At 41.0% G+C, this 71,018-nt stretch overlaps 5 protein-coding genes across 5 annotated transcripts; all 5 read left to right on the top strand.

Moving 5' to 3' along the window:
• Positions 1–22,762: 22,762 nt before the first annotated feature.
• On the top strand, positions 22,763–24,582 carry HBE1 (hemoglobin subunit epsilon 1). The gene is made up of 3 exons (XM_042905013.1): positions 22,763–23,138; positions 23,262–23,484; positions 24,285–24,582. Exons 1-3 carry the CDS (start codon positions 23,047–23,049, stop codon positions 24,411–24,413), a joined length of 444 nt encoding a protein of 147 aa, XP_042760947.1. The 5' UTR covers positions 22,763–23,046; the 3' UTR covers positions 24,414–24,582.
• A 10,262-nt stretch (positions 24,583–34,844) lies between these two features.
• LOC122200151 (hemoglobin subunit epsilon-2) lies at positions 34,845–36,357 on the top strand. The gene is made up of 3 exons (XM_042905621.1): positions 34,845–34,955; positions 35,068–35,290; positions 36,140–36,357. Exons 1-3 carry the CDS (start codon positions 34,864–34,866, stop codon positions 36,266–36,268), a joined length of 444 nt encoding a protein of 147 aa, XP_042761555.1. The 5' UTR covers positions 34,845–34,863; the 3' UTR covers positions 36,269–36,357.
• A 2,140-nt stretch (positions 36,358–38,497) lies between these two features.
• On the top strand, positions 38,498–40,016 carry LOC122200150 (hemoglobin subunit beta-2). The gene is made up of 3 exons (XM_042905620.1): positions 38,498–38,650; positions 38,782–39,004; positions 39,762–40,016. Exons 1-3 carry the CDS (start codon positions 38,559–38,561, stop codon positions 39,888–39,890), a joined length of 444 nt encoding a protein of 147 aa, XP_042761554.1. The 5' UTR covers positions 38,498–38,558; the 3' UTR covers positions 39,891–40,016.
• Positions 40,017–43,039: 3,023 nt separating this feature from the next.
• Positions 43,040–44,377, top strand: LOC122200149 (hemoglobin subunit beta-1). The gene is made up of 3 exons (XM_042905619.1): positions 43,040–43,193; positions 43,325–43,547; positions 44,123–44,377. The coding sequence occupies exons 1-3, from the start codon at positions 43,102–43,104 to the stop codon at positions 44,249–44,251; spliced, it is 444 nt and encodes a 147-aa protein (XP_042761553.1). The 5' UTR covers positions 43,040–43,101; the 3' UTR covers positions 44,252–44,377.
• A 19,547-nt stretch (positions 44,378–63,924) lies between these two features.
• Positions 63,925–67,781, top strand: LOC122201228 (olfactory receptor 51V1). The gene is made up of 2 exons (XM_042907144.1): positions 63,925–64,017; positions 66,819–67,781. The coding sequence occupies exons 1-2, from the start codon at positions 63,925–63,927 to the stop codon at positions 67,779–67,781; spliced, it is 1,056 nt and encodes a 351-aa protein (XP_042763078.1).
• The last annotated feature ends 3,237 nt before the right edge of the window (positions 67,782–71,018 follow it).

Below are 71,018 nucleotides of genomic sequence, written 5' to 3'. Positions count from 1 at the left end.
TTCCCACTGTCATGGGGAGCCTGTGTTGCAATGCCTCAGAGTTTAACTTTTAAGCTTATGTTCAAGTATCCTTCCGCTTTAGATTGTCTTTATGAAATTGTCTCCACTGATGGTCCAGTCCTCTGACTGCCATGTGGCTGTCTCCTACTATGTGTGTTATGCCTCTGCCTTTATTCAGAGTCGTCAGCAGCATCACCCCCACTTGTTGTTGGGTGCTGTATGTCTTTATATCATTCTCATCAAATGACTTTTCATGTCTTGCCCCCACCATTTCTCTCATCCCTCTTGCCTCCAGCCTGACATGACCTACTCCACCTACACTTTTGTCTGGACTAATAACTGGTATGGCTTTATGCTAGTGTGGCTTATCGTAATATGGGACCCATTGTCCATTATCTGTTCCCATGCACTGATCTGGAAAAGCAACCAATCATTTCACTCTCTGGGGAAAATATCGGTAAACTTTCAAGTTCACTCTTTGAAAGCCATTTCAGCATACCCCAGTGAGCACCAGTGTACCTTCTTGGATTTAATGTCTCAAGGCCTGGTGGTCCACACTTGCCGTAGAATCTGAGTGATTACTGTAAATATTGAGAACGTCACTGGTAATCACAATGAGAAAAAAGGGATAATTTCAATGAAAATATTGTTTTTCTTGTACTAACGTATTCCCTAACGTATCTGGAAGAACTCTGTGGAAAAGAAGGCTGCACCTGTTACTTTGACCACTAGAGGGAATGAGACACCCATGAAGTGAATGTGCCAAGATGAGTGGAGCATCACTTGAGAAAGTATTGAAGCGGTCTCTTGATTGAAGGTGGGAGCCCCCACCTTGCAGAGATGGGACATCTGGGTACCCCTCCCACTTCCCCTTTTCCCCAGTTGTATCTCCTGAGAAAAATGTCAACACTTCATTCCCCATACCAAATAATAAAGCAAAGGATAGTAAAATCAGCTTGGATTCTCAAAATGTCACAGTTTTTCAAAATGATTTTAGATATTAGTCTGTCTTTATCCTAGCATTGCAGAAAGAGTAATAATGTAATGGAAATAGCTTTTTCATGAGATAAAGAAACAAATATTTTCCCATTCCGTTGGTTGCCTTTTAGTTTTGTTGGTTGTTTCCTTTGCTGTGCAGAAGCTTTTTATCTTCATAAGGTCCCAGTAGTTCATTTTTCTTTTAATTCCCTTGTCTTTGGGGATGTGTCAAGTAAGAAATTGCTACAGCTGAGGTCAGAAAGGTCTTTTCCTGCTTTCTCCTCTAGGGTTTTGATGGTTTCCTGTCTCACATGCAGGTCCTTTATCCATTTTGAGTTTATTTTTGTGAATGGTGTGAGAAAGTGGTCTAGTTTCAACCTTCTGCATGTTGCTGTCCAGTTCTTCCAGCACCATTTGTTAAAGAGACTTTTTCTGTTGGATGTTCTTTCCTGCTTTGTCAAAGATTAGTTGGCCATACGTTTGTGGGTCTAGTTCTGGGGTTTCTATTCTATTCTATCGATCTATGTGTCTGTTTTTGTGCCAATACCATGCTGTCTTGATGATGACAGCTTTGTAGTAGAGGCTAACAAGTCTGGGATTGTGATGCCTGCTGCTTTGGTCTTCTTCAAAATTACTTTGGCTATTTGGGGTTCCATATGAATTTTAGGATTGCTTGTTCTAGTTTCGAGAAGAATGCTGGTGCAATGTTGATTGGGATTGCATTGAATGTGTAGATAACTTTGGGTAGTATTGACATTTTGACAATATTTATTCTTCCAATCCATGAGCATGGAATGTCTTTCCATTTCTTTATATCTTCTTCAATTTCCTTCATAAGCTTTCTATAGTTTTCAGCATACAGATCTTTTACATCTTTGGTTAGATTTATTCCTAGGTATTTTATGCTTCTTGGAAGGATCCAACTTTTGAATTCACCTCAGGTCATGATCTTGCAGTCATGAGATCAAGCCCCACATCACTGGGCTCTGCACTCACAGCACAGAGCCTGCTTGGGATTCTCTCTCTCTCTCTCTCTCTCTCTCTCTTTCTCTTTCTCTTTCTCTCTGTCTCTCTTCCCCCCTCCCTCTCCCTTTGCCCTTGCCCCCATGTGCACTCTCTATCTTTCAAAATAAACTTTTTTTTTAAAGTGACATTTATAGGACTCTTAGTTTATGCTACACACTATAGTAAGTCAATTGATGCATTAGATCATTGAAGTCTAATTTAAACACTAGAAGGCAGACTCTACTATCTCAGTTTTGCACTCAAGACCGCAAGACTCCTAGAAGTTAATGAAATTTTCCAATGTCCTATATATTTTCCAAAGACTAAACTCACAGTCTAATTTTAAATACCACAGTCTCATTTTAAATACCACCCTCCTACACATGGCACTATTCTTATATTTAAACATTATTATTCTCTGGTTATTGTGAAGATATTGAAACACAGGGAAGGCAGGGTCTACTCTCCCCCAACAGTCTCAAAATTAATGAAGCAGCTGACAGAGATTTATAAGCTAGTTTTGGGACTTTAGGGAGTGGCAGAACTGTACTTCCACTTTACTTCCTCTCTCTCTCTCTCTCTCTCTCTGTCTGTCTCTCTTTCTCTCTCTCTCACGCACACACACACACACAAACACACACACCTGAGCTTTTAAAAACTACTACAGTCTAACCTCTTAGCTTATATTTATGAATGAATGAATGAATGAATGAATGAATAGATCGATCGATCAATAGATGAATAAAGGAAATGCTTCCCTTCATGATTGTTTGTGCACGCTGTTTGAAATGCACATGTCCCAGGTGAGATAACTGGCTTTGTTTAATCGCTCAGTGCATAGGTTAGATACTGATGTCAAAAGCAGCCAAAAGAGGTAAAAATCATTTTCTGACCCACAACTCATGTTTCTTAGATGAGTGGACTAAAAAGTTTCAGGAGCATTTTAATAGGGAATGGACACTAATGTCTTCTCTTTTCCCTGAATCTGATCCCAGCTTCTCAACCCTTGCAGACCCACTTCTACTGGCAAAGAGACAGGAGAGCTGCACTGGTAGACCAAGGAGAAAATTATGACAACCCCAAGAGACACTGCCCCAGACTTCTCACGTCTTCACTAACCCTGAAGGTAGGCAAGGGTCACTTCTCTGAGAGCTTCGGGGAATAGGATGAGGACTTGCCTGCACTTTCATTTGGAGGCAATATTTACCTCCAGGCGGTGCCCTTTTGGGACCACTAGTTCTTTGCAGAGATTTCTACCTGAGGACAGCTAACCAGGAATGAGAAGGCCTCTGACTATGCTCTCTCAACTCAGTCCCCATTGTTGGAAAGATCCAAGCCCCTGTTTATGATTATAAAAAGAATTGGTTATAAAAAAAAAATTGAATTCTCACCTCCATCCCAACCCTACACTCGTCACTCTTTTGGAACATTACCTATGTATTGTCTACTGTCTACCTCCCTCAGGCAGGCTCAGGAATTGTTCATCAGAATACTCAGCAAAGCTGGGGCACCTGGGTGGTTCAGTGGGTGCTCAGGTGTTCAGTTTGATCTCAGCTCAGGTCATGATCTCACAGTTCGCGTGTTCACACCCCACATTGGGCTCTGTGCTGATGGTGTGGAACCTGCTTGGAATTCTGTCTCTCCTTCTCTCTGCCCCTCACCTGCTTGTGTTCTCTATATCTCTCAAAATAAATGAATAAATTTAAAAAAATTCTCTGCAATGCCTTTCCTTGATTTTCACCCATGTGTCAGGTGTAGGACTAGATGATATATGTGTATGTGTGAGTGTATACACAAATATATATCATGATATTTTGTTAGTTTTATAATGTTTTTTCTTATTGATAAAATGCTGAAGCTTAGAGATAATAGCTTTTATTTTCTGAACTCATAGTGGCTTTCTCTTTTATTCACCATAAGGTCATTTTCCAGACACAAACAATTAAAAGCAATTGTGAATTTACACAAACACAGCAAAGTTGTGAAATTAAACCCATCACCACTTTATGGGGAAAAAAAACCAACATATACATTTTCCCCAAATGAGCCATTGAAGCAAGAGAAAGTGTTAAAAATGGAAAGTGTAAATTTCTCCATGAGTCCTGACTTTCAGGCAAACACAGCCATGTGGACATGAGAGATGGCTCTGTGGGAGTGACCTGAGGCTTGGATGGGATGGCATACAGTGCTATGACCTTGCCATCACCTTCAGAGCAAGAAGGCTCTTTGGGCTCAGGCACACAAAAGGGGATGCAGGGTATACACAGACCTCTGAGGGTTGCTTCTTTGCTCAGGGGAGAACAGTCTTAGCCTGACTTGATGGACTATGAGCCCTTTGTCCTTTCCTCCGCTCAGCATCCAGGTCAGAATGACATGGCTTGTTCTCCCCTGTGCCGGGCTGACTGGCTCCAACGCCCAGCCATGGGAGGGGGCCTGCCAAGGCTCTGATAGCCCTATCTGTAGGACCAGGACCCAGAAGGAGCTGCCTCTCCCTCCCAGTCTCTAAGTACAGTTTGCTTATTTGTGTATTTAAATTACATATTTATTTTTATTTAAAAAAATTAACGTTTATTTTAGTTTAGAGAGAGAGAGAGAGAGAGAGAGAGAGAGAGAGTAAGCTGAGAAGGGGCAGAGAGAGAGGGAGATACAGAATTTGAAGCAGGCTCCAGACTCTGAGCTGTCAGCACAGGGCCCGACGCGGGGCTGGAACCCACAAACCGTGAGATCATGACCTGAGCCGAAGTCAGACACTTAACTGACTGAGCCACCCAGGCGCCCCAATTACATATTTATTTTTAAAGAAACAATCAGAGCTCGCCCTGCCCTGGCTCTCACATGGAAACCACCTAGGATATTTTAGGTTCCATTTATTCCTTCTCTCTGAATGAGCAAAAGATGCAAGCACCCTGTACAGCAAGTCAGGAGCTTTGAGTCCTGGCCTGGGCAGACCCATGATGAATTAAATCACAGTGGAAAAGTTCCATCCTTCTCTGAACTTCAGTTTTCTCTGTAATGACCCTTCTCATAACTCAGAATTTTTGTTGATTAAATTCACAAGCTCCTTTAACTTCTCAACCAGGTATGTTATTGAACCCAATGCTGTTCACCTAGCAGGACGGCCTCAGGTCCTCTCACTCAGCAGTGAAATTCTCTTCTTTAACCAGGCCCACTGGGTACGAGGGGTGTGTGTGTGCTGGCTCCTGTATGAACAAGAGCGGAGGCTCCTCTTCTTTCTGTTGGTCTACATCTCCCCAAAAGAACGCGACACCCTTCCTACATAGCCTTCCCCACGACCTCATTTCAGAGATTCAGACCCGTTGCTGCAGGGAAGCCTTAGGCAGTGGGGAGCAGAGGCTGAGAGCACAGACTCCAGGGCCAGAATTTGTGAGCGGCTGGCAACTCAGCACCTTGCACTGGCTGTGGGACTCAGTTCTCTTTCTGTAAAATGGGTTTTTATAAGTTTATATATTTATTTTGAGAGAGAGAGAGAGAGAGAGAGAGAGAGAGGAGAGGGGCAGAGAGAGAGAGGATCCCAAGCAGTCCGCACACTGTCAGTGCAGAGCCCGACTCAGGGCTTGAACTCACAAACTGTGAGATCATGACGTGAACCGAAATCAAGAGTGGGACGTTTAACCAACTGAGCCACCCAGGTGCTCCACGTAAGATGGGGTTTTAACATCTTCTTAAGATTGTTGTGACATTGGGTAAATATATGCAAAGAGTTCCAAGTGGTGTTTTATATATGCTAAGTACTCCAAATGTTTGTTATTTTTTTAAGTGTTATTTTATTTTGAGGGACAGAGAGAGACAGAGAGAGTGAGGGGAAGGGGCAGAGAGAGTGGGAGACACAGAATCCGAAGCAGGCTCCAGGTTCTGAGCTGTCAGCACAGAGCCCGAGGCAGGAATCAAACTCATGAACTATGAGATCATGACCTGAGCTGAAGTCAGACGCTGAACCGACTGAGCCACCCAGGCGACCCTAACTATAATCATTCTTGCTACAGCCAAAAACCATTTTATTCTTCACTTTACATCAGTTCATTTATAACAATAGAACGATAAAAAAAAAACTGACATTAACGAAAGGCTTCTTTACAGGCCAGGCACTATTGTAGATACGGGGCATGAATATCAGTTAGCTTATTTCCCTGAGGTCAAGGATGAGTAGACTTAGTGGAGAAGTGGTGTTTACGGTGATTGTCTTCAGTTAAATTATTGGCTTTGTGAATTCAAGGACTGTGGCTCTCTGGTTCACTGTTATGCCTCCAACTTAACAAATGTATGAACATTCCAGTATGAAAAAATTACCTTTTGGAACACAGATTTGAGTTACACTATGTGACATCAGATTAAAGGATTTTTATCTAGGTAAGAGCTTCGGAGATATTAAATCATCTAAGAAGAACAAGGGCTCAGTGGAAAAGCCATGGGCTCTTCCCCATGGCAGAAAGTGTTTCATCTGTGACTGTATGGATGTGAAAGAGGTGTTTCAGAGTGGATTCCCACCCTAAGCAGAAGGTTGGTCTTGATGAACTCCTACGCTCACATAGCCCTGCAAAGGCCTATGCCATTACATTTTATTCTCCACTCCCCTGTCATATATACAGTGATGAACACACATGAAAGAAAAATCTCCCCATACTTCATGATCAGATGAATCAAATGATCAAGTGTATGTGTTGAGGCACCTGGAGAAGCAAAGCAAGAAGGAATTTTGAGTGAAGTGAAAACCACTCTGCTCCTTCCCCATTCAGGACTCTGGCAGATGGGACTTTAGGGCTTTGTGAAGCCTGGTCTAAAATCAGGAGCCCTAAAGCATATGAAGAGGAAAGAGACTAGTGTCCACCCTAAGCAAGGTACATTCATGTGAGAGCAAGCCCCCAGGCCCAACCTCCAGAGACCTGCTCTTCACTCTGTCCTGTCAGAATCTCCTCACCTCCATCCAAAGACTGTTTTCCACAGTCTGTGCCCCTGTTAGCTCAAGGAGTTCCCCCCTGAGGGCCCCCTCCCAGGACCTAGGGGCTCATCAGCAATTTCATAGTCTCAGCATCCAGGAGGTCCTGAATCCAGTTGTTTGGTATTCCTTCCTCAGCTCCTGTCATTGACCTTGACTCTCCCTCCCCTCCCTCAAACCTACTAAGACGATCCATTTGGTGAGCATGGCTCTCCAAGAAATCCCTCTTTTGCTAATTGCTTATCCCCAAGTCTCACTCTAAAAATCTGGAAACACTGTAAGTAATAAAAGGAATGACTATAATTAACAGCGTGAAGGGGAATGGAGATGAGTTAGGAGATGGAGAGTAGGTAGGAGAGTCATGGGAGAAGAAAGGCAGGATTAGCGGAAGATAAAATCCACTATTATTTATTGAGATCCTTTATGTTCTAAAGTCTAATCGATGAAGTAACTGCTTTGCAGACAGTGTGTCATATTTCCTTCCATCCTCATATCAACTAAGGTAATACAATTATTATTTCTGATTTTAGATGTCAAGACTAAGCTCAAAAGAGTCAAGGCATTTTGCCTGAGGTCAGAGATGTAATGGGCAATGCTGGTTCTTGGACCCAAGTCAGACTCAACCCACTGCTCATAAGACCTTTGCCACACTGCTGAGGAGCATTCTGTGGACAGACGACCCCGGGAAAGCAGGGAACTGGCCTGTGGCTGAAGGAGCAGGATGGAGAGGTCAATGACTATAACTTTGGGAGCAGGAGTCTCTTAGGGTTTAGAATTCAGTGAACTTTGACTCAGCAAACTTGAGGTCCCCATAGGGACTTGGCGAGGTGGTGTGCAAGATGTGTCTATCAGAGGTCGCAGAGAGGGCAGGGCTAGCAGCCAGCTATCAGGGACCAAAAGGGCTACAGGTCTGTGGGTTTAGATAGGTGGCTAGCTCAGGTTGGCGCCTCTGGGTGGATCCCAGGACTCTCAGGGGAGATAGACCGTGAGTTCACAGTCGAGCATGGAAAGGGTAGGGAGGCACAGCATGGCAGCATTTTGTTTTCTACTACCACATGAGATTCCCCATCTTTCCAACTAGGAAACATTGTTCCAACTAGGGACAAATGCTTTGACTCTTCCGAGCTCAGTTTTGACATCTATACAATAAGGGTAATAATTGTATCTATCTTAAGAGGTTATTATGAAGATCAAGAGATACACACAGTCTGGACCAGTAACAGAGATGGGTTCCCTAGGGACCAGATGTCTCAAAGCAAAGGAGAAGTTCTAGAAAATAACATCACTCACTCTTAAAGATGTAGAGATGACCTCAAGGCCCAATATTTTCTTTAGCAATGGCCTGAGATGTTGTGCAGTAGAAGCTCACCCCTTCCCCAATAAGACCATCCTCCCAGATACCACAAAGTCCAGAGCTTAGCTTTAAGGGATTAAGCACCCAAAGCCACAAGGGACATAGGAAACCAGCTGACAACAACTTTACTTCACTGGGAGCATGTAATTCTGAAGCATTAGAGGTTTGCTAAGAATCTGACCAGAAGGTGAGCAGGAAATGGGATGATTAAGGAACCAGCAACCACAGGAGAGACACTGAAAGAAATGGAGAACATTTAGACTAGAGGAAAATGAAAAGAGAATGGGAATTAACACTTCTTTGAAATCTTTCTATATGTCAGGTGCCATTCTTGGGTATTTAAATAATCTCATTCAATATAGGAGTTCTGCAAAGTGTATATTATTAAACATATTATAATTCATGCTAGTGATAAATAATATTTCTTGAGTATTTAGTGTATACTAAGATATAATTGAAGTTTGTGACATGAATTAACTTAGTTTATCCTTACACAAATATCAGAATTGGATTAATATCCTTTAATTAAAAGGCACAGAAAATGTAAGAACATGTGTGTCTTGAAGGTACTTAGCTAATAAGTAGCTAATTTGTGATTTGAACCCAGGTGGTCTGGGCCCTCCTACTGTCTACATTACACTGCCTCTCTTTAGACATGGGGCCTAATGGTCAAAGCGGTAAAAGAAGCTGTCCTAGCTCACAGAGCCAGTAAGAGGTGAGGCTAGGGTGCAGGCCCATCCTGCTGCTGTAGATGACTATGCCCTGTGGAGCCAGTAGACACAAATGAATCCTCCTTCCCCTTGCTTCCCACTCACACACCCAGGATATTGGAGATCAGGGGTTAGACCACAGTTGCATACCATACTTCCTCAACATGATTGGACCTCCTTAGGAAAACTTGAGAGAGAAAGAAAGAAGATTTGGGGGGGAAAAAGTTCATAATAAAAAGAGGCCCTTGCTTGGATTACAGTGATTGTCAGATTACAGGTTACTGGTAGGTCCCCAAGAGCACTGGAGACCCATAACTGCCCAAGTGACCCCTTGAGCCATTGGCCAATCTGCAAGTGTGGTTAAGGAAGACAGAGTTCATGCATTATATTCTTCCATTACTCCTTGGGCATAACCCGCTGCCTCTCTCTTTATCCTGCAGTAACCTGGAACCTCACTGCCCCAAATAAGTCTGTGTGACATTCTAACCACTGCCAAGCACTGAGAACACTAGACTGTGCTAGGGGTAGTGTTGTAGTGATGAGTTGGGAATACAAAATATGAGAAGAAGTTCTGCAAGGTCCCTGAACGTCCTTTTACAGAACATGACAAGAGTCCTTCCAAATGTTACCAGAGCCAGACCCTGCTCATATATGAACTTCTCCAAAATCAGTTTTGGCTTCACAGTGTCTTTCTCATCTGCAGGCAGACTAGAAGAACTCAGCATCAGTCCTTTAGAAGTCCCTGTAGCATCTGTGTTGGGCTAAGTTCTCCTACTTTTTTCTGTTTCAAAAATCAGCCATCAGGGTTTTTTCTTCTAAGCCAGAACATAAGGTCTCACATTGCCTGGGGAGACACTCACTGGTGCAAGGAGGACTAGGGGGAGGGAAGTATGGCAAGGACAGAAAGTAAAGGGAATGGGCAAATGTGAGGGTCAGAGAGGGAGAAGGTAGACCAGAAGTTGCAACGTGATGGCCAATTGTCTAAATAACTCTAATAGGATTGTTTGGGGGAGGTCTGAATAGGGTTTCAAAATAAGCTGAATCTGCTGCCAACATTGAAAATCAAGAAATGCCAGACACAAAGAGACAAATTGCATGATCTCACTTGTATATGGAATCTAAAAAAAGTTGAGTATGTAGAAGCAGAGTAGAACAGTGGTTACTGGGCTGGGGAGGTTGGGGAAATGGGGAGATGTTGGTCAAAGGGTACAATGTTGCATTTATATGGGGTGAAAAAGCCTGGAGATCTAATGTGCAGCATGGTGTATACAGTTAGTGATACAGTATTGAATACCGGCCATTTGCTGACAGAATAGATTTCAGGTGTTCTCATCACACACCAAACAAAACAAAACAAAACAAAAAAGGTAACTCTGAGGAAAAGTTATGTTAATTAGCTTGACTGTAGTAATCTTTTCACTATGTATTTGTATATCAAATCAACATATATATGTATATATATACAATTTGATAAGTATACGCAATTTTATTTAAAAAATAAAAGTAAAGGAGAAGAAAGTTATATTTTCAATTATCTTTTGAAAGTATGGTGTGACCCTAATAGTTTTATGTACATACTTATAACATTATAATAACAGATAATACTAAGTGAGCATATACTATGTTCCTATCTCTACACCATAAACTAAATTACTCCTCATAACAGCCTTATGAGCAAAGTCATATTATCAATGTATAGTTCAGAGACATGGAGACATTAAGCACATTGACCAAAGTTACCTAAGAAGTGGGTGGTATTGGTGTCACTGAGTTCTTCTCAATCCTGCATGGCAACATTTGGCTAAAACACTGACTGCCTTATTTTATTAGGGATGCACACCCCACCTGACACCCTATTCCTTTATGTGATTTCCTGACTCCAGTAAGCTTATGAAACCTGTGATGTAGAACAGAGGTGGAAGGGAGAACTATTGTAATGAGTGATGAAGTCTCGTTCCCAGACGATGAACCAGGGGGGCTCCTCTTTCAGGCTAAATTACTCTGTCTCACTACCTTTTAGCCAATTCCATGTACCCTGCCAGAAGGGAGATGGGGAACAGGTATTCACCATCACGAAAAACCCATGTTCATCTCTCAAGACCCATCTTACATTTCCTTAATTCTATAAAATCTTTCAGTCTATTGCTTACTTCCCAAAAAGAACCACACCTAGAGAGTCATAATGCCCACATATATAACTCTATTAAGTATAGAAAATACTGTATTGCATTTAGCTATTATTTTTGTCTAGGACTCCTAGAAGCAAGATGCATGTGTTATTTATGATTCAAGGACTGAAATTAGTGTCTAGCACATAATAGGCACTCCCAAATCATTTACTGGATGGCCGTACTTTCTCTAAGCCTAGCCTTCTCTATCCCCTTCAGCCTCCTTGTCTCTGGTTGAATAAGCTTCAATTCTCCTTTAATTCATACTCCATTTTTTGTCTAAGCCTCCACTGCTGCCTTCCTATAGTGCAAGCATAGACATTTCTGCTAGGGCCCCAGTCTGAGTCAATGCTCTGGTCCCTATCTTCTTGGCCTGCACAGTCTTCTAGAACAGGATCTGACCCCAGGACAACCATGCTGAGTCATGCTGAGTCACACTGAGGCTTAGGGTGTGTAGACAGATGTTTTCAGCCTTGAGTGATGACTGCTATCTGGGTCCCCAGCAGGAGACTTACAGGACAGATGGCAAGAAAAGGAGAAGTTGACTGTGTGACTGTAACTCCACCCTAACCAGCATCATGAAGGATGGATGAGGAAGAATGTGACATGTTCCAGAATATATTCCCTTCTGATTTAAAAGATCATTTCTGGTTGTCTTAATAGATGCCATAGAATGAGCAGTCATTTCTCATTGGATATTAATCTTGCAGATTGTCCCTCATACCTAGAGGTATAAAAAAATCCTTATTAGTACATGCATATGGATTTTTAGTTCATCAAATATATAATCATTTGACAATCAGATGTATAGTCATTAATCTAATGCTATCAGAGTAATCTGAAGTATCGCACCTTTGTTAGTAGGCTTGTCAATTCTTTCTCACAGTCATATGATACAGGGCCGCATCTTAGTTTCCTCCTGTAATTAAGATGTGGCAGGGCTGGCTGGTGAGGATTTTTCCAGCTCTCACTTTTCTAGGGTCCCTCATACTGAACACCTACTTTGCAAAGTCCTGTAGACATGGGTTGCCGTGTGGGTATGAAAGAGGAAGGAATGAAACAGAGGAAAAGGAAATCATTACTCACCATCTTAGGACACCTCCAGACATCCAGTGGCAAAGAGCCTGTACTCTTAAAGGGCACATGGTTATGTGCTGGGTCTGATCCAACTGGGAATACCCCTTAGGAGCCCTCAATTTATGGACACCTCTCAGGCCAGTCTTTGTGCTACTACACTTATTGGGAAAATACAGACAACTCCAAGCCCAATAGGGAAGAAATATTCCTTGAAAAAAGCCAAAAGAGCTCCCATGTGCCAGTAACTGTCAAGGGTTACAGAGGGATAAAAACCCTGAGACAGTGCCTGTGGAGAGAAAAAGCAGGAGGTTAAAGGACCAGACAAGGTATCCAGAAGAACGATGTTGAAGTGGGTTTCTGTAGAAGTAAGTGGAGGCAAAATGATGTTTCAGAAATGTGAAATGACTTGAGGAATTACACAATTGGGAAAAAATTTTAAATGAGAGACAGATTAGTTCAACTGACTCATGAAGAATTTTCAGATGAACATTTGGTTCATTTATGACATTGATCTTCTTGAGGTCTTGAGCTATGTTGGTTTTGGATGGCCAGGGTCCATTACTGGTCCTGGTACATACTTGGCATAGCTTCTGTTCGGTGTTGGTGAATGAGTGACGCTTTGTCAGTCTAGTTGGCTCTGATAGGAGCACAGAGAGAAGATTTAGTGATGTTAAGACTTCTTTCTTAAGTACAGGAATAGACAAGCTACATGAAACCTGTCTAATGTAAGTGCAGACATTAAGAAAGGAAATATACCTGGGGTACCTGGGTGGCTCAGTCAGTTAAGTGTCCAGCTCTTGATTTTGGGTCAGGTCACCATCTCACAGTTCATGGGTTCAAGCCTCATGTCAGGTTCCACACTATTATAGAGTGTAGACTGCTTGGGATCCTCTCTCTCCTCTCTCTTTGCCCTTCCCCTTATTGTGCTGTCTCTCAAAATAAATAAATAAACTTTAAAAAAAAGAAAGGAGATCTAACTAAAGAATGTTTACAAAGACCGTGGAATACAGGGAGTGAGTTATGTGTGTAATAACCAAGAGAAGGGCTGAAATACGAACCATTTAAATAAAAATTACCTAAAAAAGTGACAGAGAAAAAAATTGGGGCATGGAGAGACTAGTATAATTTGAGTTGAAAGACATGCTTTAAAGAGTGGTATTGGGTGAAACTTGAAAGTTAATTGAAGAATCAGAGAATCACTCATTCCTCATAGTATGAGTAAGGAGGCTCAGTAGTTGAGAGCAAAGAGTTTAGGAGTCAGACATTTTCGGTTTGTGTTCTTCTTGGGAAAATTAAAGATTCACTTACCATCTTTATCATATATAACATGTGAGTAGTAATTAATCATCTGTTTGTTTTGATGGCTATGGGATGTCACATATAAACTCCTAAGAAGTGCCTGAAAGAGATCACATACTGAAGAAATGACCACTGTTATTATTATTGCTAACATTTTTGCTCTCATCATGGGTCTGTGGCAGGCAATACAGTAGGAGATAGAGATGCAGAGAGAAATAGCACAAGGCCAGAAATTCTGTGTATCCCCTTACGGGAATCAAGTGAATCATGGGAATAGAACCAGGACGAAAGAGGCTACAGATGGATGAGAAGCCAACCTGAGAAGACATTTTCATTCCATGCCAAGGTACTTCAGTATTACCCTACAGGTGAAGAGTGAAGACACAAGGATTAGAGACTCGAAGCCAAAGAATAAGATCACATCTGTGGAAATGAAATAATTCGGGTTTTAGACAAGAGAGTTGGACAAGAGTCAGTCATTTATTCATTCAGCAAACATATCCAGAGTACTGCTCTATAATAAGCTCTGTGTTAGACTCTAGTTTATTAATGTGAATAAATGTAGATGGGGAAATGTCACTGGGCTCAAGGAATTCATATGTTCTGGTGGTATCTAGTCATTCAGATAAACAGTTGATTTTTCCTGCAAAATAACAAGTGTTGTGATGGAGAAATTGACATGGAAGCAAATCATTCTGTCAATATTTATTGACCAAAGGGATAAATACATGAGTGAAGAACTGGGACAACAAGAAGCTGAGGTTAACAGGTCATTGCTATAGTAGTTGTTTGAAATGATGGCGTTCTGAGCCAGTACCAGGAGGAGTGAGTGCCTGTTTCATCAAGGCCCAGCGTGGTCTGCTATAGTCTGGTGGAAAATCGGATGAGAATACAGGAGCTTGGGATGCCAGCTAGAATTCAGTCGTGGGCAGAAAGTTCAGAGCTCATGGAAATTCAAGATTCAGAGATGAGGAGTTCCTCAAGACTGATGATTCTGAGTCAGGCAAAGCTGGTCTTTCTCACAGAAATCACTCAACCTGTGTGGACTTTAGACTCTAAAATTTATAAAGAAATTACTCAACCTGTACATAACCCAGATCCTAAAATTTATCCGTCTAAGAATAAATGAATTCCATATTTCCCAAGGAACTGGTGACATTTCCACCCTTCCTTCCCTTTTGGTTCCATTTGGTAAAAAAGGATTGGCAGCATTTTTGTATTTGTTTCTGTTCTCTATGTTTATCTGTGTATCCCCACACCCTTTAACAGTGGTTCAGAGTAGGTGATCAACAAATATTTGTTAAACGAATGAGCTGTGCAGAAGGCATATTATTAGAGAGAGACTCTGAAGGCTGCTGTCTAAAAGTAAGCTTTTGGGGCGCCTGGGGGGCTCAGTTGGTTAAGCCTCAAAATCCCGATTTTGGCTCAGGTCCTGTTCTCAGAATCGTGAGACTGAGCCCTGCATCGGACTCTGTGCTGACAGCACAGAGCCTCCTTGGGATTCTCTCTCTCCCTCTCCCTGTCTCTCCCATCTCAAAACAAATAAATAAACATTAAAAAATATATAAATAAATAAAAGGTAAACTTTGGCCAGTTATGGCAGAAGCTGCATCGCAGTCTGAGGTAATACAGTCCTCATTCATTTTCTTAGCAAAGGAAAGAGATGCAGGAACTTTCCTAGAACTCTGCCCGCCCCTTTAACCAGTGCCCGTACGTTTTTACTTGCCTGCCTCTTTTGGCAGAGATCAGTGTTTGCAGCCGAACCACTGGGTCAAATTCTGTTCACTTTTGACCCTTCTTTCATCTTGACCATGTTGTCTGTCTCAGTGCAGCCCAGAACAGCTGGATTTTTACTTAAAGGCTCTGATCAAAGTTCTATACAATCCCCTAGGAGATCTTATTAAAGATCTCCAGAATTGTCAGAAGACTGCGATTTACAGCATGTTGCAGAGGTGAAATTTATTTAGGACACAAACATGGAACCATAGTAACTGGAAGAAGAAGAGGTCACTCACTTTTTAGGGGCCTGGAAAAGGGAAGACCCCAAAGAGGAAGTGGTGGGCAAACATGTGTAATCGTTCTTGATTCTTCCCTGTTTTAGGAAATGTTTTTTGGGTGTTTGGACCTGGCCCATCGGGTGAGCAATTTACCTACACTTTCAATGTAACACTTCCGTTGTGCCTCTGAAATGGGTTCCTCCTTCTCTAGGCCACCTCTCCAGCCCCAGGCCTCTGAGCCGGTTCACAGGCTATGGAACTGCAGCCATTGTCTCCTGACCATTATTTCTGCCCACACTGTTTGTCCCTACTAACATCCCCCAGAATTCTCTTCCTCAAACACCATCCCGCAATATCTCTCAATGTGCCTAATTTATAAACTTTATCATAAGTATGTATGTATAGGAAAAAACATAGTAGATATAGGGGTCAGTACTCTCTGCAGTTTCAGGCATCCACTATGCAACTTGGAACACATACCTTGTCAATAAGGAGGAACAAGTGTACACATATACACACTCACGAACCGTGAGATCATGACCTGAGCTGAAACCAAGAGTTGGGTGCTCAACCCACTGAGCCACCCAGGAGAGTCCCATATATATATATATATATATGTTTTTTCTTACAACTCTATGATAGAGATATTGTTCCAAATTTTATAGATCAGCCTATGACCACACCTTCTACTTTCTCCCTCACTTAATCTGTTCCTGCATTGACCTTATTGTCATTCCCTGAAAATTCTAAGCATCTACTAACTTAAGAAATCTTCATATGGCCTGGGGCACCTGGTTAGCTCAGTTGGTTAAGCATCCGACTTCAGCTCATGTCATGATCTCACAGTGTGTGGGTTCAAGCCCCGCATCGGGCTCTGTGCAGACAGCTTAGAGCCTGGAGCCTGCTTCAGATTCTGTGTCTCCCTCTCTCTGCCCCTTCCCCGCTCATGCTTTAACATAAAAATAAAAAAGAAAGAAATCTTCATATGGGCAATTCCTTGTGCCTTAAACATTTAATGATGGTTCTGTATGAATTGCTTCCTCATCATCTACTGGTATCCTCTCAAGTGTCCCCTCATATGAGAAAATTCCTACCACACTATTTAAAGTAGCAATATCATTCCACACTTGTCCCCATCACAGTCTGCCCTTCATTTTGCGGTTCTCTTCCTCCATGCACTTACCATCACTGGCATACTCCCTGTATTTTACTTGTTTAGTTACTTTCATCTAACTCCTCCCTGCTTTCCATTTCATGAAAACAGGGACTTTGCTTTTCTCACTTCTGTACCCTTAGCACTTCTGCAGTGTTGAATGAATGAATAGCCAAACACACACACAACTAAAAGTGCAAAGAATATGCACATACACCCACTGCTGCACACGTACAAAGCAATCGGCAGAGTAATGCTGGCAGTAGGAAGGCCAGCGAGAGCTAGTCAGACCCCAGCAGGCAAGACCTCGGTCAGATTCTTGAGTTGCAGAATATGTAGGTTGACATAGGCTCTTGAAGGCTGATTCTGGCCAAAATAAAAGGCACGCAGGCCGAAACAGAAACCAGGGTACTTACTAATCTATGTTGAGATTGGTAACTGGAACACTCATGTCTCTGTGAACGATAAATCCTTTCCTTATATCAATCAGGCAAAAGGAAAAGAAATAAATGATGCCAAGGCAGGTAGTTGGGGGCAGTCATGCCAAGTAATCCTGTTGCCAGTGGGGTCAGAATGCCTTCTTCACCCATCGGCATAGCAAGGATATCCATGGCCTGGACATAAATGTTATGAACATTCTAGACATGTTCAGAACATCTCTAGAATCTAAGCCAACAAAAAGGTCTTCCTGTTTTCTATACTTTCCTTAGTGGTCAATTCTGTAATGATTAGCATCTTTTTTCTTTATACATCAGAATATCTCATAAGATTATAGGTAAGAGCTTCTGGTCTGGGAGTCATTCTGTCTTTTTAAGGTGGCTTTGAGTCTCTCTTTTTGTCATTAAATTTATTTGTTAATCTCAGTTAAATTTAGAGAATGCAGTTTATTCCCCTGGTTACCTAGGCCTTGTGCATTACTTAGTCCCTGCAGCCTTTGTATTCTGACAATACTCACATATCTGTAACTACACACACACACACACACACACACACACACACACACATTACACAGAACATATTTATCAGGCATTCCTGAGCAGTTAACCATGCAGGACCTTCAAACCCTAGCCCACATTTTTTTGCATTTATCAACTTGTGTAGGAACCAAGGATGGGGTCTTTGAAGGCAGGAAAAGAAGCACTCTGGCTCTCACTGTCTTTAGTTACTTCCCTCCTTTGCCACAGCTCTGTGTGGTCCTGAGCTCTTATCTATGCCCACAGTTTCTGACCCCACCCAGCTATCACCAGCCCAAGTCCCTAGAAGGAGAAAAACACTGGATCTGTCTCTGTTGATTAAAAATAAAACAAAATGAAATAAAAGCCCTCCTCCAATCCCAGAAGACAAATACATTAACAAACCTAAGGAATAAGAAGAAGGAGAAGGAGAAGGAAGGAGAAGAAAGAGGAGAGGAAGAGAAACAAAATAAAAACAAAATCAATCAATCAAACAAAGACAGGAAAAGATTGGTGACATTAGGGCCTGAATGAGGCTGGAGTAAAGAGAAGAGCTACATTAGCCTGTTGGTCTAGGAATCTAAAAATACATTCTTTTCCCTCACAGGTGCCTCAAACTCAGTAAGATACAGGCTGTAGGAATTTGGTTTCAGAAAGAACTCTTCTGAAGCGAGAGTTAGCAAGGGCTACAAGGGGTTCAGGGGACGAGCAATCACTAACTGTCCCTCTAGGTCTACAAAAGAAAGGAAAGTGCCCAAGTTTCTCCTAATTCTGCATGGTAGATGATCTTGTTAATAGATGGGGTCTAACCATAACCATTACTGTTTCCATTTAAGCCCTGCTTACTTATCAAACCCTAAATTTATCCTCTTCCAGAGAGATGTAAATTTTTTGTTCAGGAAACATGCTATGCTGCAGCTTTAATACTGAATATCCAAAGTACTGAAGATAGCATGTCTAACTTAAACAATCCTTAACTGTTTTTTAGAATTCAAAAGTCACCAAGTCAGGAACTTCCCAATCTTCTAGCAGCAGACATGGAATTTTACCATAGTACTGGATCTTTTCCATTACTTCTGTATATAAGATACTAAGCCTTATACCTAGAAGAGCCACATTTGAATCAACCCTAGGTAGAACCTAAATACTGGGTCTATGCATGCTTCAGAGGTACTATACTTGAGAATGTTTATAAACCACTACTTGACTTAGGTCTTGGGTCAGAGCCTTGGACTATGAACCAATAACCCATGTGGTGCAATAAACTGAAGGGAAAAAAGATTAGAAAACACTGGTTCTAATCAGAGTGTCATTCCTTCAGAGTATTTTTTTCTTTGTTTTTCTTAGTTCATAGAATCCATTAGGCAATATTATTTGCGATAAACAAGAAAAAGAACAGGGATTTCCTGCTTTTGAAAATAAATCACGAAAATAAATGAAGGAACTTTACTCAAAAGCATCAAGGAAAGCAGGAAAATAAAGCTACATTTCAGGGGAAATGGGAAATTTATGACTTATCTAAACTGTCAGATTCCAGCTTTAACCTTCAAAGTCCATCATATAGAAAAGTGTGCAATAACTGGCTGGTTCTGGTTTTCATTGCTTATTTAACATCCACACATATCTCTGGCTGTGCCCGAGGCACAGTGATCCCAGAGGCCAGTCAAGCCACCGATGTCCATGATGAGGTTTTGGGGGTAATAGTGGGGTTCATGGGGTCCAGAGCCAATGACTAAGAAAGAATTCTTGAAGACAACTTTGGTGCAAAAAGATGATTTTATTGAAGCACAGGGACAGGACCCATGGCAGGAAGAGGTGCCCTGGGACCAAGAGGAGAGACTGGTTATATACTATGGGGTCAGGGGAAGTAAAGTTCAGGGGAAGTTTCCAGTGAGATTTTCATATGCTAAAGAAGACTCAGGATACTGGAGGCCTGGCTATTGTCAAGCTAGGGTTGTTTTTCTCTCTAGCAAAGCATTAACATTAAGACAGTAAGGAGTTCCTGGGGAAACATTTTACTCAGCCTGTCTCAAGTATTTGTCAATGGGCTGCAGGTTATAAGGAAATTTAGTTCTATCTGCCATGTCCTGCCTTTGTTTTCCACATCCCTATGGAGAGATGATGGAGACTTAGGTCCTGCAGGACTATGATCTCTATCTGCAAACCATTTGTTTTTCCCCTTTCCTTTGTTCTTGGGCAGCCAGAAGTACCTGAGGAATACCACACATATCCCACCTGGTGGGGGTGGGAGGGGGATTGGTTGCGGCCTTATGCTCCCTCATCAGTCCATGTTGTAAGCTGCAAACGGGGAGAAATCACTCTGAAAATGCAACCCAGCTCTGGTTGACTCACCCACAGGCTTTGTGAGAGAGGTGCCAAGGAGGCAAGGGACTTAGAAACCAGCAGTGTTGCCTGATGTCAGTGTGGTCTTTTCTCTCATTCTTCCAGTGACCAAAAACTGTTCACTGGCATCCTTCATGGCAGCCACAAGAATCTGCTGCTACTCATGGTAACCAGTGTATTCTAGGCTGATGCAACACCTCCTAGAGCCTTTGATGGAAACCGTCTACTTATGTTATGAGAATATAAATTCAGATGCCTAATGGAAGCAGACTAACTGATAACTTCTCTAATAAAGAGTCCTACACAGGGGGCCTGGGTGGCTCAGTTGGCTAAGCATCTACCTCTTGGTTTCAGCTCAGATCATGATCTCACGGTTCATGGGCTCAAGCCCCACTTCTGGCTTTATGCTAACAGTGCAGAGCCTGCTTGGGATTCTCTCTCCTTCTGTCTCTGCCCGTCCCCTGCTCACACTCTATCTCTCTCTCTTTTTCAAAATAAATAAATAAACATTAAAAAAAAGAATTGTACATAGCTTTTTGTGCCTTCAGTGGTTTATAAACCCTGACTATGATTCTCCACTTAAAAATTAAAAATAAAAAAATATTTGTGGTGAAGAATAACTTTTGAAGTAATTTTTCTCAGATAATACTATGAAAAAACATGCAGTGGGGCCAAAAACCTAGTTTACCTACCAACAGCGTAATTTATACAATTCCCATTAATAGCACCTACACATATAATATTTGACTCATAGGATTTATACACGTGATAAATTAATTACAAGATTTAAGAAAATATTTTACTTTTCCTTCCTGAAAAGAGGCATCTTAAATTTCTTAAAATCCTGCACAGAGCTTCCAAAAACACAAGTGCTACAGAACACATAAGAGGCAAGAATTAACGTTGGTCAAATTTTGGAATTTCTTTTTAAAAGTCCTTTAAACTTAAATACCTTAAGACATAACATGTTTTTTTTTTTACTTTATTGACTTTAATTTTATATGTAATAAATAAATATTCTTATTGTTTGCTTTTTGATGATTTAATCTTTCTGATCTATCTGGATAATAATATCACTTATCTCTATACTTTTTTTTCCAGGAAAGGGAGATAATAATCATGATGTTTCATAGGAGAAATGAGTAAAGTGCTTCAAAATGAGCAGCTGAGATAATGTAGTTTGAATCAACCAACACCCAAGCAGTAATGAGACTACATTCAGCCTACCTGACTCCAGAATCAGAATTTATAAGCCTTGCACTAAACTACAGATATCCCCTCTTTCAATCCTGTCATCTTTCCTGAAACCTTTCCCCACAGCTGTTAGTAGTAAGAGAGAACAAGTAGGCCAGATCCCTGGAGGCAAGCCATATCTCTTCCCAAAGGCCCTCATAGAGGATGAGGTATGGGTCCTGCAGTGAGCACGAGGCAGGAGGGTGAAGATCAATCCCATACTCTGAATTTAAGAAAAGACTGGTGTCTACACTGAATCAGGAGGAGGGTGAATGTACTCATACTGTCTGCTTCAGAGAAAGGCATGTTTCCCAAACTCTTGGTATTAAGAGGCCTAGTTCTTATTCCCTGGGCTATGGCAATGTATAATCCTCATACCCAAGGTCTAAGGAAAGGATCACTGTCCTCACACTAGATCTGTAAAAAATTTGCCTTGGGAACCTAGAGCCCTATCTCTATTGATAATGAATTTCTTATTCACCCAGGGCTATTCTTCACTGAGTAGGTCTTTCTTGTCCATTCACTGGTCTTCTCCTTTAGTGATAAAATATCGTCTCTCTTGACCTAGAATCTTGTCATTCTAAGCCATATAGTCTAGCCCAGGGAGGTTTTCCTGACTTTTTTCAGAGGGGAAAGCTGTAAAAATCACAGCCCAGGCACACTGGTCCATTAAAGATTGAAATTGGATTGTGCAATTAGAGAATGCTTCTTCTCCAACATTCTTTACCACCCTATCAACAGGACTCCAGAATAACAACCGTGGATTGCAGCCGAAGAAGTTGCAAGGTGCACACTATGTTTCATGATGAGAGTTTAGGGAAGCCCAAAGATAAGAGTGGCATCAGCAAACAAACAAACAGACAAACAAAAGGACACTAGAGGCATCTGAACCCTCTGGCACCTCTGGCCACAGCAAACATTAAACCTACTCCAAATCCTAGCCTGATTAATCTATTCATTCGTCAGTTTGATCACAAGCCCTGGTTTTAAATCATTGCAGACTCCTTATCTGTCTCACCAATTAAAGAAGTGTAAGCAGGGCAGAAAATGAAAACGAGAGTTCAGGGAAATCTCAAAATAGCCAGTTTCCCCTGAAGTCACAGAGAAAACGACAGAGAGAGGGTTCCCGGGAAGCACAGGATATAAGTTCATTCTGTCTATTCTTTCTATGAAATTACCCTTGGGTATTGTACTTTGGGATTGAAGTCTTAGTCATATTGTGGATCCCTCGTTACTCCATTCAGCTTCATGAAGTAACCATGTATATGTTTTGTCAGCTTTAGAAAACTAAGAACCAGAGGCTTTGTTATAATCCACTCCTCAACTGAGTTAAAACTGGCTGAGATTCTGTGTCAACAGTTGTATTTTTTTCTTCACTCTGTTCTTGTCCCTGTCACCATCTTTAACCCAAATATTAAAACTGTCTGGCTAGAATCATTTCCCTATCTTGGGCTTAGCTCCTCTCTACATGTCTTTCTTGAAGAAGAAGAAAGGGAGAGGTGGATGTCATTTTGGAGGATCACATGGAGAGAGAAGAGGGTGAAAAGGAAATGGAAAATTGTGTTGAGGACAGAGGAGGAACCAATGCCTCAGGAACCAACACACATTATCACAAGTTCAGTGTGCATTCTTCACTGCTGACCCTTTCCTGATCTGACTCCACCCCTGAGGGACACAGCTCAGCCTTGACCAATGATTTCAAAGAACTAGGAGGAACAAGGGGCCAGAAGGTCAGCAGTAAAGAATAAAAGGTGACCCTTTCCAACAGCAGCACATACCCGCTTCTCTCTCTGATCGCCTGTAAGTTCCCAGATCTGACATCATGGTGCATTTTACAGCTGAGGAGAAGGCTGCCATCACTAGCCTGTGGGGCAAAGTGAATGTGGAAGAGGCTGGAGGCGAGGCCCTGGGCAGGTAGGCACTGGGTTTCAATGCATGGGAAAGGATGGTGAATATGAGCCTGGCCACTTGCCTGGGAAGTTCCTGAAGAGCTTTGAAAGTCTCTGATTTTCCACCTGCTATGGTCCCATCACATAGGCTCCTGGTTGTTTACCCCTGGACCCAGAGATTCTTTGACAACTTCGGCAACCTGTCCTCTACTTCTGCCATAATGGGTAACCCCAAGGTCAAGGCACATGGCAAGAAGGTGCTGACCTCCTTTGGTGATGCTATTAAGAACATGGACAACCTCAAGGGTGCCTTCGCTAAGCTTAGTGAGCTGCACTGTGACAAGCTGCATGTGGATCCCGAGAACTTCAGGGTGAGTTCAGGAAATGTTCATGTGCTCTTTTTATACTGTTTACTTTGAGATAGACTAACAAGAATTTCAGAAATAATGGGTCAAACTTGGTGTTAGTAGGACAGACCGCCAAAGGGCATGACCAGGACTACCTTGATTCAGGACTAGTGACAGTAAAGGCCTACTAGCAGCCAGGGTTTGCTTAAAACTTCTCAAGAACTTTTGTCAGAACTGAAACGACATCAGAGAAAAGAAGACTTGTTCAAGGAGGAATGGAATTTGGCATTTGATAAAGGACTGTCTCAAGGAAGGAAGAATGTCTTATTTTACATGGTTTCTGATGACTGAAGCGTAGGGAGAGATTTGGGGTGGGGGGAGTTTTGGACAAATTGTCACAAGGAAAATACAACAACTTCTCTAAAATATATCGTATTACCTGTCAGCATTGTTACCGAGTGGAGACTTGTCCCTGTCCTGATTGGAGACTTTAAATAAACTCACTGTGAGAACCCATGCCACCCTAAAATCCTGTTGTTACAGGAATTAGACGACTTGTAGATAGAGGGAGGGAGAGATGCAAATAAAAATGGTGAGATGCAAGAGGATGGAGATAGAGGTGGGGAGGGTGTTGAATGGAGAGCTCATACACATTAAATTGAATTTAGGGACTAGCTTATCTGATTTCGTGCAGACACAACCCTTGAAGTAGTTTAAGGTATGGAGTTGGCAGGGACTGTAGGTATTGAACCACTTTTTCTGCAATTCTTTTCGAAAAATTGTACTCAATGTGCCTCTTTTTCATTTTGTCTTTCACCTAAAAGCTCCTGGGCAACGTACTGGTGATCATTCTGGCTTCTCATTTTGGCAAGGAATTCACCCCTGATATGCAGGCCATGTGGCAGAAGCTGGTGGCTGGTGTTGCCACTGCTCTGGCACACAAGTACCACTGAGTCTTCCTTCCAGTTCAACAGTGCTCTTTTGTGTCCCCAGGGCCCTCCTTCTGCATATGGGGACTTGTGTTTGGCCTTGAGAGCACAGCTTCTGTTTAATAAAGTTCATTCTATTCAGTCATCATAAATGAATACTGTGTTTTTTTGCATCTTTCACTCATTGGCTGAGGGGTGAGGTGAGACATAGGGAGAAATGAGAGCTCGTTTGGGAAGTGTGTAGGGACTCATCAAAAGAAGATGGGTATTATGGGAGAATTCTAGAAGGTCTGGGTGTATGCTAGGATGGGGAAGAAATTTTCTGGGTTGGGGAAAGGGTTAATTAAGCGAACAGGGATTTACAGGACAGTGTGGCAGAAACTTACAGTAGAGGGGAATAAAGGAGATGCTAAGAAGTGCCTCAGAAGAAATCAAGATAGATTTGTGGTGCGTGTCAGGGTTCAGCTTTAAAAGCTTTGCATGGATCTAAGATCTCGGCTAGGGTTACTTTTTCAATTTGCTTTAATGTACATTTTGAATCAGCTAACTTATCATATGTCATGTGAGCCTGAATTGGACATAAGAGGATGAATTGAGGGATGGCTCGGAGTTTTCCAGAAAAATCTCCATTAACCAACAAAAGTCTGTTCTTTCCCAAAGGGTTGCATGGTCTCAGTGGGGAGCCACAGTGGGAAATCACTGTGCATTATTTTATAATCAAACATAACATATGCTAAAATAAAGTTGGCATTAGGATATTATATGAATTCGGGGGGAGAGAAGAATGACCAAGGTTTCGTGTAGCAGATGAGATAATAACAAAGGCTCATAGTCTAAAACCAGTAAATTAGGGCTTGAGCTAATTTCTTGCAGGAAAAGGCTTTCTGGAAGTAGAGGAGACAGTAAGATAGAGTATTAGGAGAGACTAGATAATCCAAGGCTTTGATTATAAAAATAAAAACTATTACTATGTTTTTGTCAAGAGTAAACAATAAATATCCTTAGAACTATAATGACTCAAGGAATAGGAGTTGGGGTGGGGGAAGTTATCAGTTTAATGAACACAAAATGAATTCCAAATTGCAGATTAGATGTAGATGCTAATTCAGAAGAACAGACATAATGGCCTAAACCCAAGAAGAGCAGTGAGATCTGCAAAACATGAAGGAGGAGCAGAGGTTGAGTGAAGAAGAAACAGTGTCTGATTGGCTGGGGTGAATGAGAAGGAAGGACGTGGTAGGGAATGACTGAAATCTCCCAGCCCTGGGGGATCTAACAAGAGGCTGTGTACTACCTTGGGGACCCCTGTGTGGGAGTGGCAAGAACTGAATGACTCTTGAGGAAGTCGTTGTTATTTTACTTAGGGAGTCTAGACCTCCAGGCCTTGAGTCAAACTCTCATATCAGTTAGGTATTTCATTGCCTCTGCACATTGATCAGAATTTGTCCTCTGAATTACCTTCTAATTTGAGCTTATGTCTCCACCATCCAGATGAGAGACCAATGATTACTTAGTTGCAGGTTGTCAACAACAGTGGTCTCTGAGCCTCAGTAGCCTCTCTTTATGCCCTTCAGCAAAGTAAACAGGAGCTGTTAGAGGTACTAAGCCTTTTACCCAGTCTGTCAGTCAGTGTCTCAGTCAACAACAAATGTGCATTTTTAATCATTCTCTTTCTTGCCCTCAGCTTTTACTCTGATTCTGCATGTCCCGGGGTCAAGGATGGTGATGATGGAGTGGTGGGCAGAAGATACATTCTTTATCCCTTAAGAGTCTAGATTTTGATCTTCAAGTTGCCAGTCCAGGACTATTTACATGGTAACAACTTCATAATTAACACACACACGTGCATGTGCACACACAGGCACATAGGTCTGGATGACTCAGATTTTTAATAGATGAAAAAAGGACTAATTGTTGTCAATAGGCAATAAAAGCCATGTGAGCAAAACAATGTTGTGATGGACCGGATATTCTTGGAATATTAATCTGGCTATGAGTACAGAGGTTAGGAGGTTATGTCATTGCCAAGATTAAAATCCTGTAATGGCTTGTTACACTCTACCACTGAAGACAAGTCCTAAGTTATTAGGTTTAATGCTTCCTCTGCAACATTTCCTGCTTCTTCTTACCTTTACCTATCACCTGCACCAGCCCATTATTCTTATCTCCAGCATCCCAAGGGTTTGTTGTACCTAACTCAGAGGTTTGTACTCCCTATTCCAGCTTTCAGACCTTTTATCCCAATATTCCCCCATGGCAAATTCCTTCTTTTCATTCTGGATCCGGCTCAAATACTACCTCCTCAGAGGGACTAATCCTGCCTGGTGTAATCATGGCTCTCCCTCATTAAGTCCAGATATTAATTTTTTCATAGCAAATGATATTAACTGAAATTATTTTGTAGATTGGTTTAATTATCCATTTTCTATATCTTCCATGCCATGTTATAAATGTTAAGAGGAAAGTTTTTTTCTCTTCCTCATTTATCTTAAGTCTCCAGTACTTACAGCAATGATGACAGTTATTCAACAAATAGATATTAAATGAGGGTCTCAGAACACAAGAGAATGAATGTTTGAAAAGATTAATTCTCTAGTACCAGAAATTCAGCTTTCATGTATTAGGTTGAGTTCTTTAAAATTTAGAGTATCCTGTAAGTAACATGGAAGTGGATTTTCCAGTGTTATACGTTTAAGGAGCAATTTTAGGGAGAAACAAACAAGCCGGTTTCCTAGAACTCTACGGGCAGGAGTAATAGACCCTGAGAGAAAAAATAAAATAAAACGAACCATTCCCTTTCCTGCTGAAAGTGAGTCCTGTCTGGTCCTATAAATGCTTGCTTGAGATGCTTGAGACCAAAGTACCATAGGTTACAGGGACAGTAGTGTGTGGCATCCTGTCAGTGAAGATTGCTTCTGCTTACTAGAAATGAAGAGAAGTTAAACATAGCAAGCAGGGTAGATCCAGCACATGCCAGAGACAACTCTCTTAATCTGCAGCCCATCCCACGGAATCTTCAAGTACTCTCTGCATTGAACAAACACTGGCACCCTTCTCCCCCAACCAGCCTGAACACCTATGTGCTCAGAGACAAATTGGAAAATACATGGAATCTTCCAGACTGCTGCCAGATGACTCCAAGGGAATATTCTGTTACTTAGGTAAGTAAGGAAAATACTTAAATGGATTAAAAGACTATATAAAATGGATTAAAAAACACTGGAGTAACATCCAATCCTGCCCTAATCTACATATTTTTTCCTATTCTGCTTCCTTTTGATGTTAGATAGAGACATTATTCCTATTTTAAGAAGTATTAAATTGTGTGCCCAATATAATCTTAAGAGATTTGAAAACCAAGAAGGGCGAGGCCTCTTCTTGTAAAGATTGGCTGAACAACAGAATGATACATTATCGCAACTCTTCAGTTAATGTGGAGGATATTTACAATTCTTCCTTTTTACTGTTTCAACCCAAGCCTCATCAACCATCTTCAAGTCATTGCAGGCTGCTGGTGGGGGCCAAGGAGGGGCTTGAGATGTGAATTGCATACTGGTTGGAGCCAGTAGGGATAGGTGCAGGAGGGAAGCGAGGTTGGGGGTGGGGGTGGGGATGAAGTATCAAATTGGGCATGAACAGCAGAGTGCCTCTGAGGAATGGGTATTTTTTTTAATTTTCTTTTTAACGTTTATTTACTTTTGAGAGAAAGATACAGAGGTATGGGGGGCAGTGCGGGGGGGGGTGGGGTGGGGAGGTGGGCAGAGAGAGGGAGACACAGAACCCAAAGCAGGCTCCGGGCTCTGAGCTGTCAGCACAGAGCCGGCTGTGGGCCTTGAAGTCAGAGACCACGTGATCGTGATCTTAACGGACTGAGCCACCCAGGCTCCCCGGAGACGGGTGTTTTTTCAAAACAAAGGAGTGATATAATCATTTTGGAAAGCATTTAGAGAGACCAGGTGATGAAGAGAAGGGAGTTAGTATTATTCTATGTTCAGGGAACCAGTGAAAATTATTGTTCAGGAGGGGAATATGAATAATAAGTTTTAATAAAATTGATACATATGTGGGTGCATACCTGATCAGAGAAGAAGTATAGACTTGGGACTGGCCGTAGCAGCTTGGTGTGATGAGGAAGTGATTGGGAAAAGAACGGGCAGGACAAAGATTCAGCAGGACTTGGAAATTGATTGACAGATAGTGGGGAAGTCACAGATGATAGCCAGTTTCTTGTCTGGTGAGTAAGAAAGAAGGACATTTTTTCTGTCTCTATTGACACGGAAAAAAATGCCCAGATGCCTCTTACTTTGAAGCTGGAAAGAGCACAACTGCTCTCCTGGCAATCATTTCAAACCTCAGCGTGTTGAAGAAGTCTCTCGAAAGCTCAAACTGACTCAACAAATAATTAATAGGTTTCAGAAGACTGAATCTCCTTTTTACTCCCATTTCACTGATCTTTATTACTGCTTCTTCCCCAGAATCTTTCCCGCATGCACCCACCCCGAAGAGTTCCCCAAATGTAGGCTTCTTGGATGGGGCACATGAGGTCATGGCTGCTCCAATTCAACAGCCTCTGGAGTTTCTTTGGCATTTTCAGGAGTCCCACAGTCTCATATAACAACAGAGCAGAATAGACAGGAGTCACTGATGCACCATTTGCTTGCAGTCACTCACACACTTAAAACACATGTATAGAGCACCTTCTGCAAACACTTACAGTATCTAACACTTTTGAATCCTGCATTTGTCTTATTCTCTATTTTAAACATTGCTCTATTTTCTAAATTAAAATGGCAGGATTTATTCTTTTCCTGTGTTTTTCTTATTTCTCCCCTGAGCACATTTTCCCTCCATCAGCCCTTTTTCCTTGCTGTCCTCGTGGATTGTGAACACGTACACACACACACACACACACGCACACACACACACACAAAACGCATGCCTTCAACATCAGAGTATTTAATATTTGAATGGGTTCTCATATTTCTCAATAGTCTATAAAAGCCACTTGAGCAAAACAGTTTGAGAAGGAACAAGATATTCTTGCAATATTAATCTAGACAAGAGTACAAACAGATTAGAAATGGTATCAGTATCATGATTAAAATTCTCTAATGGCTTCCTACTCAAGATAATGAAGCTAATCCTGAAGAGCTGTAAGCATGTGTTACCTCTACTATCATCTCTGACCACTCTTTTCTTTGCTATTTCCATATCAACACCATCGACCCACTATTTGTCTCTCTGTATATACAGGTACATTGCGTATGTGTGGGAGGGTGTGCGTTTTCCTGCCTTAGAGCTTTACATTTGCTATTCCAACTTCCAGAACCTTTCTTTCTTAGTATCTTCCCATGGCAGCAACTTCATGCCATTGTGGCCTCAGCTCAAATATTGCCCCCTTAAAGAGATCATTGCTAATATAATTGTGTCCCACTCACAATGAGATATAAATTGTCCTCATAGCACCTGGATGATCTTAAGGCCACTTTTGTCCATTTGAGTAAGCAATGCTGTGATATGTCACAAGTAGACCCTAAGAACTTCAGGTAAATCTAGGAGATGTTCACACCCTCTTTTAGCTTTGGGACAGCTTAGACAACTGAGCACTGACCTGACTGCAGTCTAGGATGGCTGTGAGAAGGGGAATATTTGGAAACATTGGAGTTGAGAGAACTGAACTAAGATCAAAGGGCCTAAGGAGCACTTCTCGAAATCTAGAGGGACCTGTTTGAATTCTTTGTTTTTAGAAGAGACTTGTATAGAGGTGAAGAAAAATGACTATTGGTAACTTGAACTTTACTTTTTTTCTCTCCTGGAGGCAGAAAAAACAAGGCCAAGGAGAAATATCTATGCAGGCAAATGTTGGCTCTATATAAGGAAGGAATCTACGGTTCACAAATACATTGCTAAGGTTATTCATATATAGGCTGGACACTTGTACAAAATTGCTCCTAGAGACCCATTTCAAACTTACATCCTATAAATCCTAAGGTGGGGCAGAGCATCTCTGAGGGAGGGAAATGGCAAGAACATGTGTCCTGGAGTGGCTATGGAAAGAAACCTGTGGATCCTTGTTTTTCAGCCCACAAAATAGGAGGTTGGTCGTGGGGAGAAGAAAGAAAAAGTGGAATCATGGCCAGGGGTTAGTCCAGGAGAACACACTTGTGTTTAGTCACTGGGCAAGACCCCAGGCTTTGTGGGAAATTGACATTGGTGTGGTTCTAAATGGAAGTTGGCTGGCCAGATACCTGGAGGCCCACCTGGAACTCTCTGTCCCTCGTACATATCTGTTATCTCTTGCCACCTCCACAGCTCCTGGGAAACATGCTTGTGACTCTTCTGGCAAACCTTTTTGGCGAGGCATTCACCCCCTGGGTGAAGGCAGAAGATGGTGACTGGACTGGCTAATGCCTTGACCCACTGGGATCACTGAGTCCCCTGTTTAGTATTGTAGAGTCAGCAAAGAAGAGCTTATTTTCAAACAATAGCAATAGGAGTGGTAGCAGTAGTAGTAATGATAATGATAATAGCAATGGTAATAATAGTGCTCTGCTAAGAATTCTTTACTGATTGTCTTCAGTTCTACTTTTCCCATGTGCTGTTACACTTGTGAGAATCCCAGGAATTATTTGTTGTGCTGTGAGTATGTGTGTGTGTGTGTGTGTGTGTGTGTGTGTGTGTGTGTCTGTGTGTGTGTGTGTGTGTGTGTGCATGCAATCTCCCCATTCAATATTTGTATGCAGTAAAGATTTTGGCAAGAAAATAAAAAACAATAGGGCAATGAAAGGAATATATGCTTGGGACATACATTTGGGGAAAACATACACTTAGGGGCTCTTCAAGTTAAAGCTAATGACATGTGGCTGGGGGCATGGGGGAGGCTGTGATGAGAGAGGATGGGTGTCACGGGACAAGAACTCCTCTGAACCAGATGATTACATGGGTCTGAGTGAGGACTCTGGGGAAGACCAAGGATGGAGATAGCGTACCAGTGGGGATTCTTCTGGGGAAAATTAACCCAGTTCTCAAAAGGTCAAGGTCCAGGCAAGGGCTGCAATTCCATTCCGTTAACAGGGGGGAACATGTTTTCTAAAAGCAGCTGGTTTGTCACAAGCTCTTGTGAGGATAGATTAGGGATGGGAGGGGTTGGAGGTCTGAGCAGGGGGATAACTCTTTGAAATCACCTCCAAAGAACTGGCCCTGGGCTTTAGGAAAGAATTTTGTGGCTTAAGTGGTGAGAGCCTCTGGGGACATTAAATTGACTGCATACCATCAGGAGACAGCATGCGGGAGCCAGCAGATTTGCTACAGTGTTTCAGAGAAGGGAGATCCCTATAAACTACTCAGAGAGGTGGGGATTTAGGTGGGGGGAGATGAACCAGAAGAGGCTGAGAAGGCAGCTCAGCCAAGCAGATGAGCACTGAGAGATCAAAAGGGAAAGGAAAGATATTGCACAGAATAGTTGGGGAGGATCACAGGAGTATTCCTCTGACCAGAAGTTAATTTCGAGTTATAGACAAAGCTGTAATGTGATGGACAGGACAGTGAGAAAGTTAGCCTCACTGTGGGTGTTGAGTAGATTAGCAATCACGCTGATGCCAGGTTTACAAATCTCTGCTCGTTTCCCACGCCTTAGTGTAAAATACCCACACTCTACCCTCAGGTGCCCAAATGGTGAGGCCTGGGGCCGTCACTCCAACTTTGCTCCTTCCCACTCTTCCCTTAACATCTCTCTCTCTCAGATCTTGTCATGCCTTAGGCTTGTCGTGTTAGGCCTTTCTTTCTTTCTTTCTTTCTTTCTTTCTTTCTTTCTTTCTTTCTTTCTCTCTTTCTTTCTTTCTCTCTTTCTTTCTCTCTTTCTTTCTCTTTCTTTCTTTCTTTCTTTCTTTCTTTCTTTCTTTCTTTCTTTCTTTCTTTCTTTCTTTCTTTCTTTCTTTCTTCTTTCTCCTTTTCTGTCCAGCCTCCAAGTTTCACACTTGTCTTTCCTGGCTTCAAGGAAACTACTTATGCCTGGCTCCATATTGTCATCAAGGTCCTAGTTCAAATGTATCTTCCTTTCAGACCTCTGTCCTTACATTATTTTTGTCTAGTCACTTGCCACCATGTCATCAGATGCGTTTTGTTCCTCGTCATATAACAAACACCATCTGAACTTCTTTGCTGATTTAATTATTAGTGTCAGTATCCTCTACCCACTAGAATGTGAGCACGATGAGACTAGATACATTGTTTTGTTTTTTCCAGGATTTCCAGTTGTTGTTTTTTTTTAATTTTTTAATGTTTATTTATTTTTGAGAGAGGGGGAGGAGCAGGAAGAGGGAAAAGTCCAAGCAGGCGGGAACTCAAAGACCGGTGAGATCATGATCTGAGCTGAAGTCAGATGCTTAACCAACTGAGCCACCCAGGATCCCCAAGATTCTCAGTTTTTAAAACAATGCATGGCATTATTGGCCTCGGTCAATATGTGCTTTTTAAATACGTGATGGATGAATGACCAGAAAACTGATAGATGACTGTGATGATGATCTAGCATCGATGCGATAAGCTTCCAGACAGCAGTGGGAACAGTGAGCATGGAAATAAAGTGGAAGCGTGAAACAGCCATGAACGGGAGAAGTAAAAATATTCTTGCAAAGTAATTGTCTAAAGAAGGTGAGAGAAAAGCAGGAGTTAGAGGTAACTACCAGAATCATTGTTGGTTTGCTGGAAATGTGGGAGGCTATTTGCCAACATTCAGAGATGCAGATATCCCCAAGTCTGTGGGGTCCCTGTGTGCACACAGTGTGCCAAACAAGCACCAGGGCCATCAGGGAACAAGGGCCCTGAGCCTTTCCCTCCGACCATGCACATGGCTAAGGGTAGGTGGGATTCCTGGCTGTGGTCAACATTTCCTTGGGTTTCTTTTATGTCATTGACTTCTTCCCTTGAAGAAATCTTTTTGGGATTGATTCACACATTTTTTCTTTATATCTCTGTACCAAAGTGTTCACATCAGCACAGCTGGACTTGAGAGCTCACAGATAATCAAGTCTGTCATGATAAAGTAGCTTCCAGCACCTTAACAATTCTTATCCACAGTGTAAATGTAAGTTTTTTCCCAAGATAAATTGATAAAAGCCTTCACTATGTCAAACAGACAAAGGATTTCTTTTATACTAGCAGAAATCCAACACTAATATATTGGGCTGAACTCTTTACATGTTAGAGTACCCTTGTAAATACGCATGGAGATTATTTCTTAAATTGAGAAAAAAATTTTTTTTGTAAGAGTCATCTCCGGGAGAAACAAACAAACCAGCTTCCTGGAGCTTAAAACATGGGAACAATAAACTCTGAGATAGAGAGAGAGAAAAAAAAATACATATATATATTTTATATTTTATATATATATGATATATATATTTATATTTCATTATATATATATATAAAAATATGAATACATATATAATATAAAATATATATATAAATATATATTATATTTAAATATATATATATAATATAAACCATTTCCTCTCTCCCTGGAAGTGTGCCCCATCTAGACCTATAAATGCTTGTTTGAGACGCATGAGACCAAAGCACATTAGGCTACAGGATAGTAGTGTGTGAAACACTGTCAGTGAGGATTGCCTCTGCCTGATTAGAAATGAGGAATGGTTAACCACAACAAAGGAGTGTAGATACAATAAATGCCAGAGACAACTCCCCTAATCCCTAGCTGTGGCCACAGAGTCTAATATTTTCTGTTGAACACTCAGTTTTCTCCAATACTCAATTCTGTATCTTCTGAAACAACTGAGTGAATAGTTCACATTGGCCAGAGACACTGTGTGTATAATCAGAGTGAACAAAATTGTTCAGACAAGGAGATGCACATATATTTTAATAGAACTCGCCAACAATCAGGCAGTACTCAGTTCTCCAAATTACTTAGTTTTTACCTATCCTATTTCTGAACTAAAGCTGGATTGGGATCTTTTCTTCTTCACTTATAAAAGTATAAGCCTCATCTAAGCTTTAGGAAAACTGGTGACCAAGAAAAGCTATGGCTTCTTTTATACCCAAAGAAAACAACAGAGTGATGTCTTGTAAACACCTGACACAATGCCCAGAAGATCTCTAATTCTTATGCCTCTGAATTCTAGTTATGCCTCATGGTCAGCCTGCAGGTCATCTCAGGGCTGATGGGGTGGGAAGACTGAGATACGACATGCATAGTGGATGGTGGGGAAGGGCAGCAGAATCCTCCTGATAGAGTCACCCAACACTATCAGAGACACAAATGTCCATCCTGCTGACCCTCCCTTGTCCAAACCCCACCCTGGTGGTGACAACCCACACTTGACCAATAGTCTCACCTCATTGGGAGAAGCAAGGGCCTGGAAACTAGAAGTGACGAATAAAAGGCCACACGGAGAAGCAGCAGCACAGACTTGCTTTTGGCACCTTAGTGATCACCAGTAAACTCCCAGATACCATGGTGCATTTTACGGCTGAGGAGAAGGCTGCTGTTGTTAGCCTGTGGGCCAAGGTGAACGTGGAGTTGGTTGGAGGCGAGGTCCTGGGAAGGTAGGCACTGGAAGGGGGCAGGAAGGCAGAAAGTGTTCCTGAAAGGGGAATTGGTCAGGTTTCTTACATACTGTGACTTCCCATCTGGTCTGTGACTATGATCATCCCACAGGCTCCTGGTTGTTTTTCCATGGACCCAGAGGTTCTTTGACAATTTTGGCAACTTATCCTCTGAGTCTGCCATAATGGGCAACCCCAGGGTCAAGGCCCATGGCAAGAAGGTACTGACCTCCTTTGGAAACGCTGTTAAACATATGGATGACCTCAAGGACACCTTTGCTGAGCTGAGTGAGCTGCATTGTGACAAGATGCATGTGGATCCTGAGAACTTCAAGGTGAGTTCTAGGCATGCTTGTGCTCTGTTCCTTCACCCCATATATTTGCATTGTGGGTACGTTAGGAAACACAGGTACTTAACTCTGATTCTATGAAGGTAATTTTTGGGATGTAATATTTAAGGAAGAGCTTGATTTTGGTAGTTAGGTTATTCCAAACGTCATAGTTAAGATGGAGTAGGATAATTATTGTGACCAGTGGAGACCACTGGCCATCTTATATTTCTGAAACAATTATTATGACCAGGGAAGAACATTGGCCACAACTGAGTTAAATGGTTTTGGCCTGAGCATACAATTACAGGAAGAAGAATGCCTTACCTTTGGTAATTGAAATTTTGTCTAAAAATGATGAATACATTTATGCATGATTCTTGAGTTTAGAACCTGGACTAAGCAAGACAAAATAACAGCAATCTTTTCAATGGATGGTTGTGACCCCTGCCCCCTTTAACAGTGATGGAATGCTCTCGTATACATGGCAGAAGATTCTTTGTCATGTGAGTGACCAAACAATTTGAATGTACATATTATCTGGGGACTTAGACTATACTTGCAGTACTATAATCCTACTTAAAAAAAAGACAGAGTCTCTACAAAAGAGAAGCCATCCATAGCAATATTCTAATGTGGAAGCTGGCAGGGCAAATGAGAGAAGGCCAGACACAATGGAAGGTTCAGGGCTAGGAGTCATATTGATGCCGATGTCAAGCATATTATGGTAAACTTCTGTGGGATCATGACCCTGAAAGTTACTCAATCTCTTATCAGGAAGATAATGGATGTGACCAGTTTGAGGCTTTCTGTTCACTAGGTACCATTTTCTTTTTATCCCCACTCTCTCCCCAGCTTCTAGGCAACATGATTTTGATTGTCTTGGCAACTCACTTCAGCAAGGAGTTTACTCCACAGGTGCAGGCTGCTTGGCAGAAGCTGACCACTGCTGTGGCTAATGCTCTGGCCCACAGGTACCACTGAGGTGCTTATCTAACCATGTTGGCACCTACTGGATGGCCCTGTGTTCCAAGAGTCCATCTCCTGCAGATGGGCAGTGTCCTGCCCCCTTACTTAAGTGCTATATGATAAAAATAAAATAAACATTGTGTTCTATAAGAAACATCCTTGTCTTCTCTGCCTTTATCTCTTATGTTGATTCAGCTAAAAGAAAGCAATCCTATAAGGAACGGGGTTGTTTGAAATAAGGAGTTTGGGGAGGATAGAGAAGAGAGCCTTATAAGATTCTTCAAGATAAGAGTGGCTTTGGGCACCTGGGTGGCTCAGTCAGTTAAGCATCCAACTCTTGGTTTCAGCTCAGGTCATGATCTCACAGTTCGTGTGTTCAAGTCCTGCATTGGGTTCTACACTGAAGTCGTGGAGCCTGCTTTAGATTCTCTCTCTCTCCTTCCCTCTCTGCCCCTCCCCCACTTGTTCTCTCTCTCTCTCTCTCTCTCTGTCTCTCTCTCCCTCTCAAAATAAATCAATAAGCTTAAAAAAAGAGTAGCTTCAAACGAAGGTACTTCTAGGAAAGGAAAGTAGACTCGAGTTGAATAATGTCTACAGCAAAAGGGAGAATGGAGATACTCTAGAGAAATGTAAGAAGAATGTTGTAGTGAGTTGGGGTTCACCGAGGGGACTGTATAGGCTCAGAGCTCTTTGGTGCTATATTTTGCTTCCATTTAATATAAGAAACATGTTTTTATCAGCTGTAATAAAGTTCAGATGGGACTACCCAGAGACCTAGGCAAGGACCATGCTCTAAACTTTCCCTAGTGTCTTCAGTGGTATTAATGGAGGAACTGTCTCTAAGGCATAGGAAGTAACTGCTTTGATTTGAATCTGTACCTCACCTGCTAGTTCTGTGACCTGGAACATGTTTCCAATTCCTTTGGTGGAGACAAAAGGCCATTAATGTGGGAAAATGACAAATGCAGGGTGTAAGTGACAGAAGAGAAATCAGTCCCTTGAAAGCAGCACAGCAGCATAAAATTAGGGACACTGCTGCCAGGAAAAAGCAGAAAAGAAACTATCATTATAAGCAAAGTACCAGTGAAATTTCTTGCACACACGAGTAACATAGTGAATAGGGAATTTTAGGGAAACTGATCCATGTATGGATATAGAACTGACAAGACAGGGTCTAACGTGGATCTATCCATAGGAATGTGCTGTGATTAGAATGAGGGTAAAGCACTGAACTTCACAGGGGCAATTAAACTAAGAAAAAAGTAAGATGTCATTGTGGCAAAGATACAGCAGGACTTGGAAGAGAGTGCAGTAGAGAGTAGTGAAGTCACAGATGATAGCCAGGTTCCCTGTCTGGTGAATGAAAAGAGGAAAACCTATTCTCAGAACAGAAAATGCCGAGAGTCTCTTGTATGGAGCTGGCAGTTGAGCACAGCCATTTTTGTGGCCATCACTTTAAATTCCAATACCCAAGCCCCCGGCATAGAAGCAAAAAGCCTGGGCTTTGGGAATAGCAGGAAAAGATCAAATTACATCCCCATCACCTCGAAAAGTTTAGTCGACATTTCCCAGAATGAATTTCCTTGTTTGTAAAGTGGAATAATAATTCCTACCTCACAAATACATTACAAAGTTTTCTGTTTTTGTTTTTCTTCCAAGATTTTATTCAAATTTAACTTAGTTAATATATAGCGTAGTATTGGTTTCAAGAGTAGAATTCAGTGATTCATCACTTACATGTAACACCCAGTGTTCAACACAAGTGCCCTCCTTAATGCCCATCACCCATTTAGCCCATCCCCCAACCTCTCCTCCAGCAACCCTCAGTTTGTTCTCTACAGTTAAGAGTCTCCTGTGGTTTGTCCCCCTCTCTGTTTCTATCTTTTTTCATTTTTTCTTCCATTCCATCTATTTTGCTTCTTAAATTCCACATGTGAGTGAAATCATATAGTATTTGTCTTTCTCTGATTCGTTTTGCTTAGTGTAATACACTCTATTTCCATCCACATTATTGCAAATGGCAAGATTTCACTCTTTTCTGATGGCGGAGTAATATTCCAGTGTGTGTGTGTGTGTGTGTGTGTGTGTATTTGCTTTTGAAACATTTAGAACATTTGGAGGACAGGTATGGCTGTCATCATTCAGACCTCCCCCTGCAGGACCACACCTAGGCCTGGGCCAATCTGCTCACGGGAGCAGGGAGGGTAAGATCAGGCCTGGGCATAAAACAAAGAGCAGGGATAGTACCAGCTTACACTTGTTTCTGACACAACTGTGTTCACTAGCAACCACACAAACAGACACCATGGGATTTCTGAGTGCTGAGGAGAAGGGTCTGGTCAATGGCCTGTGGAGCAAGGTGAACGTGGATGAAGTTGGTGGTGAGGCCCTGGGCAGGTTGGTATCCAGGTTGCAAGGCAGGCCTAAGGAGAGTGAATGGATGCTGGGCAGGTGGAGAAGGCTCAGTCCCTGGGGCTTCTGACAGGCACTGACTCCCTCTGTCCCTCTGTGCTGTTTTCACCCCTTAGGCTGCTGGTTGTCTACCCCTGGACTCAGAGGTTCTTTCAGTCCTTTGGGGACCTATCCTCTGCTGATGCCATTATGGGCAACAGTAAGGTGAAGGCCCATGGCAAGAAGGTGCTGAACTCCTTCAGTGATGGCCTGAAAAACATCGACGACCTCAAGGGCGCCTTTGCTAAGCTCAGCGAGCTGCACTGTGACAAGCTGCATGTGGATCCCGAGAACTTCAGGGTGAGTCTAGGATATCTTCCGTTTGTTTTTTCTTTTCACTTTCTAGTCTTCTACTCTGGTTCCTTTACCTACCTGTTCACCCTGCAGCTTCCTTTTTACTTTAGAATATATCATCATTGAATGCTTTTCAAAGTGTATGTAGTTTTATAGTTTTCATTCAGTATTCCATGTCGTTTCCTTTCTCACATCCTTGTTTATTTTTAATCAAGCTCTTACTTAATAGTTTATCTTTTGCTTCTCTCTTTTTCTCCCTAACTTTTTTCCCTACTCAGTATCCAAATTATACATACTAGCTCTCATCTTCTACTTCTACACTTGGAATACTCTTTCTATCTCTCCAAATGGGGATTGGAAGGGCTCCTCAAAGGGGAGAGGCTCAAGATGTCATCTAGAGTCCAAAAATCAGTTCAGAATTAAAGAATAATTGGAATTTTATGGAATCAAGACTCAATGGAAAGGAAAGGAAAGTGAATATCTGAGGATGGTAGACCAGAAGTAGGGAAGTAGGGAAGCAGTAGTGCTAAGACAGCCATCATCAGACTAATTAATCTGTTCCTTATTATATAAAACATATATAATAAAACAATACAGTATACATACATATATGGTTACTCATTTCTGCCTATGGAGATAACCTGAAGATCAATTTGGGCTAGAGCATGGGCAGGAAAAAAAAAGATTGTTGGCTCAGTTTCTCAGAAGCCAAGCTTGATTTCTCTGTTAATCATGTATATTTTTCTATCTGTCTTCCCCACAGCTCCTGGGCAACGTGCTGGTGTGTGTACTGGCCCACCACTTTGGCCATGAATTCAACCCCCAGGTGCAGGCTGCCTTTCAGAAGGTGGTGGCTGGTGTGGCCAGTGCCTTGGCCCACAAGTACCATTGAGGTCATGGCCTATTTTCTGGTGACCACTGGAAGAACCTATTTCCCTAAATTCGATCTTCTGAACTTGATGAAATAATGTCCACCTTCAAGGGTATGACTTCTGTCTAATAAAGAACTTTAACTCAACTTCCTGATTCATTTTGCTTTATTTTATTTTATTTTATTTTATTTTATTTTATTTTATTTTATTTTATTTTTGTCTGGAGGTATGCTAAATCCCTTAGGATCTACAGATAGGAAGCTCTTGTGTTTTATTCAAAGAGGTCAAGGAAAATGAGAAAAGGAGGGGCATCATGCATAGTCACTAATGTAGGACACTTCTCCCTCCCGAGCATTTGCATTGTCCAGAAAGTTTTATTTTTTTTTTAATTTTTTTTTTTTTTAATTTTTTTTTTTTTTAACGTTTTATTTTATTTTTGGGACAGAGAGAGAGAGAGACAGAGCATGAACGGGGGAGGGGCAGAGAGAGAGGGAGACACAGAATCGGAAACAGGCTCCAGGCTCCGAGCCATCAGCCCAGAGCCTGACGCGGGGCTCGAACTCACGGACCGCGAGATCGTGACCTGGCTGAAGTCGGACGCTTAACCGACTGCGCCACCCAGGCGCCCCCAGAAAGTTTTAAATACATAGAGAATACTGGCATTACAGGGCCTCTGTGGAAGGCTTCACACCAAAGGCATAGCCTTCAGGCTAATGCTTTGATCTATTTCCAACATTTACTAAAAAAATACCATGCTCAGCTGGAGACATAATGAATGATCAAGACACTGTCCTGTTTCTTTTGTTGCCTACATGTCTTGCTTGCAGTGTAGCTTTAAATACCACACTTCCTCAAGTGCTCCTGCTCTAAGGAATAACTTCCATCTTTTACTTGCCCCAAACACCCTCATAAATAATTCCTGCTCCCACCCTCCCATTTTAGACAAAATTCAATGCTTGTTTATTACTTGTGAGGCCTTTGGACCCTGGCCTTAATGAACTTTCCAATATTGCCTAAGGAAATCCTTCCAAACCCATCCCTTCTACTTATTTTTAACATTTCTTCTTATCCATCACACTCACATTCTATGCTGTATAAATGTGTCTGACCATTTTATACTGTCTTATATGACTACTGTGCTCTGTTAAGTTCCTCCATAGGCAGTGAGTGAATATGTACTAAATGAAATAGTCAGTGGATGAATAAGTGATTATTCCCCATCTTCGAACTGTGGAACTAGAGAACAATCTGAGCAAGAGAGCATTGCATAGAGTTCCTCCGGTATTGATGCTACAATATGCAATGAGGAAGCACATAGGGAAGTAAAACACTGATCAGAGATTTGCTTTCTGTTCCTTGTGTGCTGGACATTGGGCCTTATGAACTAATGACTTACATATTTGTAAAAGTTCCCAGAATGAAGTCAAGATTCTGCCCCTGGAGATATACAGTTTCATATTTAACTTGGGAAAAAATTGCCCCTTTGCTTTTCATTAGTCAACACCATGGCCAACTTAGCGATGTCAATAAAAGCTTGAGCCCAGTGGAGGAAATACCAGTGGCAATTATAAACTGAAACATTAAGTATCTTGTAATAATTACCACATACTTTATCAAAGTTATGGCTAGGTTGACTTTACTGCTTTTCATATAAGGCTACGACTTTTAAAAACTGTATGTCCATAACTTTTCTGAGTTCTGCTCTTCTTAGGGTATTTTTGCTTTATTTAATTTTATGAATTTAATTTAATTTAATTTTTGAAAGGATACTAAACTGAGGTAATTGAGAGATTGTGCATCTGGAAGAGAAGTGTAAAAGATAACTTTCTTGACCCAGGAAAATATGTATTAGATTGTTGAAATGCCTAGATGACTGAAGGGAATGTAAAATTGAACACTACTGCACGTACAAAAGTGTTTTGGTTCAGTGTCATTTTTGAAACATGTAAAACAACATACCTCTGGATGACAATCAAGAGAATCTTCTTCAGGATGGATAGTCATGAAGAGAATCTTGAAGTCATACTCTTCATTACACTCAGACTAGGCCCATCCTGGTTCAAAACATTAAGAACTGTGCAAACTTGACATACTGGAGAAAAATAAAATTTAAAAAATTATCTCTCTCGGGGACTCTCTCTCTCTCTCTCTCTGTGTGTGTGTGTGTGTGTGTGTGTGTTAGTGCACATGTGTGCATATGTGTATGTGTGTATGTTAGTGCCCAATGGAACTGGAATCAAGGTAAAGCAGACATCCTGTGGTTCCCCTTCACAGGGTAGAAATAAATTTAAAAGGAAAAGAGGGCACTGGGTCTAGAAGCTTTCTAGAATCTTCAAATATTGATCAGGATTTGAGCCTGAGGCTCAGAACATAGCCACATTTACTCTTATTTTTCTCTGATAAGTCTGAGCTTTTGATGTCTTATTACAACTTTCAGCCTTGTCACTGCAGAGTCATGAGTAAGAAAAGGAGAAGTCCATTTCCCTCTTCAGTCATGCTAAGTAGCAATGGTAAGATAGAACAGCAGTTCCTGTCCGGAAGCCAGGAAGATGGTGACTCTAGCAGTTGTCAGCACAAAAGAGTGGTCCATACATTCGTGGCCAAAGAAGACTGAAGGAAGAAGATATAACAGAACTTAGGGGAACCATTTCTGAGTACAAGTAATGGTAGGGGAAGTCTAAGTAGGTGCTACTTTCTGTCAGTCAAAATAGCAAAGCTATGGCTTTGACAATTTGGTACTTTACATTTAAAATATAAACATACTCCATATTGTTATTTAGTAAGGCATCTGAATTTCTCATGACATATCTACAAAAGATATGTACAGACCTCCCTTTGTACACTTACACCTGAACTCTGATATCAGGAGTGTGAAATAGAGTCTTGGAAACAGTCTGAATGTAAAGCAATGGTAAAGCTAATGGAGGTTTAAATTTAGTAAAATGAAACTCAAAGCCTACAGGTCAAACAAAATGTGTGTGTGTGTGTGTGTGTGTGTGTGTGTGTGTGTGTGTATTTGCTTTTGAAACATTTAGAACATTTGGAGGACAGGTATGGCTGTCATCATTCAGACCTCCCCCTGCAGGACCACACCTAGGCCTGGGCCAATCTGCTCACGGGAGCAGGGAGGGTAAGATCAGGCCTGGGCATAAAAGGAAGAGCAGGGATAGTACCAGCTTACACTTGCTTCTGACACAACTGTGTTCGCTAGCAACCACACAAACAGACAACATGTCGTTTCTGAGTGCTGAGGAGAAGGGTCTGGTCAATGGCCTGTGGAGCAAGGTGAACGTGGATGAAGTTGGCGGTGAGGCCCTGGGCAGGTTGGTATCCAGGTTGCAAGGCAGGCCTAAGGAGAGTGAATGGATGCTGGGCAGGTGGAGAAGGCTCAGTCCCTGGGGCTTCTGACAGGCACTGACTCCCTCTGTCCCTCTGTGCTGTTTTCACCCCTCAGGCTGCTGGTTGTCTACCCCTGGACTCAGAGGTTCTTTCAGTCCTTTGGGGACCTGTCCTCTGCTGATGCCATTATGAGCAACGCTAAGGTGAAGGCCCATGGCAAGAAGGTGCTGAACTCCTTCAGTGATGGCCTGAAAAACATCGACGACCTCAAGGGCGCCTTTGCTAAGCTCAGCGAGCTGCACTGTGACAAGCTGCACGTGGATCCCGAGAACTTCAGGGTGAGTCTGTGGGGTAGTCTCCTTCTCTTCCTTTTTCTGGACAAGCTCATGTTTTCCGTAAAGGGTATGGACATCCGGATGTTGTTTAAAATGGGAAAGAGGTATTCTAGTTGCACCAATATGGACTATTCAGGACTATTTTGTTTATTTCACCCTCTTTGCTTGTCCTCTTTTTGTTCTCTGTAATGACTTTCCTTGATTGTTTCAATTAAACTTTTGAGTGTTTAATTTAAACATTTCTCTTAATCCATCTAAAATTTTTTAGTCTAATGATTTTTTCCCTTATCTCTTCCTTTGAAAGCAAGGAGGGTAAAATATGATTGCTTCTTTACATAGTTTGAAAGAATAACCGTGATATTTAAGTTCCAGTTTAGGTCAGAAGGAAAGAAACATTTCTAAATGTAAAATCAGGCTGATATGGTTAGAGTCACATCAATAGCAGCATCTGAAATCCAGTACGTTTCTGCTTATATTCTATGTGCACAACTTGCATCTGTGGATGGGGCTGGGGTACTCTGAGCCTAAGCTGGATCCCTCTGCTAACCACGTACATACCTCTTGTCTCTTCCCCACAGCTCCTGGGCAACGTGCTGGTGTGTGTGCTGGCCCACCACTTTGGCCATGAATTCAACCCCCAGGTGCAGGCTGCCTTTCAGAAGGTGGTGGCTGGTGTGGCCAGTGCCCTGGCCCACAGATACCACTGAGCTCCCTTTGTTGCTTTCCAGGGAAACTCCCTTGGTCCCCAGACCCTAATACCTGGACATGTCTAAATCATGAAATTCTTTGAACATCTGGCTCCTGCCTAATAAAGAATATTTATTTTCATTGCACTGGTGTATTTAAATTATTTCTGCATCTCTCACTCGAATGGGTACATGGTATGGGAGAGCAAAGCATTTAAAACATAAAGAAATGAGGGGCTAGTTCAGACCTTGGGAAAATACATCTATATCTTAGCCTCCATGACAGGAGAGGTCGTAAATAGCTACATATGTGGGAAACAGATCCTGCTGCCTATTTTACTTTCCCTTAGAGAAGGATTCAAGTGGAGGGTTGATTTGGGGTTTGGATTTTTCCTATGCTTTATTTAAATCATTTATTTTATTTAGCCTTCCTTATAAATGTCTTCCTTCTCTCCAGTTGTCCAGAGCCTCACAGCCCTAAATCCACCAAGTTTTTCTTCCTGAAGATTCCACTGTTCCTCTGAGATTTCCCTTCGTCTTTTGCTGTCCCATTATTTGCCCTCCTCATCACTCTTATCCTGGTTCCCTCTATCATCTTATAACAGAGACTCCATATGAAGGACCCAAAGTGGGGGAGGTAGTTTCACTGCTCCTGGCCTTGAGACTTTCACAGTCTGCATTGGAAGGAAGGAACAAGTAATATTTTGAGAAATATATGACTAAGGAGAATGTGAAAAGGGACTTTTCATGTCTTGATATTCACTAATGTCTTGCAATCGTTTTGTGGGCTCACACCAAATGGAATACTATTCTCCTCAAGATGCTTCAGCATGCATACCCAGGAAGTGATTGGAGGCCTCTTCCCTCCTCCGTCTCTCTCTGATGCCTCTGATGACATCTCTGCCTTTCTAGTTATTAGTATAGTGTTACCATCAGCAACTGATTTCATTTCCTGGTCAATAGCCACTTATGTGGATCCTAGATTCTGGAAATCAAATGACTTTGAAGTGGTCCTTGTCCTTTCCCACATTCCCATTCTGAATATAGCTAGGAAGACTCTGAAAGTATTGCAACCAACAAGTAAATTAATCAATTAATTAAATTAATATGCAGGCTTCATTCAAACGCAGAATGGAGATGAATACAAGCTGTCCTTCTAAATGCATAACTGATGATTCTCTAAACTTTCAGGATCAGAAGGGAGTTAAAAGCGTGCCTTGCTGACAACTTTGTTCGTCTGCTGAAGGAATCTTCACATTTGTTATTGACCTGAGTATTAATGAATTTGCATACAGAGAGAGCATGGAAGAGCAGAGCTCCTGTAGATCTAGATAGATCTTTGATACAAGCAAAATGGAACGAAGAGTCATCCAAGTATCTACAAGAAAGAGGACTACGCATGCCCACATAAGCATCAGAATGGAGTGGCAAGGTGTGGCAGGGAGGAAGGTGAAGAGTCTAGGAGGTCAAAAGAAGGGCTTGACAGTGGATGGGAAACACTAATAATATTAAGTGGCCCAGGGTGTGCAATTTGGTGATGATTCTATTAGCAAAGCACTCTTTTTAAGCAGAATTGTGCAAAATTATTTAAGCCAAAGATGGCTTTATTGACACTTACTTGGCCAAAGGTATAGTGTCTCCAAATGACAAATGCCCCATTTTGACACGACTAGGTACCATCTGGCTGCTGTTCTACTCCAGTACAAGCATTAGTTGGAGGCAGAGAAGGATGAAAGAGAGAAACAGAGTACATAGGGTGTGTATTTCATGTATAGAGATTACTATTCTTGTTTGAAAGCCGCTTAGCACTTGTGCTTCTCATGGGAAGGAGTCTCTCACTTCAATAGGTATCAAGCAGCACAGAACAATCTCAATTATTCACATTCATAAAACAGGAAAGGGCCAGAGATGTTCCAAAATTACTCTTGCTTCTGCAACTTTCTTTATAAAGTTACTTATTTTTTCTTCTAGGACTGATTTTTATTTTCTGATTGTCTCCGGGCAATGTATTAAAATGAATGCATTTACTAAATTCTTACAACTAAATGAGAAAGGGGATTCTCAGATTTAGGTGAGGGCCTGGTGTTAGAGCTGAACAAGGCCTGAAATTTTGTCACAACTAATCACTTTGTTACTGGGAACACACAGGATTTCCATCCATTTCAGAGAGAATACCTTGATAATGGCTCAGTGGATCCAGTCGGTCTTAATGCTATGAATGACTGGGTTCATCCACAATAGAAAGAAGATGTACACTTTGCCCATGATGAAATGGATGAGGAAGGAGGAATGGCCTTCAATGGAAGGGCCTAGCAGAGGGACATAAAGTAACATAAAGTATATCAGAATGTGACATACACATGGCTGTGAAAGCTTTGAGTTACTCCCTTCAGGAGGCAATGGGCACTTCAGATATGAGAATCAGAATAGACGAAAGCACTATTAAAAAGAAATATGGGCCCATGGCAAGCAAGATGACCAATCAAGCACAGAGGCTGTTGATCTATGAGCCAGAGGAGGAGAGTTGGATCATATCCTAGTGTAGACAGTAGGAGTGAGAAAGGATATTGTTATCACAGTAAGACAGTAAGAGAAACCAAGGAGGTGAAGGCCATGAGGGATGGGGAAGGATGCACTCTGAATCCACCAAGCACTCTAATCTTCACTACCTGGGAGCTGATGAGCCCTGAGGGATAGCTCAAAACCAACCCCCCCCCCCAAATAATCTTATTAAAAATGGACAGAAGACATGAACAGACATTTCTGCAAAGAAGACATACAGATTTCCAACAGACACATGAAAAGATGATCCACATCACTAGTTATCAGTAAATGTAAATTAAAACCACAATGATATATCACCTCACACCTGTCAGAATGGCTTAAATCAAAAGCACAAGAAACAACAAGTGTTGACGAGGATGTGGAAACAGGAACCTTCATGCACTATTGGTGGGAATGCAAACTGGCATAGTCACAATAGAAAACAGTATGGAGGTTCCTCAAAGAATTAGATATGCCTTATGATCCAATAAATTCACTACTGAGTGTTACCCAATGAATTTGAAAACACTAATTCAAAAAGATATATGCACTCCTATGTTTATTGCAGCATTATTTACAATAGCCAAACTATTGAAGCTACCCAAGTATCCATCGATAGATTAACAGATAAAGAAGATGTGGTATGTATATATGATGGAATATTACTCAGCCATAAAAAGAATGAAATCTTGCCATTTGCAACAACATGGATGGATCTAGAGGGTATAATGCTAAGTGAAATTAGTCAGAGAAAGGAAAATACCTTATGATTTCACTCATAGGTGAAATTTAAGATACAAACAAACAAAGAAAAAATAAACAAACAATAAAAAAAGCAGACTCAACTATAGAGAAGAAACTGGTGGTTACCAGAAGGGAGGTAAGTGGGGGGTATGGGGAAATAGGTGATGGGTATTAAGAGTACACTTATCATGAAAAGCATTGTGTAATGTATAGAATTGTTGAATCACTATATTGTACACCTGAAACTAATATAACACAGTACATTAATTATACATAGGAATTTAAAAAAATAACGTAGACAGTATAAACAATTTAGTCCAAGATGATTCCTGTTCTTTCAATATATTAAATTACCTCTACCCTTCTCTTCTCAGATGCATGGGACAATAAATATTTCTACACATAGTTTTGATGCACCCCTTGGTCTCCTTGGCCAACCTGAATCGTTAATATTAATTTGTAGTCCTTAAACTAACTCAAGTCCTATCTCTGAAAGGAAATCAGAGGACATCAAAAAGACTAAGAAATACCACAAAGAAATTCATGGAGGAATTATTAAAAGGGGAAAAAGGAGATGAAGGTAGCTTTGCTTTGTTGGTAAGGGAGTGGAATGCATAAGAAAGTTGACTTTCTCAGTCTATGATAAGCCCTGAGCTGGGGAGTTTCTTCATGAAGTGGAGAGCACATGAGGGAAGTAGGAGACTGGTCCCCTCCCTTCTCAGCTCCCTGTCTGCCTGCCTGCTCAGATAGGTGGTAGGGCTAGGCCTTAAACTTCACCATAATATCAGCTTTTCACCTAAACTAAGGCTAGCCATGAAGAGGAGAGAGGAAATAAAAGTAACAAAAAATATCTAAAAGGTAAAAAAAATTGTGAAAGGGAAAAAGCAGAACAATTCTGAAGGAAACCTGGACATTAATTTAATTGTTTATTTACCATAAGTAAACTAAAATAATAGAAAATTTAGAATAAGCATTTCTTGGGGCACCTGGGTGGCTCACTCAGTTAAGCCTTTCTCTGAGTTTTGATATCGGCTCAGGTCATGATCTCATGGTTCACGAGATCGAGCCCCGCATCCGGCTCTGCACTGACAGCACAGAGCCTACTTGGGATTCTCTCCCTCTCTCTGGCCTCTCTCTCTCTAAGATAAATAAATAAGTATTAAAAATAAGCATTTCTCCCTTGCTATCACTTTACACATTAGACCCAGCTATGGAAAAAGAATGATCTACTGTCTGCAGGGAAGAGATTTTCTACCTTACCAAGATGACTTATGGCCTTCTTGAAAGTTTAATCAGATATTTCTGGGAGATGACCTTGAGAGGAGAGACCCTTGTATTTCTCTCATTTTGTGCCTATTTGGGACCACGTTACTTCCCACAATTGTTCTTCTCATACAATTTCTAGTCAAATATGGGCAAAAATATGTGTACTTGTTATTGTTCCTGGATGTAGCCATGAACAATTTAAACTTGCTGGAACTCAGCTTCTTCAGTGGAAAGATAAACTGTTCAGCAGCATATGCTAAAGATGAACATATACATACCCTATGACCCAGTAGTTTCCAGAAATTCTTGTGTGTGTATAAAATATCTACAATAATCTTCATAGCAAGATTATTTATTGCAGTCAAAAGCTAGAAAGGACTCAAATGTCCATCCAGAGTAGTAGCAATAAAAGTATTTGTGGTATATACATAAAATGGAATACCATCCAGCAATGGAAAAGAGTAAACTATAGTTATGTCAGCAATATGAATCCAATTCACAAATATTATGTTGCATAAATAAGTCAGATATTAAGAAAATGATAGAGCTCAATACATATACATTTTAAAAAGAGGAAAATGAATCAATCATGATAGATAAAATGAGAAAAATCAGGATAAGATTAACGATGGAGAGATAGCACATATACCATACATATTCTTTTATTCTTAGACATTTACACATGCTACCATCCCTTCCTGGATCGTCACTGCCACTATTTTTACTGATATATAAGGTATTTCCAGTGTTGGGTGTTACTTCCTACAATATATTTTTTTCTGACCTTTTCTCCTTCTGAAAGTCTTTAACTGTGACCTTCGTTTATATTTCCATAGAGATGCATTAAAAGTGGTACAGTAGGTATCATGCCAAACTCTATTACTCACTAACCTACAAACTCTGTGATTATGGTCTTTGTGGTTTTTTTTTTAACCATAGAACCTGGACCTCAGTGCCTGTATACAGTGTATTTTCAAAAACAAAATGAAATAAAACAAACTCCCACTCCCCAAAAAAAGCTAAAAAGAAAGACAAAAATTATAAAGTCTATGAAGGATTAAATGAATGAACCACTTCTATGGTACCAGTGCTTTTCCTGGGCATTTTGTCCCATTTGAGGACAATAGCACCTTCCAAATAGTTGCTCTTTCTATTCTGAAAGACATGGCCTGGCTCATATCTGATTTGTAAGTCTATAGAACCTGAGACAGTAGCATCTCAGGTAATGAGTCTTTATCATCTTTGAAGCGTTCAGAAATTCAAGGATCTAGGAATTGTAGGAACTTAAGCAATTAAAATTTGACATTTTCTGTAATGTCACAATATAACAATGGCTGAGAAGCACTGAAATTTGGTTCCCATAAATAAAAAGTGATCTATTCTCACATAATGCAAAAAAACATTATCAAAGGCCACAACAAGAGCAGTCTCCCAGCACTGCATCATCAGAGCAGAAGAATCTTGGATAGGGTAAGCAAAGGCCATGTTAGTCACCCATGGTTTCACATAAGCCCTAGAGGGAAGTCTACCCACCATCTTTTTTTCCCCAGAAACAACACATCCTAGCAATAACATCCTGGTAAATTGCTTTGAGTAACTCCCTTCCCTGAGATATTGTGGCTATATTCTCACCCTTCCCTCATCTGGCTAAGGTTAGAGTTTCACTGGGTGAGTTAACTTTTGCCCCTCCACAAGCTTACCATCCTAAGATATGGCCAGCATTACTCTCTGCACAAGGTATTGCAGCTAAGAGCCTCATCTCTGTGGCAGTAGTAGGGCTAGCAGGCAAGGCATGTTATCTAGGGGTGCCCTGGAAGCCCTTTTTGCCCTTGGGAGTTTGGGTTCCCACTGATAGTGAAGGAGTTTGAACAGTCATCTGAGAATCCCCCAGTTCAGTCTTGTCTATGGTATCTGTCTCTCCCATGCTCTGGAGACACAATAACCAGTTATCTGGGCCTAGGTTCCACTCTCAGCAAAGTAGTGCTCTCTCTGTTGGGGATGAAACAGGAACAAAGGAACTAATTTATTTCTTCTTATATCCTCTTCCTGTAAAGGAGGGTGGAACTGGAAATTAATGCCAGTATGTGAATTCAAAATTTCATTATTAAATTTTTCCAGTTTTCTAGGTCTTTCTGAAGACCTTACTGATTTAATATGACAATACATTTTTTTATTGCTGGCCAAGCTATTCTTCTCCACTGTGTGAGGATTACAGAACAAGAGAAGTAATGAAAATGGTGATTGTTGGTGCCTACACTAAAGTCGTAGAAATGACTTGGACAACAGCAGGAGTCTAGCAGTGTGTATTCTGGTACTCAATTTCCTAGAAAGACCCTGCAAGTTTTTTTATCTTGAAAACATGGGGGATGAATAAGATAGTCTTGGCCTATTCTGTAAACTTCAGGGGACAATTTAAAATATGTGGAACACTTGGGAGGAGCCAAGATGGTGGAACAGCATGGAAGTTTTTTGTGTGTCTCACGTCCATGAAATACAGCCAGACCAACACTAAACCATCCTTCCCACCTAGAAAACGGGTCTGAGGATTAACACAACAATCTGTATAACCTGAACCACAGAATTCAGCAGGTACATGGTGTGGAGAGACGAATTTGAGGAAAGAGAAGCAGCGGCTCGCAGGGAGCCACTTTTGCATGAGGAGAGAGGATGGAGACAGCTGCGGGGGGGGGGGGATAGAATACAGGAAAAGCACCCCTCCCCAAAGGCAGCTGAAGAAAAAGTGGAAAACGGGAAACAGCTGCAGGGACTGAGCTAAAAAGGGAGAAGGGAGAAAGGAGAAAGGAGAGGGTTTAAATTCCATTAAGACTGTATACAGGGGGTACGCAGAGTCTGAAACTCAATACCTGGAGGTGCTCTGGTAGGAAGGCTGGATCCCCAGGAACAGAGTAGCGTGTGAGAGGTTCTCGGGCCACATGGGGAGAAGCGGTTCCACTGCTGGAAGGACATTTGATAGAGGCTGTGAGGCCACCTGGGCCCAGCAGACCCCAGAGAATGGCCACATTCGCTGGTGCTGGAACAAGGTCATTGGGGGTGAAGCCTGGTGTCAGATGTGTGTTGTGATTTTCCATAATCCGTGAAACGCTGCTGCTACACTGTCTCCTGAACTTTTTCTGGGGCGCACTGGCACGTGGCCGCAGTATCTGGGTATCAGCAGCAGCACGGTCCTGCAAGCGCTCCTGGGTGTGGCTGGCACCTGGCCATTGCTCGGTGAGACCCTCTGCAAAGGGGAAGAATGGGTCAAGGCTGCAGTGCCTCAGAAGTGGGGGGACGGGGAAGGTAGTGGCATCTGAGACAAAACTATGGAGGGAGGTGCTGCCTGGGGCTTGGTCACAGACAATGTGGAAGCAGGGAGTGGACGGAAGCTGAAGATGAAGGACAGGTACACAATTGCTGATTGGGGAGAATAGAGTTCCAATACTAGAGACTGGGTAGCTGGGTGACGCCATTTTCACTGCTCCAGCACATGCTACTAAGCACCTACCAGCGCCAAAGCAATGCATCCCAGTAGGCTAGCAGCACCATCTAGTGGAGAACAGAAGCATTACACTAAGCCCCAGCCAACTGGGCCAACCTTGCTCTTCAAGAACACAAGTCTCACCGCCTGCTTAGTTTATGGACTATAAAGCTCTTCATAGTTTGACTTCTAGGGGAAAATGAAGCAATTTCAGTCATATTTCAGTTGTTATCTGGTCCATCTATTCAATTTTCTTTCTTTTCTTAATTTTAATTTTTATTTATTTTTTTCTCTCTTCTGTTTCTTTTATTTTTCTTGAATACAGAAAGAGGAAAACTTCATTTTTATTTTCAATTTTAATTAAACATATTTTTCTAGAATTTTTTTCTACTATATTTTTTACTTTTTTGTAAATTTTTTCAAATTTTATTTTACTTCTATCATTTCATTTTAGTCTACTTTAGTGTATTCATTTTTTCAAATTTTCAAATGATTTTTTTCCCCTTTTTTTTCTCTAATCGAACAAACCACTTTCAACACGCAGACCCAAACACACTTAGGATCTAGCATCATTTATTCAATTTTTTTTCCCTAGAAATGTATACACTATGAAAACTGGAACAGGAAGAAATAGAAAATTTGAACAGACCCATAACCAGTAAAGAAATCAAATTAGTAATCAAAAATTTCCCAAAAAACAAGAGTCCAGGGCCAGATGGCTTTCCAGGGGAATTCTACCAAACATTTAAGGAAGAGTTAACACCTATTCTCTTGAAGCTGTTCCAAAAAATAGAAATGGAAGGAAAACTTCCAAACTTTCTCTGAGGCCAGCATTACCTTGATTCCAAAACCAGACAGAGACCCCACTGAAAAGGAGAACTATAGACCATTTTCCCTGATGAACATGGATGCAAAAATCCTCAACAAGATATTAGCCAACTGGATGCAACAATACATTAAACAATTATTCACCACGACCAAGTGGGATTTATACCTGGGATGCAGGGCTGGTTCAATATCTGCAAAACAATTAACGTGATTCATCACATCAATAAAAGAAAGGACAAGAACCATATGATCCTCTCAATAGATGCAGAGAAAGCATTTGACAAAATACAGCATCCTTTCTTGATAAAAACCCTCAAGAAAGTAAGGATAGGAGACCTGGGAAGATGGCGGCATAGGAGGACGCTGGGCTCACCTCATCCTGCTGATCACTTAGATTCCACCCACATCTGCATAAATAACCCAGAAAACTGGCAGAAGACTAGCAGAACAGACTCTCCAGAGCCAAGAGTAGACAAGAGGTCCATGGAAGAGGGTAGCAAGGAAGGAGACGCAGTGCATGCTACACGGACTGGTGGGAGGGAGCTGGGGCGGTGGAAGGGCAGCCCGCCTGGCAAGGCAGAGCCCCTGAAGTCTGGCTTGCAAAAGCGGAGGGGCCAGACTCCATGGGTTCTGACAGCCAGGGGGACTTAACATCTGGAATGTTAGAAGTCAACAGCTCTGCTCTCGGAGAGTGGAGAGGGCGAGAGAACAATGGGAGAGAGGGTTGTTGAGCCCCGGAAGACAGAGCTCAGCTCAGCGGTGGAACAAAGGCACTGGCAAGCATCATCTCCCTCTCCCATCCCCCAGCCGAAATTCCAAAGGGAGCCAGTTCCCATCACTGAACTTGCTTGCACCGTGCAAGCACCTAATGCTGTGCTTCTGTGGATCCATCCCTCCTCTGGACCTGCCTCCCTCCGGTGCTGCAGGTCCCTTCCTGCAGGGAATCACTGATGGCAAAGCGAGCTAAGCCTACCTCTCCCACCCCTGTGCACCTTAAGGATCCAACCCGGCTAATACGCCCTAGGCCAGATCCCATGGAAGCAGCACCGCATGCCTGGCAGTGTGCAAGTAGCCCAGACAGGGCCACACCACTCCACAGTGAGTCCTGCCCCTGGGAGAGGGGAAGATAAGGTACACACCAGTCTGACTGTGGCCCCAGCAGTGGGCTGGGGGCAGACATCAGGTCTGACTGCGGCCCCCCACCAACACAAGTTACTCAGGACAGCACAGGGGAAGTGCCCTGCAGTTCCACGCCACTGCAGGGACTACCCAAAATAACAAAATGGAAGAATTCTCCTCAAAAGAAACTCCAGGAAGTAGTGACAGCTAACGAATTGATCAAAAACGATTTAAGCAATATAATAGAACAAGAATTTAGAATAGTAGTCATAAAATTAATCACTGGGCTTGAAAAAAGCATAGAGGACAGCAGAGAATCTATTGCTCCAGAGATCAAGGGACTAAGAAATAGTCATGAGGAGCTAAAAAATGCTATAAATGAGGTATAAAATAAACTTGAGGCAGTTAGAGCAAAGATTGAAGAAGCAGAGGAGAGAATAGGTGAATTAGAAGGTAAAATTATGGAAAAAGAGGAAGCTGAGAAAAAGAGAGATAAAACAATCCAGGAGTATGAGGGGAGAATTAGAGAACTAAGTGGTGCAATCACACAGAACAATATCCATATCATAGGAATTCCAGAGGAAGGAGAGAGAGAGAAAGGGGCTGAAGGTGTACTTGAACAAATCATACCTGAGAACTTCCCTGATCTGTGGAAGGGAAAAAGCATTGAAATCCAAGAGGCACAGAGAACTCCCTTCACACGTAACTTGAATCGATCTTCTGCACGACATATAGTGAAACTGGCAAAATACACGGATAAAGAGAAAATTCTGAAAGCAGCTAGGGATAAACAGGCTCTAACTTACAAAGGTAGACATATAAGAGTAGTGGCAGACTTATCTACTGAAACTTGGCATGCCAGAAAGGAATGGCAGGAAATCTTCAATGTGCTGAACAGAAAAAATATGCAGCTGAGAATCCTTTATCAAGCAAGTCTGTCATTCAGAATAGGAGAGATAAAGGTTTTCCCAAACAAACAAAAACTGAAGGGATTCATCACCAATAAACCATCTGAAAAGAGATCCTAAGGGGGATTCTGTGAGTGAAATGTTCAAGGACTGCAAAGTACCAGAGACATCACTACAAGCATGAAACCTACAGACATCACAATGACTCTAAACCCACATCTTTCAGTAGTAACACTGAATGTAAATGGACTAAATCCTCCAACCAAAAGACATAGGGTATCAGAATGGATAAAAAAAACAAGACCCATCTATTTGCTGTCTACAGGAGACTCATTTTAGACCTGAGGACACCTTCAGATTGAAAGTGAGGGGATGGAAAACTATCTATCATGCTACTGGAAGTCAAAGGAAAACTGGAATAGCCATACTTAGATCAGACAAAATAGACTTTAAATTAAAGCCTGTAACAAGAGATGAAGAAGGGCATTATATAATAATTACAGGGTCTATCCATCAGGAAGAGGTAACAATTATAAATATCTATGCACTGATATCAGCAGCCCACAAATATGTAAAACAATTAATCACAAACATAAGCAACCTTATTGATAAGAATGTGGTAATTGTAGGGGACTTTAATACCCCACTAACAACAATGCATAGGTCATCTAGACACAGGATCAATAAAGAAAAAAAGGCCCTGAATGATACATTGGATCAGATGGACTTGACAGCTGTATATACAAAACTTTGCATCCTAGGGCACCAGAATATACTTTCTTCTCGAATGCACATGGAACATTCTCCAAGATAGATCACATACTGGGTCACAAAACAGCCCTTAATAAGTATACAAAAATTGAGATCATACCATGCACACTTTCAGACCACAGTGCTATGAAACTTGAAATCAACAACAGGAAGAAGTCTAGAAAACCTCCAAAAGCATGGAGTTAAAGAACACCCTACCAAAGAATGAATGGGTCAACCAGGCAATTAGAGAAGAAATTTAAAAATATGTGGAAACAAATGAAGATGAAAATACAACAATCCAAACGCTTTGGGATGCAGCAAAGGTACTTCTGAGAGGAAAATACATTGCAATCCAGGCCTATCTCAACAAACAAGAAAAATCCCAAATACAAAATCTAACAGCACACATAAGGAACTAGAAGCAGAACAGCAAAGACACCCCAAACCCAGCAGAAGAAGAGAAATAATAAAGATCAGAGCAGAAATAAACAATATAGTATCTAAAAAAGACTGTAGAGCAGATAAGTGACACCAGAGTTGGTTTTTTGAAAAAAATAAACAAAATTGATAAATCTCTAGCCAGGCTTCTAAAAGAGAAAATGGAGATGACCCAAATAGATAAAATCATGAATGAAAATGGAATTATTACAACCAATCCCTCAGAAATAAAAGCAATTATCAGGGAATGCTATGAAAAATTATATGCCAACTAACTGGACAACCTGGAAGAAATGGACAAATTCCTAAGTACCCACACACTTCCAAAACTCAAACAGGATGAAATAGAAAACTTGAACAGACCCATAACCAGCAAAGAAATTGAATCAGTTATCAAAAACTTCCCAACAAATAAGAGTCCTGGACCAGACGGCTTCCCTGGGGAATTCTACCAGACATTTAAAGCAGAGATAATACCTATCCTTCTGAAGCTGCTCCAAAAAATAGAAAGGGAAGGAAAACTTCCAGTCTCATTCTATGAAGCCAGCATTACTTAGATTCCTAAACCAGACAGACCCAGTTAAAAAAGAGAACTACAGGCCAATATCCCTGATGAACATGGATGCAAAAATTCTCAACAAGATACTAGCAAATCGAATTCAACAGCATATAAAAAGAATTATTCACCATGATCAAGCGGGATTCATTCCTGGGATGCAGGGCTGGTTCAGCATTCGCAAATCAATCAATGTGATACATCACATTAATAAAAGAAAAGATAAGAACCATATGATCCTCTCAATCGATGCAGAAAAGGCCTTTGACAAAATTCAGCATCCTTTTTTAATAAAAACCCTTGAGAAAGTCGGGATAGAAGGAACATACTTAAACATCATAGAAGCCATTTATGAAAAGCCCACAGTTAATATCATCCTCAATGTGGAAAAACTGAGAGCTTTCCCCCTGAGATCAGGAACATGACAGGGATGTCCAGTCTCACCACTGTTGTTTAACACAGTGTTGGAAGTGCTAGCATCAGCAATCAGACAATAAAACAAAATCAAAGCATCAAAACTGGCAAAGATGAAGTCAAGCTTTCACTTTTTGCAGGTGACATGATATTATACACATGGAAAACCCAATAGACTCCACCAAAAGTCTGCTAGAACTGATACATGAATTCAGCAAAGTTGCAGGATACAAAATCAATGTACGGAAATCAGTTGCATTCTTATACAATAATAATGAAGCAACAGTAAGACAAATAAAGAAACTGATCCCATTCACAATTGCACCAAGAAGCATAAAATACCTAGGAATAAACCTAACCAAAGATGTAAAAGATCTGTATGCTGAAAATTATAGAAAGCTTATGAAGGAAATTGAAGAACATACAAAGAAATGGAAGAACATTCCGTGCTTATGCTTTGGAAGAATAAATATTGTTAAAATGTCAATACTACCCAAAGCTATCTACACATTCAATGCAATCCCAATCAAAATTGCACCAACATTCTTCTCAAAGCTAGAACAAACAATCCTAAGATTTGTATGGAACCACAAAAGACCCTGAATAGCCAAAGTAATATTGAAGAAGACCAAAGCAGGAGACATCACAATCCCATACTTTAGCCTTTACTACAAAGCTGTAATCATCAAGACAGCATGGTATTGGCACAAAAACAGGCACATAGACCAATGGAATAGAATAGAGACTCCAGAATTGGACCCTCAAAAGTATGACCAACTAATCTTTGACAAAGCAGGAAAGAATATCCAACAGAAAAAGACAGTCTCTTTAACAAATGGTGCTGGGAGAACTGGACAGCAACATGCAGAAGAATGAAACTAGACCACTTTCTAACACCACTCACAAAAATAAACTCAAAATGGATAAAGGACCTGAATGTAAGACAGGAAACCATCAAAACCCTAGAGGAGAAAGCAGGAAAACAAACCTCTCTGACCTCAGCTGCAGCAATTTCTTACTTGACACATCTCCAAAAGCAAGGGAATTAAAAGCAAAAATGAGCTCTTGGGACCTCATGAAGATAAACAGCTTCTGCACTGCAAAGGAAACAACAGAACTAAAAGGCAGCCAACAGAATGGGAAAAGATATTTGCAAATGACATATCAGACAAAGGGCTAGTATCCAAAATCTATGAAGAACTCACAAAACTACACAAATAATCCAATGAAGAAATGGGCAGAAAACATGAATAGGCACTTCTCTAAAGAAGACATCCACATGGCCAAAGGCACATGAAAAGATGCTCAATGTCACTCCTCATCAGGGAAATACAAATCAAAACCACACTGAGATAAAACCTCACACCAGTCAGAGTGGCTAAAATGAATAAAACAGGAGACTATAGGTGTGGAGTGGATGTGAAGAAATGGGAACCCTCTTACCCTGTTGATAGGAATGCAAACTGGTGCAGCCACTCTGGAAAACAGTGTGGAGGTTCCTCAAAAAATTAAAAATAGATCTGCCCTAGGACCCAGTAATAGCACTACTAGAAATTTACCCAAGGGATACAGGAGTCCTGAGGGATAGGGGCCCTTGTACCCCAATGTTTATAGCAGCACTTTCAACAATAACCAAATTATGGAAGGAGACTAAATGTCCACCAACTGATGAATGGATAAAGAAATTGTGGTTTATATACACAATGGAATACTACATGGCAATGAGAAGAATGAAATATGGCCTTTTGTAGTAACATGGATGGAACGGGAGAGTGTTATGTTAAGTGAAATAAGTCATACAGAGAAAGACAGATACCATATGTTTTCACTCTTATGTGGATCCTAAGAAACTTAGCAGAAGACCATGGGGGGGGGGGGGAAGGAAAAAAAAAAGAGAGGGAGGGAGCCAAATCATAAGATACTCTTAAAAACTGAGAATAAACTGAGGGATGATGGGGGTTGGGAGGGAGGGGAAAGTGGGTGATGGGCATTGAGGAGCGCACCTGTTGGGATGAGCCCTGGGTGTTATATGGAAACGAATTTGACAATAAAATTCATTTTTAAAAAAGGGAAAAAAAAAGAAAGTAGGGATAGAAGGATCATACCTCGAGATCATAGAAGCCATATATGAACGACCCAAAGCTAATATCATCCTCAATGGGGAAAAACTGAGAGCTTTCCCTCTAAGGTCAGGAACAAGACAGGGATGTCCACTCTTGCCACTGTTATTCAACATTGTATTGAAGTCTTAGCCTCTGCAACTGGACAGCACAAAGAAATAAAAGACATCCAAATCAGCCAGGAGGAGGTCAAACTTTCACTCTTCATAGACATGATATTCTATATGGAAAACCCACAGGATTCCACCAAAAAACTGCTAGAACTGATTCATGAATTCAGCAAAATTGCAGGATATAAAATCAAGGCACAGAAATCGGTTGCATTCCTATTCACCAAAAATGAAGCAACAAAAGGAGAAATCAAGGAATCAATCCCATTCAAAATTGCACCAAAAACCATAAAATACCTAGGAATAAATCTAACCAGAGAGGTGAAAAATCTATACACTGAAAACTATAGAAAGCTTATGAAAGAAATTGAAGAAGACACCAAAAAATGGAAAAAGATTCCATGCTCCTGGATAGGAAGAACAAATATTGTTAAAATGTTGATAGTACCCAAAGCAATCTACATATTCAATGCAATCCCTATCAAAGTACCACCAGCATTCTTCACAGAGCTAGAACAAATAATCCTAAAGTTTGTATGGAAACAGCAAAGACCCTGAATAGCCAAAGTGATCTTGAAAAAGAAAACCATAGCAGGAGGCATCACAATCCCAGACTTCAAGCTATACTACAAAACTGTAATCATCAAGACAGTATGGTACTGGCATAAGAACAGACACTCAGATCAGTGGAGCAGAATACAGAACCCAGTAATGGATCCACAAACGTATGGCAAACTAATCTTTGACAAAGCAGGAAAGAATATCCAGTAGAATAAAGACAGTCTCTCCAGCAAGTGGTGCTGGGAAAACTGGATAGCAACATGAGGAAGACTGAACCTGGACTACTTTCTTACACCATTCACAAAAATAAACTCAAAAGGATGAAAGACCTACATGTAATACAGGAAGCCATCAAAATCCTCCAGGAGAAACCAGTCAAAAACATCTTTGATCTTGGCTGCAGCAACTTCGTACTCAACACGTCTCTGGAGGCAAGGGAAACAAATGCCAAAATGAACTACTGGGACCTCATCAAAATAAAAAGCTTCTGCACAGCAATGGAAACGATCAGCAAAACTAAAAGGCAACTGACAGAATGGGAGAAGATATTTGCAAATGACATATCAGATAAATGGTTAGTATCCAAAATCTATAAAGAACTTATCAAACTCAACACCCACAAAACAAAGAATCCAGCGAAGAAATGGGCAAAAGACATGAATAGACACTTCTCCAAAGAAGACATCCAGATGGCCAACTGACGCATGAAAAAATGCTCAACATCACTCATCATCAGGGAAATACAAATCAAAACCACTATGAGATACCTCCTTACGTCTGTCAGAATCGTTAACATCAACAACTCAGGCAACAACAGACTTTGGTGAGGATTGGAGAAAGAGGATCTCTTTTGCATTGTTGGTGGCAATGCAAGCTGGTGTAGCCACTCTGGAAAACAGTATCGAGGTTCCTCAAAAAATTAAAAATAGGACTACCTTATGACCCAGAAATTGCACTACTAGGTATTTATCCAAGGAATATAGGTGGGCTGTTTCGAAGGGACACATGCACCCCCATGTTTATAGTAGCACTATCAACAATAGCCAAAGTATGGAAAGAGCCCCAATATATATATATATATATATATATAAAATGGAGTATTACTCGGCAATCCAAAAGAATGAAATCTTGCCATTGGCAACTACATGGATAGAACTGGAGGGTATTATGCTAAGTGAAATTAGACAGCGAAAGACAAACATCATATGACTTCACTCATATGAGAACTTTAAGAGACCAACTAGATGAACATAAGGGAAGGGAAACAAAAATAATATAAAAACAGGGAGGTGGACAAAACATAAGAGACTCTTAAATATGGAGAACAAACAGAGGGTTACTGGAGGGTTTGTGGCAGCGGGGGATGGGCTAAATGGGTAAGGGGCATTGAGGAATCTACTCCTGAAATCATTGTTGCGCTATATGCTAACTAACTTGGATGTAAATTAAAAAAAAATTAAAAAAAAAACATTTGTAACACTTGCAGTGCTTATACTAAAAAATTTAACTGCTGGGGCTCGGTTGCTCAGTGGGTTGAGTATCTGACTCTTGATTTCAACTCAGGTCATAATCCCAGTGTTTTGAGATTGAGTCCCTCATTAGGCTTGGTGCTGAGAATGGAGCCTACTTAAGAATCTCTCTCTCTCTCTCTCTCTCTGTGTGTGTGTCTTTCTCTGTCTCTCTCCCTCAGCCCCTCTCTCCCACTTGTGCACACACTCTCCCCCCGCAAAAAAAAAATAATTGCTTATTTTAGTATGATTAAAGATAGATTTAGTTGCCACTTACAACCACTTCCGCTTGTTTTTTGTCTTTCGTTCAGTGTTTGACATCTTATTATGTCTGGTTTTTATTTCAGTTTTCTTACATTGTCTTAAATATAGAAGAAGCATTAAAACAGAAAAATTCCTTGATACAGATCATTTGAATCATAGTACAATCAAACTATAAGAATCCTGACAGAAACTTCTCAAACACCAGAATGACCACAGTTAAATTTTTATCATGGTTCTAAATTATGGATAATCATTTTTCAATATTTTAACTATAATGAGATTATTATTTATAGACATCTTATATAATACAATTAGTAAGAAATATATAATAAGAATAGATAAATAAATAATACATAATAAAGAGAATATTCACAAAATGAATAATAGTAACCATCCCTGTAAACTGGGATTTTAAGCCTATTGTGGGTTTGTGGTAAATAAGTCACCTCCAACGCTAACATACTGAGAACTCCTGAACGCCCAGTTTTTTGGATCAGTGTTATAGAAAGTGCTTATTTCTTCAGCCATGCCAAGACTCCGAAGGGCTTGGCCTCACTTACACTTACCCAGTTCTAAAGCAAACTTGCTTTATGCATCCCTGAAGAGGGTAAAATTCAATGGGCTGTTTCTATCCCCTGCTGGTGTCCAAATGGGACCATTAGAGGGATTACTCAAAGAATGAGACCATTTAATTTATTGTCCAAAGCAGGTTGTGTATGAGTGTCATTAAATAATCTTATGAGTAAACAAGCAGAAACCCGGACTATCCTGGCAAACAGATGTTTTTTATTCAATTTACTGAAAAGGCTCTGACTTTTAGATCCAACAATCTTCCTTTATTCCTTTAGGGTAAATAAGGACTGTTGGTCATTACCCTTCCTAATCTGAAAAAAAGGCAGCAAGTAATCAAATAGAGGATCATTTCCAAAGAACAGAAAAAATAATAAAAGAAATGCAGAGGTGACTGAACATGTAGGTAAGTTTGAATTGGAGGATGTAAGAAAAGACTCTTCTGAAAGAACGGTCTGTTTAATTTGATCACAGATAGGGTTTCCAAATCAACATTCCAGACAAAGCGTACAGAGCCAGCCCCATAATCTCCTACCACTGCCTTCGACTCAACTTCACTGCTGCTTGTCCTCACTAATTATTTATTTTGTGCCTGGCATTGTTCTGGTTGCTAGAAATTCAGAAAGAAATATTACACACACTGACTTTGAGGGACCATAGCATAGCATGATGTTTGGGGAAATGATATTCTTTTTTCCCTTGTTGATACAGATGGAGCATACAGTGCATCTGACATATCTAACCACTTTCTTCTTGAAATCTTCATTTATTCATCTCATCAGCCCTATCTTCTCCTAATTTCCACCCTATCTCAAAATAGAATTTAAAAAAATTCTCCAACATTGAGGCAGCACCATTAACCTTCGTGGCTAGTCTGAAGAAGCCTGAATGAGAGTATGGCTTTTAATGTATGCCTATACTCACAGAATGTTTCAATTTTTGTCACCAATCCCATGGCCGAGCTTCCATGTCTGGGTCAGATTGTGAACGATAACAATCATATTTGGGTTCTGGGTATTGTGTTCAGGGTCAGCAGGAATGCCTAGGGCTGTATCTGTTTTACATATCATATAAAACTTACATAGGATGACACATGTTTTGTAGCACATGACCAGCAAGGGCCAGATGTGTAATTCAAGATATGAGTGTTTAGATTTCACAATATTTTTTACAATGTATTTGAATTTATCTTGTTTTTCTTTTTTTTTGATGTTGTTGTTTATTTATTTGAGAGAAGGCATGCAAGCAAGGGAGGGATAGAGAGAGAGGGAGAGAGAGAGAATCCCAAGCAGGCTATGTAGCTTGAACCCATAAACTGTGAGATCATGACCTGAGTTGAAATCAAGAATTAGATGCTTAGCTGACTGATCCACCCAGGCAACCCTAACTTGTTTTTATACCTTTGTAATTGTGCAGCTCTTAACTCATACATTAATTCAAATAATTCAATAATTATTTGCTAAATGCCCACTTGGTGCTAAACCTTATTTTGCATTTCAGTGAGCATAAACCAGACATGGCTCCTGGTCTTCCAGAACTTCCAATAGATCTAATGGAAAATCAGCATATGATAAGTGGTATAAACACAAAGCAGGGTATTGTGCCAAGAGTAACTTATTTGAGAGAAAGAAGAAATGTTGGTGGGTTACAAAAATCCCTCTGAGGAAGCCACAATGAACTTTACCAAAGAAGAAAAAGTAATTGTTGGCTATGTCATCTGGAGCGGAAGAATCCTGAATGAAGAAAAGAGGTTTTATGCAAATACTTGAAACAGATCATTCTAAGCAGAGAGAAGATTAAGAACAAAGACTCTGAGGCAGGAATACTCTTAATTTGTTCTGAGGAATTAAAGATTCCTGGATATTAGGGAGCTAAAATAACAGTGGTCTATGATGTAGATGGAGAGGTGTGTGAGGGTCAGATCATTTAAAGTTTTCTGACTATGAGAAATAAATTATTTTTTATTTTAAGAGCAATGAAAATCCATCAGTGGCATTTGTTTTGTTTTGCTTTGTTTTGTTTTGTTTAACATAAGCTCATGTGATCCAGTAGATGTTTGCAGAAGAGCAATCTGGTTTCTTTGGGGAAAATACAACTTTAAGGGGCAAGTGCAAAAACAATAAATCTAGCTGGTAAATTAGCCAATTACAATAGCCAAGGAACAGTTGATGATGTTACCACTACAGTGACAGTGTGTAATGTATAGGTAAGAAGTGGACACATTCTGGGTATTTTTTAGGGTGGAAACTATAGAAATAGATGAAGGATTTGATATCCAGGAAAAGGAAGGAAAGGGAAGAATTGAGAAAGATTCTTGAGAGTTTTCTTAAGCAATATTGAGATTGGTGAAGGCATTTTATGAGGAAAACCAAATATTTTTTGTTATAACTTGAGTTTTGAGATGAAATATCCAGATGAAGATATCAAAGTAGGCAGCTGTATCCATGAGTATGAGCTCACAAGAGAGGTGAGGACTTTGAGGTGTAAATTTCAGGCTACAATGGTGAATAAAAATTAACACTATGCCCCCTCTCAGGGAACTTAGTAGAGACCTTAGTCTCTTATGTAGGCTAATGAATATCAAATTGTAAATTCAATAAGTTATATAAAGATAAATATGGTTACCCAAATAATAGATATGCGGGGGAAATCTGTCTTAGTTAAGGGGCTTCCTGAGAAGTAATAGTTGAATTGAAGATGAAAGGGACAGGCTGGTTTTAAAAGTGGAGGAGAGGTTGGGGAGAAGATGGGAAAGACCATCTCTGTGAAAAGAGCATCTTAGGCAGAAAGAATATTTGGACGGAAATCTCATGAAAGAAGAAAAATGGTGTTTGAGAAATAAAAGAAGGTAAGTGCTTGAGGCTGAGGCTAACAGATTTGTCTTCCAAGAGCAAACACTCCAATCATTCAACGAAGGAGACAATTAAAAATAGCAGGCTAAGTTATCTAATGCGGAGAGGGGTTCAGGGCAAGCAATAACAATAGACAGGATTCTAGAAAAGGTCTCACAGGGAAACAGGGTGCATTCAGAAGAAGGTTAGCCTGAGGAGCTGCCTGGTGGGCTAGTATGACAAAGATGGGAAATAGGTCACAAGATGAAGTCAGAATCTGAGGCTAATTTAACATGTTGGAACAATTAAATCAAACACAAAAGCCAGTATGGACTTTTAAACATCTGCCTACATTATAAGAGGCTTAAACCTTTTATCATGACTCCCAGGGGCAGAACTCAATGTGAGGAAGAAGCAAGTCAATTCTGTTGCAATGAGGCTTTTTAAAATTCTGGACTTAACTGTCTCACATTGGCCCTCTTTCGAATCTTTAGAATGATAGGTTCTCGGGAAGAGAAAAAAAAAACCCTGCTCATACGTTCAATAAATGTATATTAAATGAATACTTAACCTACTGATTCAATAAATGACTAAGTGGGCTGGTGTCTGAGACTCTCTTCAACCTAAGTCTCCATATCACAAGGGCACAGATAAGTTGAACATCTCAGGGGGTGAGAATTCTTCTGGGAAATCACTCACCAAAGGCCTCTTGCATAAATATTACTCTCTACTTATCACCACAGGAGAACAAAAAGTACTTCTTGGCTATGTTATCTGAAGTGGAATAAAACAGGAGCCTCTTTCCCTAAGTACTATTTGGAGGAAAAATATACTTGGAGAGCAGCAGAAAATGGAAAACTATGGGTACACAGTGACTATTTAAACAGATTTTGGATACTTAAAAGCTAAATCTTACTCTTTAATTTTTTTTTTAACGTTTATATTTATTTTTGAGACAAAGAGAGACAGAGCATGAGTGGGGGAGGGGCAGAGAGAGAGGGAGACACAGACTCTGAAGCAGGCTCCAGGCTCTGAGCTGTCAGCACAGAGCCCAACACAGGGCTTGAACTCGCCAACACAGGGCTCGAACTCGCCAACGGCAAGATCATGACCTGAGCTGAAGTTGGACACTCAACTGACTGAACGACCCAGTTGCCCTGCCAATTCTTACTCTTTATTTTCAATGCTTAATGAATTAGAGGGAAGAAACTAATAATTACTTTAAAACCTCAGCTCTCAATTTTACAAGTACACCTTTTACCAGAACCTCTGGGAAAATATTCCAGGTAACATATCTTTTCTGAAAATTAGCTTCCTCTAGTCTATTGGCTTTCACTTGTGGCTTCTAAGGACATCTATGCATCTTGCCAGTGGATGAATAATGGCTCTTAAATGACATCAGGAGAACACTATTCTCTTCCAGGTAGCAGATAATACATGGCTAAAGAAGAGAGTTACTCATCTAATACTTTGTAAACTTAATTAACCTTAAGTGTATTTTCATTTACTTAGAAATTTCACCTTACTCATCTGAAATTGGAGGATTTCTTTTGAAAACTACTTTCTTTCTGCTCGGAAGAAGTATCTCAGTTCCAGAATTACCGGTTTGGTAAGCCCTATCATGAATTCTTCCTCCTTTCTTCTCACTGGATTTTCTGGCCTGGAGCAGCAGTATCCCTGGATCTCCATTCCCTTTTTGACCATCTATGCCATGGTGCTTTCGGGCAATTGCATGGTGCTACATGTGATCCGGACAGAGCCCAGCCTGCACCAGCCCATGTTCTACTTCCTGGCCATGCTGGCCCTCACTGACCTGTGCATGGGGCTGTCCACATTCCACACAGTGCTGGGGATCCTGTGGGGGTTCATTCGAGAAATCAGCCTGAATTCCTGCATTGCCCAGTCCTATTTTATCCATGGTCTTTCCTTCATGGAGTCCTCTGTTCTCCTTACGATGGCCTTTGATAGGTATGTTGCTATTTGTAATCCACTGCGTTATTCCTCCATTCTGACTAATTCCAGGATTTTCAAAATTGGGCTCACCATAGTAGGTAGGAGTTTCTTCTTTATTACACCCCCCATCATCAACCTGAAATTTTTCCATTACTGCCATTCCCACATCCTCTCTCACTCATTCTGCCTACACCAGGATCTTCTCCGCCTAGCTTGCTCAGACATAAGATTCAATAGCTACTATGCCCTGATGCTGGTCATTTTCACACTATTGTTGGATGCTATTCTGATCCTTTACTCATATTTCCTGATTCTTAGGTCAGTGCTGGTAATTGCCTCTCAGGAAGAGCGGCATAAATCATTTCAGACTTGTGTCTCCCACATTTGTGCTGTTCTCGTGTTCTACATCCCTATCATTAGCCTCACAATGATGCACCGTTTTGGCAAGCATCTCTCCCCTGTGGTCCATGTACTTATGGGCAACATCTACATCCTTTTTCCACCTTTGATGAACCCCATCATCTACAGTGTCAAGACCCAGCAGATTCGTAGCAGAATGCTCAGACTCTTTTCTCTGAAAATATATTGAGGTGCTCAGGTCTTTAAAAAAACAAAACAGCAACAATAACTAACACACAAAATTCAATACCAAAAAATGAATTTTATTAGAATTAGAGATTTAGCCCAGGGTCTATGATTCTTGATTTTAAAATACATTTTAAACATAAATGCAGAAACAAGTCCCATTTTAGGCTATGTTTTGGAAGTCAACTGTTCTTAGGGCTAGAGGTGGGAGACTCCATCTGAAACATTCCATAAATTTTCTACCAACTGTCAATTTGTGTAAAACAAGACAGTATGTTCATGCCATAAGTATGATCATATTCAAGAAAGGATAAAACTAGTTATTGTGCCCCAAATGGATATTCAAGTATTTTCTTTGCATTGAAACAGAGCTGGATTCAAATCCTAGGTCTTCTGGTTTCAAAGGTGGATACCTTGAAGCTTCTTTAATTCTGAGACTCAATTAATCTTCAAAATGGGGAAAGTGCCCAACTCACAAGGATGTTATGATAACTAGATGGACCAGAATTGTGCAGTAGAATTTTTCTAAAAGGATGGAGACGTTTTCTAATATAGAATAATATAGACGAACATATAACAATAGCTTCATGTGGCTATTGAGCCCTTGAAATGTAAATAATATAACTGGGCAAGTACATTTTTGATCTGGTTAATTGTAGTTAATTTATATTTAAATGTTAAAAGAAGGTTGTTTTGGACAATGCAGTGGCTGCTTTATTGGACACTGCAAGTATAAAGAGCACACAAAATGGAATATGACTATGGATTCAATTTTCCCCACATCTACTTTATTTATTTTTTAAAGATTTAAAAATGTTTTAAAGTAATTTCTATACTTAACATGGGCTTGAACTTACAACCCCAAATCAAGAGTTGGAATGTTCTACCAACTGATCCAGTCAGGCATCCGTCACATCTACCTTAAATTGGAATCCTCACTTGTTATATTTTATATGTAGACTCCATATGTGGGAGTGGATTTGGCTCCAAATCCTTCACTTTTAAATCTAAATAGGGGAATAATCTGAGCAGATGAAACTTTAGGCTTATGATTGATTCTGATTTATTTTTTTTTTAATTTTTTAACATATATTTATTTTTGAGAAGAGAGAGACAGAGCATGAGTGGGGGAGGAGGGAGAAAGAGGGAGACACAGAATCTGAAACAGGCTCCGGGCTCTGAGCTGTCAGCACAGAGCCCGACGCGGGGCGCGAACTCACAGACTGTGAGATCATGACCTGAGCTGAAGTTGGATGCTTAACCGACTAAGCCACCCAGGTGCCCCTGATTGATTCTTATTTAAAAAAAAATATATAAAAAACATAAATAGGTTCCCTTCTAAGTAATATAGTTCAATTTTCAAAAGAAGGGAAGAAAGAAAGGAAAAAGGTATCTGTGCAGAGATAAAGAGAAAATAATTGGTTTAATATTATTAAAATCTCTTAGGTACCTAAGGAGGAAAGTGTTAGCTAATACTCAGCAGATTAATGCATCAGAGTAATCTTACACCAAGGAAGCAAGTATTTCTTAATATTTTTAGATATGAACCTAAATCTATGTACTTAAATTTTATTTTTAATTTTTTAATGTTATTTCTATTTATTTTTGAGACAGAGAGAGACAGAGCGTGAGCGGGGAGGGGCAGAGAGAGAGAGGGAGACACAGACTCTGAAGCAGGCTCCAGGCTCTGAGCTGTCAGCACAGAGCCAGAGACGGGGTTTGAACCCACGAACTGCAAAATCATGACCTGAGCCGAAGTCAGATGCTTAACGAACTGAGCCACCCAGGTGCCCCTGTACTTAAAACTTTTATTTCAGACTTGTGTTTATATATTTCTCTCCTTGTTATTGTTCCATTCAATTAAGTAGTCAGTGTAGAAAGCAAAAAGACACACTTTAGTTTCCAACCACTTAAAAGTGGGGAAATAAATAGTTCCTGGACAGAGCAAAGCACCTTGGCATGTGCCAATTTCACAAGATCCGTATGACCCAGTTTTAGAATGAAACGAGAGTTAGCTACTGAGTCGACAGAGGTCATGTTGTGTCTCACGGATCATCTTTGGGCACACATCGCTCAGCGGCTAGACAAGCTTCCCTTCAATGTCTTGATGCTACATAATCACCTTTGCTCAGCACTGACTCCGTTTGGGGGAAGCAGGGACCTCTGCAGGTGCAGGACATGTTCTGCCCTGCCAGGCATGCTGGGAGGACTGATGTGAACTTATATGGAGTTAACAGAACAGAGACATATGCCTAACACACCTGAGTCATTGGTTGGAGAGTCATGTTTAATATGAGGAGTGGGAAGGTCCATTTGAAGACTCTATTCATCAAGGCTCTGAGTATCTGTACCTCAGATTATGGCAACTTGTAGGAATATGAGCCAAAATAGTTGGAACCAATGGCTGTGGACAATGGGCTTGAAAATATCTGGTACATACTCAGAAATCACAGCTGGTTCTAGAACTGGGTATTTGGACTATAATGATGAGACTTGTGAAGAACTTCAGATTGTCTTAAAATCCATGACCCAGTGGAAGGGGGTCAAAGGAAGGAAAATGAAGGAAGGAAGCTGATGAAAATACACTTCCTGATTACTGGGTTTTACACAGAAAGGAACAAGTTAGGAAAGTTTGTGCTTTGGATTGTATGCTTTACATAGGCCTCTCTATCTTGGAGCACTAACATAAAATAACTAAACCCCTTCCTAGGGAGGATGGCAATTTTAGAGCCATCAGCTAGGGTCCTCACATTGAGAATTGACAGACCTACCACAGGTATTAAAAATACCATCTGGGGGGGCCTGGGTGGCTCAGTCGGCTAGGAGTCTGACTTTGACTCAGGTCATGATCTCACAGCTTGTGAGCTTGAACCCCGCATCGGGCTCTGTGCTGACAGCGTGGAGCCTGGAGCCTGCTTCGGATTCTGTCTCTCTCTTTCTCTCTGCCCCTCCCCTAATCACACTCTGTCTCTCTCTGTCTCAAAAGCAAATAAACATTAAAAAAAATTAAAAAAAAAGAGAGCTATCAAGGTATGAAAAGACATGGAAGAGCCTTTAATGCACAGTTTTGAGTGAAAGAAGCCATCCAGAGAAGGTTACATCTGTATATGATTCCAACTATGTGACTTTCTGGAAAAGGCAAAACTATAGAAATTAGAAATAGCATAAAGATTAGTGTAGCCAGGAGTGTAGGAAGACAGAGGGAGAGTTGAATGGGTGGAGCACAGGGAATTGTAGAGTA

This window comes from Panthera leo, chromosome D1 (genome assembly GCF_018350215.1).
Source record: "Panthera leo isolate Ple1 chromosome D1, P.leo_Ple1_pat1.1, whole genome shotgun sequence".
Lineage (NCBI taxonomy): Eukaryota > Metazoa > Chordata > Mammalia > Carnivora > Felidae > Panthera > Panthera leo.
Note: the sequence above shows the minus strand (reverse complement) of the source record. Positions and strands in the feature narration are given on the sequence as shown.

What these genes read in the sequence shown, in the direction of transcription:
- LOC122200149 (XM_042905619.1), top strand. Translation starts at nt 43,102, where the DNA reads ATGTCGTTTCTGAGTGCTGAGGAGAAGGGTCTGGTCAATGGCCTGTGG. An exon ending in GGCGGTGAGGCCCTGGGCAG is followed by an intron (nt 43,194 to 43,324) that starts GTTGGTATCCAG and finishes TTCACCCCTCAG; the next exon opens with GCTGCTGGTTGTCTACCCCT. An exon ending in TGGATCCCGAGAACTTCAGG is followed by an intron (nt 43,548 to 44,122) that starts GTGAGTCTGTGG and finishes TCTTCCCCACAG; the next exon opens with CTCCTGGGCAACGTGCTGGT.
- HBE1 (XM_042905013.1), top strand. Translation starts at nt 23,047, where the DNA reads ATGGTGCATTTTACAGCTGAGGAGAAGGCTGCCATCACTAGCCTGTGG. An exon ending in GGAGGCGAGGCCCTGGGCAG is followed by an intron (nt 23,139 to 23,261) that starts GTAGGCACTGGG and finishes CCCATCACATAG; the next exon opens with GCTCCTGGTTGTTTACCCCT. An exon ending in TGGATCCCGAGAACTTCAGG is followed by an intron (nt 23,485 to 24,284) that starts GTGAGTTCAGGA and finishes TTCACCTAAAAG; the next exon opens with CTCCTGGGCAACGTACTGGT.
- LOC122201228 (XM_042907144.1), top strand. Translation starts at nt 63,925, where the DNA reads ATGGCTCCTGGTCTTCCAGAACTTCCAATAGATCTAATGGAAAATCAG. An exon ending in AGCAGGGTATTGTGCCAAGA is followed by an intron (nt 64,018 to 66,818) that starts GTAACTTATTTG and finishes TCTGCTCGGAAG; the next exon opens with AAGTATCTCAGTTCCAGAAT.
- LOC122200151 (XM_042905621.1), top strand. Translation starts at nt 34,864, where the DNA reads ATGGTGCATTTTACGGCTGAGGAGAAGGCTGCTGTTGTTAGCCTGTGG. An exon ending in GGAGGCGAGGTCCTGGGAAG is followed by an intron (nt 34,956 to 35,067) that starts GTAGGCACTGGA and finishes ATCATCCCACAG; the next exon opens with GCTCCTGGTTGTTTTTCCAT. An exon ending in TGGATCCTGAGAACTTCAAG is followed by an intron (nt 35,291 to 36,139) that starts GTGAGTTCTAGG and finishes CTCTCTCCCCAG; the next exon opens with CTTCTAGGCAACATGATTTT.
- LOC122200150 (XM_042905620.1), top strand. Translation starts at nt 38,559, where the DNA reads ATGGGATTTCTGAGTGCTGAGGAGAAGGGTCTGGTCAATGGCCTGTGG. An exon ending in GGTGGTGAGGCCCTGGGCAG is followed by an intron (nt 38,651 to 38,781) that starts GTTGGTATCCAG and finishes TTCACCCCTTAG; the next exon opens with GCTGCTGGTTGTCTACCCCT. An exon ending in TGGATCCCGAGAACTTCAGG is followed by an intron (nt 39,005 to 39,761) that starts GTGAGTCTAGGA and finishes TCTTCCCCACAG; the next exon opens with CTCCTGGGCAACGTGCTGGT.